This window comes from Mobula hypostoma, chromosome 7 (genome assembly GCF_963921235.1).
Source record: "Mobula hypostoma chromosome 7, sMobHyp1.1, whole genome shotgun sequence".
NCBI lineage: Eukaryota > Metazoa > Chordata > Chondrichthyes > Myliobatiformes > Myliobatidae > Mobula > Mobula hypostoma.
This window is the reverse complement of record NC_086103.1, coordinates 38,118,399-38,190,487: the sequence shown is the minus strand read 5'-3', so window position 1 is coordinate 38,190,487 and position 72,089 is coordinate 38,118,399. Positions and strand designations below refer to the sequence as shown.

At 39.0% G+C, this 72,089-nt stretch overlaps 2 protein-coding genes across 3 annotated transcripts; both read left to right on the top strand.

Moving 5' to 3' along the window:
- Nucleotides 1-13,245: 13,245 nt before the first annotated feature.
- Nucleotides 13,246-44,415, top strand: LOC134349241 (voltage-dependent anion-selective channel protein 1). Of its 2 annotated transcripts, none has more exons than XM_063053266.1 (9): nt 13,246-13,370; nt 22,353-22,437; nt 24,483-24,532; nt 37,636-37,788; nt 37,870-37,922; nt 38,440-38,667; nt 40,532-40,682; nt 40,864-40,921; nt 41,620-44,415. In XM_063053266.1, the coding sequence occupies exons 2-9, from the start codon at nt 22,371-22,373 to the stop codon at nt 41,709-41,711; spliced, it is 852 nt and encodes a 283-aa protein (XP_062909336.1). In that variant the 5' UTR covers nt 13,246-13,370; nt 22,353-22,370; the 3' UTR covers nt 41,712-44,415. The 2 variants fall into 2 exon arrangements, with proteins under 2 accessions (XP_062909336.1, XP_062909337.1); XM_063053267.1 differs by having other exon boundaries at nt 13,291-13,365.
- Nucleotides 44,009-70,019, top strand: LOC134349894 (keratinocyte-associated transmembrane protein 2-like). Its single transcript, XM_063054857.1, has 4 exons — nt 44,009-44,039; nt 49,489-49,734; nt 62,003-62,736; nt 68,687-70,019. Exons 1-4 carry the CDS (start codon nt 44,009-44,011, stop codon nt 68,819-68,821), a joined length of 1,146 nt encoding a protein of 381 aa, XP_062910927.1. The 3' UTR covers nt 68,822-70,019.
- The last annotated feature ends 2,070 nt before the right edge of the window (nt 70,020-72,089 follow it).

The following is a 72,089-nucleotide window of genomic DNA, read 5'->3' as shown; positions in this document are numbered from 1 at the left end:
AGGAGATGCTAATCAATATTAGGAAAGCTAAAATCTCCCATCGTAACAACCCTTTTATTATTGCACTGTTCCAGAATCTGCCTCCCTATCTGCTCCTCGATATCCCTGTTACTCTGGGGGGGGGGGTCTATAAAAACACCCAGTAGAGTTGTTATTGCCCCTTTCCTGTTTCTGACTTCCACCCACACCGACTCAGTAGACCATCCCTCAATGACTTCTTCCCTTTCTGCAGCCATGACACTATCCCTAATGAGCCATGCCATGCCCCCACCTCTTTTGCCTCCCTCTCTGTTCTTTTTGAAACATCTAAAGCCTGGCACACCCAGCAGCCATTCCTGCTCCTGAGACATCCAAGTCTCTGTAATGGCCTCAACACCACAGTTCCACGTATTGATCCACGCTCTAAGTTCATCTGCCTTGTTTATAATACTCCTTGCATTAAAACAGACACATCTCAAACCATCAGGCTGAGTGCATCTTTGCTCTAACATCTGCCTATCCTTCCTCACAAACACCCTACAAGCTGTCTCTACTTGTGCTCCAACCTCCCCATCCTTGGCCTCTTCACTTCAGTTCCCACCCCCCTGCAAATCTAGTTTAAACCCTCCCCAATAGCATTAGCAAACCTCCCCGCCAAGATATTGGTCCCCCTTGGATTCAAGTGCAACCCATTCTTTTTGTATAGGTCACACCTGCCCCAGAAGAGGTCCCAATGATCCAAAAATCTGAATCCCTGACCTCTGCTCCAATCCTTCATCTGCGCATTTATCCTCCACCTCATTCTATTCCTATAGTCATTGTCGCGTAGCACAGGCAGCAATCCGGAGATTACTACCGTCCAGCTCCTGGTTCTCAGCTTCTTTCCTAACTCCCTGTATTCTGCTTTCAGGACGTCCACCCTTTTTCTATCTATGTCATTGGTACCAATATGTACCACAACCTCTGGCTGCTCACTCTCCCATTTCAGCGTATTGTGGACGCACTCAGAATCATCACAAACCCTGGCACCTGGGAGGCAAACTACCATCTGTGTTTCTTTTTCGCGTCCACTGAATTGCCTGTCTGTACCCCTAACTAGAGAGTTCCCTATTACCGCTGCCCTCCTCTTCCTGTCCCTACCCTTCCGAGCCACAGGGCCAGACTCAGTGCCAGAGACGCAGCCACTCCCCCAGGTAAGTTGTCCCCCCCAACAGCACTCAAAATGGAATACTTGTAGTGAAGGAGGACAGCCACAGGGGTGCTCTCCACTACCTGACGCCCTCCCTTCCCTCTCCTAATGGTCACCTACTTATCTGTTTCCTGTGGCCCCGGGGAAACTACCTGCCTGTAGCTCCTGTCTATCACCTCCTCACTCTCCCTAAAAACCGAAGGTCATTGAGCTGCAGCTCCAGTTCCCTAACTCGGTCTCTAAGGAACTGCAACTTGATGAACCTGGTGCAGATGTGGTCATCAGGGTGCCTGGAAGTCTCCCGGACATACTACATCTGACACCCAGAACAGAAAACTGGCCTCAGAGTCATACTCACCATTCTAGAACTAGGGGACATTGCCTCAAGATTCAGGGGAGAAGATTTAGGATGGAGATGAGGAGAAACTATTTTTCCCATTGTGCTGAATCTGTGAAATTCTCTGCCCAGGGAAACAGTTGAGGCTTCCTCACTAAATATATTTAAGAAACAGTTAGATAGGTTTTTACAGAGTAAGGGAATTAAGGGTTATGGGGAAAAGGCAGGTAGATGGAGCTGAGTTTATGGACAGATTAGCCATGATCTTACTGAATGGCGGGGCAGGCTCGATGGGCCGGATGGCCTACTTCTGCTCCATTTTCTTATGTTCTAATGCATCGAGCCCTACGAAACGCTCCTTTTCTAAACTCTTCTCCCTGACCTGTGCGAAGCTCTCTCTCTCTTCAAATCGATTGGTCTGCGGCTAATGCACCGAGCCCTGCGAAACGCTCCTTTTTTTAAACTTTTCTCCCCAACCTGTGTTAAGCTCTCTCTCTCTCCGAATTGAATATTCTGCTGCTAATGCGTCTATTGGAATAATTCTGCTGTTAGGGCAGAATTATTCCAATAGAAATACCCCAAACTAGCCTGCAAAGAGTGTTAATTGTATGTACCAAAATGCTGACAGCCCCTTTGCTTTCACAGATGCTGCCTGTACTATTGAGATTCTCCAGTTTGTTTCCTTTTGCTCTAGGTTACAGTAAACAGCAGAGATTACAGTCATCTGTAGTCTCATATGTTTCTATTATTTGATTGACACTTTTGTCCTATATCTGAGAAAACCTGATCAATGGTCAAATGGAGTATTTTCCCACAACAAAAGCAGGGCCCACCCTTGCAAGGTTGAGCGGATATCTTTCCTTCCATGGCATGAACGCATGCTCCATTGATGGGCAGAATCTCAGGTTTTCTGGAAGCTTGCATTAATGGAAGAATGCCAGAAACCAGCTGAAGGTAGCCTTATAAGTTATTCAATAACTGCTTCTTCAATTTCCCTTTATCCACACTACCTGTTTTACTTGCTTCAGGCACCTTCCTACTGGTGCAACTGTGCCTCTGCAGTCAATGCTTGAACAAAGTGAGTATTTCCATTACTCCATTTCTACCCTTAGCAACTAGTGCTCATGTGCTTTCTTTCTTGAGCCAACTGAATTAAGTATTTACATTGGGCCACTGTGATTCCAAAAGTTGTGGGTAAATTAGGCCTAACTGAGGGCTTAAACATGGAGCTTATGCACTTGTTTCAGGTTAGGATGGGATTGCTCGGACTCCGCGCACACTATCAAGTTCAAAAGGGCAATCTTTAAATAGGGCCAAACGAATGACTGCTGGACTGAAAGTTAACTTGATCCGCTGCTTGAGCGACTAGATATATATAGGAGGAATTTCACTCTAGGCATTATGCCTAGTAATGGTGGCTTTTACTGCAATGAGTTGGGAAAGGGACCAAAGATTTTGAAACATCCTTCCTCCGTCATCACAGGGTTAGGAGCTGTTTCCACACTACATCACTGTATGACTTAGTGAAATTCTGGTCTGTGTGCAAAACTCAACTGATCTACATTCCTTGTGCCCTCCTCTAAACTTGTATTCCCATATGAAAAGAAAACAAAATGCAGATGCTGGAAATCTGAAATAAATATATAAAATGCTGGATTTTCTCAGTAGCTCAGGTGCTATATGTGTTAAGAGAGACTGGGTTAATGTTTCAAGACGCTTCCTCAGGCAATAAGATTTTCAGCTACTTCCAGGCAATGCCGGAAGCCTAGTTATGTACATGACAACAATTTGCAGTAGTGAAACAAGTTAGTAACTGCAATAATATTTCACCTCTGTCAGTCCATTGGTTTATCTCCTCAGCTCTGTCCTAAGTCTAATCCTACAACCTTTGGAGATATGTTCCCTCGTTCTTTTCTCATCTATCACTGGAAGCAATTTGTTTGCTTCTATCTCATCTATCCTTTTCATAATTTTATATGTTTTTATAAGGTTCCTTCACATTCCTTTGAATTCCAGTTTTTGTCTCTACAACTTTTGAAACTTTTGTTTTCTTGTGTTTGAGCCATTTTCTATGTGCAATCGTAACGTGCAATTTCCTTACAGACAATGATGGAATTGAACCAGGGTTGCTAACCACAACTCTGCCCTGCCGTCCCATGGCTCCCCATTGGGGAATTGAACCCCGGTCTCTCATGTGACAGGCGGGGATACTAACCACTATACTAGCAAGGAATGGTCTTTCAAATGGGATTTCATCTAAAATATTGGGCAAAAATTTGAATACTATGTTTAATTCTGATCACTGAACTTTATGAAAGGTAAAGATCCCAGAGAGAGTGCAAGAAAGGTTTATGAGAATGATTTCAGTATTTCAGATACAAGATTGTAAAAGAGTAATTGTCATTAGAGTGAAGAAGGTGAGAGGAGATTTGATATTGTTATACAACACCATAATTAGTATAGATAGGGTGGATCAAGGAAAGTTGTTCCCTAATTTGGGACTTTAACTTCCCTAATATTGATTGGCACCTGATTAGTTCCAAGGGTTTAGATGGGGCAGAGTTTGTTAAGTGTGTCCAGGATGGATTCCTGTCACAGTATGTGGACAGGCCGACTAGGGAGAATGCCACACCAGATTAGTACTAGGTAATGAACCGGGTCAGGTCACAGATCTCTCGGTGGGTGAGCATCTGGGGGACAGTGACCACCGCTCCCTGGCCTTGAGCATTATCATGGAAAAGGATAGAATCAGAGAGGACAGGAAAATTTTTAATTGGGAAAGAACAAATTATGAGGCTATAAGGCTAGAACTTGCGGGTGTGAATTGGGATGATGTTTTTGCAGGGAAATGTACTACGGACATGTGGTCAATGTTTAGAGATCTCTTGCAGAATGTTAGGGATAAATTTGTCCCGGTGAGGAAGATAAAGAATGGTAGGGTGAAGGAACCATGGGTGACAAGTGAGGTGGAAAATCTAGTCAGGTGGAAGAAGGCAGCATACACGAGGTTTAGGAAGCAAGGATCAGGTGGGTCTATTGAGGAATATAGGGAAGCAAGAAAGGAGCTTAAGAGAGGGCTGAGAAGATGGGAAGATGTGCCTGGAGGCGGTGGAAGTGAGCGAGGTCCTCGATGAATACTTCTCTTGGGTATTCACCAATGAGAGGGAACTTGATGATGGTGAGGACAATATGAGTGTGGTTGATGTTCCGGAGCATGTTGATATTAAGGGAGAGGAGGTGCTGGAGTTATTAAAATACATTAGGACGGATAAGTCCCCGGGGCCTGATGGAATATTCCCCAGGCTGCTCCATGAGGCGAGGCAAGAGATTGCTGAGCCTCTGGCTAGGATCTTTATGTCCTCGTTGTCCACGGGAATGGTACCGGAGGATTGGAGGGAGGCGAATGTTGTCCCCTTGTTCAAAAAAGGTAGTAGGGATAGTCTGGGTAATTATAGACCGGTGAGCCCTACGTCTGTGGTGGGAAAGCTGTTGGAAAAGATTCTTAGAGATAGGATCTCTGGGCATTTAGAAAATCATGGTCTGATCAGGGACAGTCAACATGGCTTTGTGAAGGGCAGATCGTGTCTACCAAGCCTGATAGAATTCTTTGAGGAGGTGACCAGTCAAATAGATGAGGGTAGTGCAGTGGATGTGATCTATATGGATTTGACAAGGTTCCACACGGTAGGCTTATTCAGAAAGTCAGAAGGTATGGGATCCAGGGAAGTTTGGCCAGGTGGATTCAGAATTGGCTTGCCTGCAGAAGGCAGAGGGTCATGGTGGAGGGAGTACATTCAGATTGGAGGATTGTGACTAGTGGTGTCCCACAAGGATCTGTTCTGGGACCTCTACTTTTCGTGACTTTTATTAATGACCTGGAAGTGGGGGTAGAAGGGTGGGCTGGCAAGTTTGCAGATGAGACAAAGGTTGGTGGTGTTGTAGATAGTGTAGAGGATTGTCAAAGATTGCAGAGAGACATTGATAGGATGCAGAAGTGGGCTGAGAAGTGGCAGATGGAGTTCAACCCGGAGAAGTGTGAGGTGGTACACTTTGGAAGGACAAACTCCAAGGCAGAGTACAAAGTAAATGGCAGGATACTCGGTAGTGTGGAGGAGCAGAAGGATCTAGGGGTACATGTCCACAGATCCCTGAAAGTTGCCTCACAGGTGGATAGGGTAGTTAAGAAAGCTTATGGGGTGTTAGCTTTCATAAGTTGAGGGATAGAGTTTAAGAGTCGCGATGTAATGATGCAGCTCTATAAAACTCTGGTTAGGCCACACTTGGAGTACTGTGTCCAGTTCTGGTCGCCTCACTATAGGAAGGATGTGGAAGCATTGGAAAGGGTACAGAGGAGATTTACCAGGATGCTGCCTGGTTTAGAGAGTATGCATTATGATCAGAGATTAAGGGAGCTAGGGCTTTACTTTCTGGAGAGAAGGAGGATGAGAGGAGACATGATAGAGGTGTACAAGATAATAAGAGGAATAGATAGAGTGGATAGCCAGCGCCTCTTCCCCAGGGCACCACTGCTCAATACAAGAGGACGTGGCTTTAAGGTAAGGGGTGGGAAGTTCAAGGGGGTTATTAGAGGAAGGTTTTTTACTCAGAGAGTGGTTGGTGCGTGGAATGCACTGCCTGAGTCAGTGGTGGAGGCAGATACACTAGTGAAGTTTAAGAGATTACTAGACAGGTATATGGAGGAATTTAAGGTGGGGGGGGTCATATGGGAGGCAGGGTCTGAGGGTCAGCACAACATTGTGGGCCGAAGGGCCTGTACTGTGCTAACTATTCTATGTTCTCTGTTCTATGTTCTATAATTTAAACACCAGGGCACAGGTTTAAATATCTGAGCAAAGAACGATGGAGGTGAATGGAGCAAAATAGTTGAGAGTCTCTTTAATTTGTTGCCTAAAAGGGTTGTGGACAGAATCAATAAATGTTTTGAAAGAGGAATTGGATAGGTATTCAGAGGGAAATGACCTGCAGGGTTTAAATGTGAAAGGAATGAACAGTTTGCATTTCATAGAGTTGACACAGTTGTCCTCCAAACAGGGAGACTTCAATACTCTGCAGGCAAGAAGAAAACAGAGTTGGCGTGCCAGCAAATCAGTAAATCTGCACGGGCAATGACAATAAACAAAGAAAAGATAGTCAGTACTAGTTTGTATCACATTAGGAAAAGCAGATTATAAGAGAACTGCAGAAACACAAGGCCACAAGAAGGATTTTGAAGTACACTTGTGATCCATAACATGAAGTTGATGTTGTTATCAGTCATGTTATGGATGATAGCCAAGAAAAGCCAGTAACATTTCACCTTGCACTTTCAACAAGTGTGATTGGAATTTTTCTCTTTTTGAAAAAGACTGAAGATCCTTGCAACATAATTGTAGTTTACAAAAACTATTAGCCACATGGATACACAATCAGCAGTTCTTATCAGATCAGTTCCGTTGTTGGTCCAATACTTCACTAAATATTAGACTCACTGATGCTTTATCCAGACTGTACACTTGAGGAGCTGATGTTAGACAATGGGCCACAGTTCATATTTTGTTTATTGAAAGTTTATGAGATGTAATGGTTCTGAGCTTTCATTAATCCCACAAAATATCTATTTCTAATGCTACAGCTGAAAGACCTATAAATATCTGAAAGAAGCCATGAAGAGACAGGTTTTTTGAAGTTGTTTCAGTTCCTTTGTTAACTTTTTCCTCAAATATATTGCAAAGCTTTGTTCTACCACAGATTTCCATAGGGGAGCTATTGATAGACTTCAAAACTGCTTGTGTTTAGTGTAACCAAGCTTTGGAAAAAGAGTGGATAGTTGGAAGCTGAATCATAATTTGTATTCTATCAATTCACTGGGAAAAGCCAAGTAGAGTCAATTCAAACAACAAGAGAAAATAGGAATGTTCAGATTGAACAGTAAGTATGATGCATTAAAGAGTGATATTAACACACAAGTCTGCAGTATTTAATGTTATGAGATACAAGAGACTGCATATACTGTAACTGGAAGCGAAAAAGCAAACAGCTGGACTCTGTGGAAGGAGATGAATAGTTGACATTTCAGTTTGGGGGCCTGTATTGGTATTTAAGATTATCTTGCGTGAACTGTAAGGAAATCAGAACTGTCAACCCAAGAGATGTAGCGGAATATGTTGAGAGAATATTTCTTGACATAGATGATTAATTAGAGAAATGAATATAAAATCAACTAATGAAGAGAAGACTGAGTTGAATAAACACAACACTCATTCTTCAGATCAAAAAGTAATAAAGGCCAAATAAGAAGCGATAAGCTTCTAGTTGTCATATGTGTGTGGAACATATTTTCAAAGAGAAATATCAATGTGGTACTTTCATATGTAAATGTCATGTGAGTAAGTAGAGACAAGTCCGCTTAATATGTGACATAACCACAAATACTGGTTGTTTATCTGCCATAAAATAGTCACCCTTGTTCTAACATTCTTGGTATCTACCAGACATTATTAGGCAGTGGCAATGCTATTATAGAGCCAGTGACCTGTGTTCATTTACCGCCGCTGCCTGTAAGGAGTTTGTATGTTCTCACTGTGACCGCATGGGTTTCCTCCGGGTGCTCATTATTCCTCCCACATTCCAAAGATGTATGGGTTAGTGGGTTAATTGGTCACATGGGTGTAATTGGGCAGCACGGACTCATTGGGCCAGAATGGCCTGTTACTGTGATTTATCTCTAAATAAAAGATAATCAAAACTTACCAGCACTACTGGTATGATTCAGGAATAACTTCCACACTTCATTATCATATTGAATATTACTTTCAGAACCACACTAATCTTATACCTAATTGATGAGCTACTGCAAGTTAGAGAATGTGCAATTGACTGCACTGATTTGTAGCTTGCAAGTTTTACTTGAGTTACACTCTTTCTTGCCCTTATGTGAGACCAAAAGCAGAAAGTATAACTGTGGTCAGCTGAAAGTCCTTTGACCATTTTTACGGTGATATCTATCACCATGGCTATCAGCTAAGTTGTCATTAATATACCTTTTGCCTTTGCTATATGTTGATGTTTCTCCTGACACTATTGTGTTATGCTTGAAGCAAATATTTCATTTGTACAATGTTGTTAAGAACTCATAGAAGTGATGAAAATTATTACCTTGCAAAGTTCTGAAAATACAACCAAGGGCCAAAAAGATTCATGCCATTTGTTATAGGATGAAAGACATTTGCATTTAATTTGGATTCCATATCATAAAATGTTATATCATTTACAAAGAAGTAACTAACAATGACATAGGTTGTCTGGAGAGATTCCAAATTATTCCAACATTCCAAATGATCCTTTTAGAATTTACTAAAATCTAAAGAAAACTACTTTCAGATTAGACATAATTTAAAAGATGACCCTGTCAACTTAACATTACATCAGAACAGAATTGGGTGCAGTCTCCATGTACTTCCTAATGGCAATAGGAACAGACTGAATGGTACACTTTTTAATGAAATGAAATATTTCGGCGAATTTCCATCATTTATAATAAATCATTGCATTGAATCAAAATTCAGCATCTATCCTAGAATGAAAAAACTGAATGTATGCTGTTAAAAACATTGGTTCGTTGTATAAATGAACTTAAAATGATTTGTCATACTTTTAAAAGCTCCTAAGGAAAAAAAGGAATGGTTGACATAAGCCTTTTGTCCTTGTGCAGTGTCTATGAAATTTGCATGTGAAGAATGCTGACTGCACATTGCCAACTGTCAAAGGCCATTCACTCAGCTCAAAATGCCAATGTTCATACAACCGAAAAACACATAGAATTAACTGGATCTGTCATGAGATTCATACGCATCATTACAACTTAAACAGGAAGGCAAGGAATCTATGAACATTCACTTTCCTAAGTCCACTCATTTTATTTCTTCCTCTCTCAGCACTGATCTCAATGGAATGTAGACATGTACAGCTGACAACAAATAAGTGAATTATTTTTTGGATGTTTGGATTGACAAACAACCTGATTAAGTTTTATAGTCCAGGATCAGACTTGAAGAACGACAATTTCTGCAACATACAGTATCATACAGCTCAATTGGACATAAAACCCTTTCTTACATTTGTTACCACATTCAGGACACGAGAGCAGAAAGAGAGAGTTAGCGTTTCAGGTCCACGACCCTTCATCAGCTTCACATGGAAGTTCACTGACCTGAAACATAAGCTGTGCTTCTCATTCCACAGAAGCTGCTTGACCTGCTGAGCATTTCGAGCATTTTCTGCTTTTATTTCAGGTAACCAGAATCTGCAGTTCTTTTTTTTGTTTCTGGGGAAGTAGTCTACTTGATAGAGGATTCACTAATATAAATAACATCATCTGGAATCTTTTGATAGAGAGAAAAAAAAGTCAGTCACAATTTAATTTCCCTTTCCCTCTTATTAGATTTCCTGTTAAGTTGGAAGGCAACCATCTGGACATACAACTGCAGTGTGGATCTGCAGTAGGAAGTCTTCTTAACCATTTCAGGTCAATTGTCAAATATCTATTCATTAAAAACAAGTATTATTTGTCTGATTTCTTGTCTGCTGCCAAAATGTTCAACAAGAAGAGAAGAACCAGCAAGACAGGTTTCAGAGATAATTGTATAAGTTTTTTTAAAGACACTCGGAGTTACTTAGAATAGATTAAAGGAAGGAAGTGTGTTGAAATGGATTCATGTAGAATTATAGAATATTTCAGCAGTGAATGAAATCATTTTGGTCATAAAGTCTGTGCCAACTCTATATAAGAGCAATTCAACTAGTCCCATTTTCATGTCTTATTTCTCATAGTTCTGTAAATATTTCCTTTCAGATACTTAGCCAATTTCTTTCTGCAATTAAATCTGCCTCCATTATTATCTTATGTAGCACATTCCAGGACTAATCACTGATTTGGTAAAAAGGTTTTTCTCACATCAATTCTGATTATTTTGCCAATTTTGTGTTCCTTCCGTCAGAGGGGCCAGGGGGTTGTGTCACTTCCCTTGGATGGATTATCAAAGTATGTATGCAGAATACAACTCTGAAATTTGTCTTCTCCAGACAGCCAGAAAATATTTTATCCATGTTAATAACAACCTTCATTTCTGGAATCATTTTGCTGAGTCTCTTCTGTATCCTCTCTGAACCCTTTACATATTTGCCCAGACTGGACAAAATCTTCCAACTGAGGCTAAGCCAGTATTTCTAATAATTGACAATCACTTCTTTGCTTCTGTTTTCTCTGCCAGTTTTAACAAAGCCCAGAATACTTCTTTTTTCATTTATTGAGATACAGCGTGGAACAGGCATTTCTGTCCCTTCGAGCCGTGCTGCCCAGCAACCCCCAATTTAACCCTAGCCTAATCATGGGACAATTGACGAAGACCAATTGGCCTATCAATTGCTACATCTTTGGACTGTGGGAGGAAACCAGAGCACCCGGAGGAAACCCACGTAGTAACAGAGAGAATGTACAAACTCCTTACAGGCAGCAGCAGGAATTGAACCTGGGTCACTGGTACTGTAAAGGGTTGTACTAACCACTACACTACCATGAATATTGCATGCTTTTTAACTATTTCCTTAATCAGACTGACAATTTCAACAAATTATACATATGTGTATATATAAAACATGTATCTATTCTTGTATCCCTTTGAGAATTGTACCCTCTAGTTTATAGTTTCTTCTCATTCCATCTTCCAAAATGGAATAGTTCACATTTTTAACATTAAATTTTGTTTGCCGTCTATCTGTATCTCCTTGACATCAATCACACATCTATCACTCTATCATGCACATTCATCATGTTTCCAAATTTTTTGCGATTTTGAAAATTAAGTCCAGTATATCCAAGTCTAGGTTATACATATTATTTATTTATTTAACAATACATGATATGCATGCAGCAGCTCTGCAGATTATGTATAACTTGATATACAGAAATCTGATTTTACTTAAATTGTTCTCATCCCTTTTTAAAGAATTCTCTAATTTAGAAATAATAAAATATTTTATGCTATTTCTTAATGACTGGATACAGAAGTATAATTTACATTAGTATAATTATAGGCTTTGTTAGGATGATTTAAATTAAATGAAAAAATATAGCAACTGTCTGTAGATCAATACAATATGAGTTATTAAAGAAAATGGATGTTTATGACCTACAGAGAAATTGGCTTACAGATAGTTCTCAAGAATGGAACTTTGACGTAACCCGGAAACTGCTTGTATGGTAAACGAAGCAGTGCTTGTACTGAAATATAGGTAATTCTTTTGTATTCTTTCCTCCAATCTGAAAAACAAAATTTTATGTTACTTTGTTTCTTGTTACTTGGTTAGTGTTCTGTCCATGCTGTTTCAGACCATTTATTCAATAGCCTTCAATCTTAATGATAAGCTGATTATGTGTTACATATCAAAAGCCTTTTGAAGGTCCTTTTACAGTATTCCATAATAAACACACTTCTCTCCTTGATCCTTTCTGTCATCTACCTAAATCTATCAAGTCAGTTTGTCATGATTCAGCATAACCATCCTAGCTTTCGCTAATCAATCTATACTTACCCAAATGACTGCAAATTCTGTATAACAGCACACACAAAATGCTGGAGGAACTCAGCAGGCCAGGCAGCATCTATGGAAAAGAGACATAAACAAGTGAAAATTTGCAGATGCTCTTGTTTGTGTCTCTTTTCCATAGATGCTGTCTGGCTTGTTGAGTCCCTCTCGCATTTTGTGCATGTTGCTTGGATTTCCAGCATCCGCAGATTTTCTCTTGTTTGCGGGCAAATTCTGTATATCATTGTTGTACATTCTTTTTCCACCACACTGTAAACAGACTGGTATGTGGTTACTGCACTTATTCACACACACTGAACAAAAGTGTCATATTTAATGTATGTTATTCTTAGCATACCACTGAATATATGTACTGCACCAGCAGTTATGGTTAAAGTGACAATAAAAAGTGACTTGACTTGTCTTGATCTACAGTAGTCCAGGTGACTCACCCAGCTTAAATGTAAGCAACACACATCGAAGTTGCTGGTGAACGCAGCAGGCCATGCAGCATCTCTAGGAAGAGGTACAGTCGACGTTTCAGGCTGAGACCCTTCGTCAGGACCCTGACGGACCCTGAGTCCTGACGAAGGGTCTCTGCCTGAAACGTCGACTGCACCTCTTCCTAGAGATGCTGCCTGGCCTGCTGCGTTCACCAGCAACTTTGATGTGTGTTGCTTGAATTTCCAGCATCTGCAGAATTCCTGTTGTTTGCAGCTTAAATGTAACTTGCCTTTGTGGTACCTACCTTTTTAGCCCACCCAGAATTTCACTTATGTCTTTCCTTGGTGAAAACTCACGTAAAGTACTTCACTTATGTCTATTGCCTATAGGAATACATTTATTTGTTGGCCTTTATTGGCAATTCTCTCACTGCTGCCACGGAATTTTATTCTGCTTGCATGTCCACAGAATATTTTGGAGACCCTTTAATGCTTTGTGCCATTCTTTCCTCGTGTTCTCTATTTGTCCCTATTATTTTCTTCTTCATTTCTCTTTAGTATTTCCTGTGTCTCATGTGTCAATCATCAGACATCTGTCTGCACTATGTCCAAGACTACGTGCTCTGCCTGGGTACTCTCAGCGGCCACGTCACTCTCGCCGCTGACTCAGGGCGCAGTGGCCGCCCCTCACCTTTCCGCGCCTGCGCAGAACGCGGCAGTCCCCCCTCCGCGCATGCGCCCTAGCTGTGCCTGCCGGTGTGCGCTGCTGAGTGTTTCGGAGGGAGGGAGATTGCCGTCTGCCCGACCCTGCAGTCGGTGTGTTCAGTAGAGTGGTAAGGTACGTCCTTTTGTGCAGTGCTGCCTTACCTGTAGAGTGGCCAACGGTTGAAACAAGCAGAATTAATTTTCTGCTTTCGTGGTGCGCGGGGAAGGCGGTTCAACTCTGAAGCTTGTGATTTTGATTTTTTTTTGAAAGGCCAGGACCATGATAAGACGGAGACAACGTGTCTGAACACTTTACGTGGTTACTAATTCCCACGTTCTCTTGATCGGTATGCAATCCATTGAAGAGAAGGGGAGCTAAAAGCACTGACTATAAATTTTAGAGTAGAGGCCGGCCCAGTGAGGTTAATAGTATGGCGGCTAGTGAATGACCTTTCTGAAGAGAAGTTGGGACCTTGGCAGCTATAGCAGTTTTCATAATCAAGGGGTTTGTAACATTGTGTTTAATTATAAATCTTACCGAATTTGTGGGAAGGAATCCTTACTTTCAAGCTTGACAATTTTAAATGTTTTACTTTATTCTTTGTTCTTTTTCAACCCGTGTGAGCTTTGAAGATCACGTGTGACAGTTAAGCTATTCTAGCATGGAATGAGCCATGTAGCTCCCAGATTTGTAGGATTAGTATGTCACTTACAGTGCCAGAGGTCGAAGTTTGTTCTTTTTTTTAACAGAACGTTTACTACTTAAATTTAACACTTCATTTTTTTGCACTTCAGTGAAAAATACTGTGACATTTTATTACAATTGGAGAACTTGCGTCATAGAGAGAACAGGCCGTTTGGTTCACCAGATCCACCCATTTACATTAATTTTGCATTGATCCCATTTTTATGCTCATATTCTTATCAATCACAGGCTTTTGCACTTACATACACACCGACAATTTACAGTACTGCAGTCAATCTACTAATATACATGTCTTTAGTCTGTGGAAGGAAACTGGGCTGCCTGGGGAGTCCCAAGCAGTCAGAGAGAACGTGCAAACTCCAGGTAACTCAATGTCAGGATTGGACCTGGGTCTCTAGTGCTGTGAGGCAATAGCTGTATTAGCTGTGTCACTGGGCTGCCCCATGGTATGTGATTAATGATAGTGTCTCCCATTTCTCACTGCTAATATTACAACTAGAAATTATTGTTGGTATAATAAGGTGGCTTTCTGGGTAGTATTACTGAATAGGACCTTCACTGTGTGTGGTGGAGAACCAGGTTACTTCAACATGAAATTCTGAAGTTGTGAATCTGAGTAGAAGTAAAATGAGTTCCACATGTTCTCCCGATGTTTATGGGTTATTTAACAATAGAGAACATTAGAAAGTAAAGCCTCCATTCTGTTTTATTTGCTATGTTAGAATATTCTTTATTCTAAAATCCTACATTGATTAAATTTGAAAGATAATGGTTTGCTGGCTTGTTGCCAGTATCAAATCATTATTTATGGATATATTAATGTATTTTGTGTATTTGTATCTTTCTATTTGCCGTAAAACTGGATTAGTAAGCCATTGCAGGGCTATTTGAATTTTTTATAGTTTTATTTATATGTGGTGTACTTGTGCCATACCACAACTAGTTTTTATATCCCATTAGAATATTATCACCCTGAATTACCATTATGGTGTTATATCTATATTGATAGAGATAGTAGTGCGATCACTTGAATCGAGTAAGATGTTTGTCCCAGGGGTTGTCTTTTGGGCTTGCAAGTCCCTATAGAGTCCGATCTGTGATCCATATATTCTTGTGCAGTGTGGTGAAGAGTAAGTGGTGGCTGTGGTTAGTGGTTGGGTCTTGGTTGTTCATTCTGTCCTTTTGCAGCTGCCACTTGATCTCTGTGGCATTGCAGAGATAGCGTGCATGCGGCACAAATTTCCTCCAGGTGCATCTTTTGCATGTAAGAACATTCCAGTTTTTCGATGTAATGTTGAATTTCTTCAGGCTGATTTTGCTGTTATCTTTGATGCATTTCCTTTGCCCACCAGGGGCTCACTGACCTTCCTTCAACTGGGAGCAAAGGATCTGTTTAGGGAGAACTGATTTAGGCACCCGAATAACATGACTTATCCATTGGCGTTGCTTTATCATGGTGGAGCTGTTGTTCATGTTGGCCTCCTCCGGTATGCTGGTGTTAGTGAGTCTGTTCTTCCAGCAGATCCTCAAAATTTGTCATAAGGTTCTTTGGTATTCCAGGTCTTTCAGGTGTCTACTGTAAGTGGTCCATGATTCAGCTCTATACAGGGAAGTAGGAAGTATGACTGTTCTATAAACCAAAAGTTTTGTTTGGACCTGTGGGTCGCGGTCTTTGATTTTATTCCTTAATCTTGCATACATAGGTGGTGGTTGATTTCTGAGTGGATGTCTGCTCAGGGAACGTAGGGAAAGTGGTATACATTTTCAAGGGCAATATTGTCAACTTCTATGGAGGGCTGAATAAAGACTGGGTAATGGCTGATATAGGACTAGTGTCTTTTTTATATTCAAAGCAAGACCCAGGGCTCTATATGCTTTGGCAAAGGTATTCATGATGCACTGGAGCTCTTCAGAGTGTGCTGCAATGGTGTAGTCATCCACGTACTGAAGCTCCATGTTAGTGGTGGTACTGACCTTGTTCTTGACCATTTAAGCCTGTTGCCCATTCTATACACAATTGGGATTCGCTGTGGCATATCTTGGTCAATAAAGTGAAGGATAGCAGTAATAAAAGTGGCAAATCGAGTGGGTGGATTGAATCAGCCCTGTTTGATTCCTGTCTTGACAGTGAGGGGTTCAAATTTAGTGCCTCTATTGCTGAGTGTTGTAGCTGACATGCCATCCTGCAGTAGCCACAGTATTCGTAGGTACTTGTCAGGGCAGCCATATCTTGATAGCATATGCCAGAAAGCTTGATGGTCTACTGTATCAAATGCCTGTGAAATCCAACTACAAGGGTTGCCTTTGTTCACGTCATTTTTCCTGTAATTGGCGTGCTGTGAAATCATCTCTGTGATACCAGTAGCTGGGCGGAAACCACACTGATTCAGGAAGTACTTCATATAGTAGGAGGAGTCAATTGACAAAGATGAATGCAAGTACTTTGCCTGTTGTGGACAGGAGGGAGGTGCTTCTGTAATTTTCTTGTCTCCCTTCTTAGATATGGTCACTATTAGAGCATCCTTGAGCTTTGAGAGCAGTTGTTCCTTTTCCCAGACCTTCAGGAGCAAGACACGTAGACATTGCAGGAGTGCTGATCTGCCTTTTTGAAGGATCTCTGCTGGGGTAGTTGTGATCAAGAATATTTCAAACTGTGCCTAACCACATTGTAGTGAATAAATTGGCCAGTTTAAGATGAAACCAATCATGTTTGAATGGATCTAGAATTCATACATAAAACAACTAGTGAGAACAGCAATTTTTCTTCAGTACTTGACTGAAAATCTAAAATTATATTCTCAATCTGCTATATAGGTTTATTGTGATAACAATTTCAGGTTGAAAAGAATGAAAATTTAATAGTACGTATGCAATTTAAGGTTTTCAGAAAAACATTGTTGACTCTGAAACTGCTTTTCTTTCTACTTTCACGTCAATAAAAAGTTCAAGTTGATAGTTTGCTTTCTGGCCTGTATCAGAGTTAACCTACAAGCTAGTGTGTAGAAATGTTGTCAAATATATCTACAAAAGGAAGAATCAAATCTTGGTTTAATGTCTCAACGGCAAGGTGGGATCACTATGATTGCATCAGGATGTTTGCTGTTACTATGTGTGCAAATATCTGGAATATAGAATGAAATTACTAATCTGGAGGATAATTAAGGGTGGAAAAATATGTGGTAGAAAGCAAGGCTCTCATGTAGTGGTAGATTAATATTTTTGAATTAATGTAATTGATTACATGTCGTGTTGCTATGATGTACAATTTTTTCAATTAAGGAAATTTAAGTGCATGGGCAAAATGAGCGAAACCTGTTATTGCGTAAGTGTGATGAACATTTGGCAAACATCACAAAAACGTGACTGCTATAATATATTCAATGCTTTAGAGCACAGTATCAAATGGGATGATAAAATTGATGGAAATTTAAACAAATCTTAAAATTCTACTCCATTGTTTTATTGGTGTAAGTTTAACACTAAGGTTGATCCCACTTTAGCAAAAAGTGTCAAGGTGCTGATAGAAAGGAACTGAGAGTAATTAGCAATGAAATTACCTGCAACTTGGTTGAGACATCTTCTAGTCTTTTGGATTAATGCAAGAGGAATGCAAAATGAGTTTCTACAAGGGTATAAAGGATTGAATGAAGGGGAAACTGGGTATGTAATTTTCTTTAATCCGTGTCATGGCCATTTGTAAATTAAGCGAGAATAAAAGTAAGACAAATCATCATAAGGAGTACAATTAGAAACTGGGGAATAGAAACAAATAATAAATGGCTTTTTACACAGCTGATCAATGTAAATCCCCTGACAGACAAAACAATTTGTAAATCCAGATACCCAAATTTGCATTTTGTCATCATTCATTTTTAAAAGTTATTAATCAAACTGAGAATAAATTTGGAAAGCATTAATTCCAATATCTCTGGGGAGGATCACTCTTTTATGCTGGAGAGTGATATTTATAATTGTCATGGATGAATAAATTAATTGATTCGGTTGGTTTGCTATTGAGAAAATTGCCTAGAACTGGAATTATTACATGCTTGTGTTTAGGGTGTGTCAGATTACAATGTAGTTGTAATATTTCTGTCAAATATTTTGACTTTTTTTTAGGAAGAAAAACATCACAAATGAGATTGTTTGCTTAGAAGACCACCAGTTCACAAGTCCATTGTGGAAAGCTTCGGATTTGTTAATATTTCTATCTTGTTCTGTTTATGCTAATCTTGCATGCTTTTACTACCAGTTTGAATTTTAGAAGCCTTTTGGAGAAATCCTAAAATCTCAGTATATATTTAAGAAAAAGTGTGTGTATGGTCTTCAGGGGACAGGAACAAATTTCCTCAGTAGAGTGATCTATGGAAGACCTTTGTGAATATTCAGACAAGTGTCAGTTCTGGATTGTAATAGTGCCTTATGCCTTGGGCATAATTACAAAAGTTGCATGCAATGATAGACGGTGGATTATAGGGAGCAAATAGGTAGTTAATGGAGTGTCCATGTAAGAATACGCAAATGGAAGATGTGACTGTGATTGGATGATGGCAAACCACGTTAGAAACCTATGCAAGGATGAAATCTTTTTTTGAGATGCGTTCAAAAGAGGTTATAGTGCTTTTGAAACAATTAAGGGGAGGTGGTGTGGGAAGGTTGTCTTTACTGAGGATGCGAATGTGAACGAGGTTTTGGGCTGACTAGTGGTTTGTGGACATAGGGAAGATGATTTGGAGAACTTCAGCTGAAAAGTATGAATGATAGTTAGAACTAGGAACTATGCAAGTTATGTGGAGAGTAAAGAAAGTGCTTTTGAATGTATGTGTGGACTGAAGATGATTAAAACTTTGCAATTAAACCAATTCACTGACCTATAGATTCCTTTAATGCTATGAAGATTGAATTCCTGTATCAACTTGAATCCACATCCCAGGCCCGGACTGAAAACTAGTTAAAATTTGGTTATTAAACTAACTTTGGTCCTTAAAATGTAGTTAATAATTTGTAAATCTGCCATTAGTTAACAGTTTTAATGGAGCAATCTGCTTCTGGAATTCAAATTAAAAGAAAAGTTATAGTTACATGTTTGACTTTTCTGTATGGTCATTTGCTGAAGCTCAGTTTTTCTGTTTTGCCTTAAATTCTTTAAATTCAACAGAATTGCCAAATCTAAATCTAAACCAGCATTCCAACTCTGCTTCATTCCCTTCCCTGATTAATATCTTAGGGGTAGGGTGGTCATTATTGACCAGGAAGTTATCTGACCAGCTACTTAAAATCTTAGCAGTCCTCAGACTGGGTATTCTATGGCATATTATTCAATTCCTGTCTATCCAAAACCGTTCCATCACCTACAAGTTACTAATTAGGTGTATGTAGTCTGGCTTCTATGAATGCCACTCCAACAATATTCAGGAATCCAGGATAAAACAACCCACTGGATGGCTTGCCACAACCTGAACAAACTACCTCATTCACCCTAGCTGAATGAAGTATGCAGCACTTATAATGGTAGCTACTTGTAGTGCTTCTGAAACTTGGAGCCACCCCCACCTGTAAGGACAAAGGCAAGCAAGAGTATGGAAACCATCATTTCATCTTCAATTTGGACATGATCTCCATTGCTTTGTTTCTGGGTCTGAATCCTGGAATGTCCTCCACACACCGCGGAATACCTTATCCTGTTAACTAGTGGTTCAAAAAGCTGAGATACTATCAACTCTAGGGTAACTGGGAAAGAACAGTACATACTCAGCACTTGTCCCATGAATGACTTTTAAAAATACATGTACATACACACACAGACTTCCTTTATTTGGAATTGTGCTTTTATTAAAAAAGTGCTTTTAAATATGTACTTTCATGGGTTAAATGTCAATTTTCTCCTTGTGTAAAATGGTGATTCAAATATTGCAGCAAATTCCATGTTTATAGAGATGAGAATTAAGGCTTAACTGAAACTGACACATTTAATTTGGCCTCCAGTTTAAAAAAAAATTAGCCCACAGGGTGGGGCTGTAATTGATTTGCAGAAATGGGCATTATGGTAGTTAGCTATGAGATAGCAAAAATGAGCAACATATGCTGGCCCTGTCAGTGATGCCAATTTGTTTTTTTAAATCTTTCTGCTGAGACAAAAATAGAATGTTATGGAATAATGATCTTCTTGTGATGTGGTTTAACTTAATGAGATTTGCTCTATTTTATGATATGAATGAATTAATTACACGTTGATTCAGTTTTGAAATTCTTTTGTAATCAGTTTAAAGCTATAATGGAATTAATTGTGACTAATTACTTTGCAGCAGCGTGTAAAATTATTACTTCTGCATGCTTCCATTTAATAATAATCGATGCACTCCTGCAGATACCTTTGGAGACACCTTTGCCTATGACTTCAAAAGATTTATGATTTTCCTTGTAAAATTTGTTTTTCAGCTGCAGTACAGTACAAATACATTAAATTACAATATAAATTGTGAATGTAGTGTTCTTGGATTCGAGGACTGTTCATAAATCAGATGGTGGAGGTGAGGAAGCTATCTCTGAATCATTGACAGTGAGTCTTCGGGCTCCTGTACTTCCACAATGGTAGTAATGAGAAGAGGGCACGTTCCAATTAGTGCGGTCTTTTGTGATGGGTGCTGCAGCCTTGCACCACTGCCTTGTGCTGATATCTTCAATGGTGGGAATGGTTGTGCCTGTGATGGAGCTGGCTGTGTCTATGATCCTCTGCAGCCTCTTGTGATCTTGTGCCTTTGAGACTTCATATCAGATTAATTTACAAATGTCTTTGGTGACTTAGCAAATCTCCTCAAGGTAGAATTTCTGTGAGCTCTCTTCCCGATCGCATCAATGTATTGGGGCCCAGATAGATCCTTTGAGATGTTGATACCCAGGAATTTGAAGCTTCTCACCTTTTCCACTGCTGACCCTCAATGAGGAGTATTGTATGTTCTCCCGACTTCTTCCTAAAGTCCGCAGTCAATTCCTTCATCAAGATGAAGTTGAGGTTACTGTGAAAGTACTGTCAACCAATCTACATAACTCTACATCATCTTGTTGCCACCTGAGATTCTACCAACAACATAAACACGAGATTCTACAAATGCTGGAAATCCAGAGAAACACTCAAAATGCTTGAGAAACTCAGAAGATCAGACAACATCTATAGAAACGAATAAAGGGTTAAGAACTAATGAAGGACTGACTTAAGTTTACTGTTGTCCAGGTGTTCCAAAGCAGAGTAGAGAACAGCAACTTAATCTCCCACTCTAACTCAGTTAAGGACAACTCACTTTTTTATTCTTTTCTATAGAATGATTGCACTACATTGTAGCTTTTCAGAATTGCAGCATATGCCCTTGAACTGCCTATGTTTTATAATACAAAAGAATAACCCCATGAGATTTAAGCCCTTTCTTTAGTTATTGATTCTTTAGTTTCCATTTTATTTCTTAAGTCCTTGCAGTGTAGCCCAACTTGTCCAGTAAAAACTGTTTCATCAAATATTCACTTTGAATTATTGGCAAGAGTTCTGAGCTTAATGGCACCTGGCAATATTCTTGTGGTTTTTCAGTGGTCAGACTGCAAAATCTTTGGTGAAAATGGATAAAATAAATCAGTAATGTGATTTATTATTTACATTAAACATAAACATCTATGGGGACCCTTTCTGAACTATTTGGAAAATCTTTGAATTGTTATTGTTATTAAAATATACATCTGGGCTATTGTTATAAAACACTATATGGTAAAGTATTCTTTTTTTTCCTTTTTTTTAAACCAACCAGCTTTGTCTTGGTAGTGGGTGTAGATTTTTTAATAATATAATTAACCATATTATTGTATTTCATAATTCAATTCAATTTATTTTATTTGATTGATCATGAATATGGGATACCATGATTGTATCAGTGTGATTTATATATAGTGTATTTTGTGCTACCTTATTTTGATTTATAATAAGTATCCTTATGAATTCTGTATTTGTGTGTATGAAATTTAATAAAAATATTGGAAAAAGAAAAAGAAACATAAACAGTAATCATGGTAATATGGCATGATTGTTACTATTTACAAATGTTATTAAAATTTATAATACATCTGCTAGTCAACCATGGAAACACTCACAGGATACTTGGTCATCTTACAAATAAAAATACATGCTGTTTAAAACATTGACTGAAGTCTTAGGGTTACCATTTTTTAATGGTTAAAGTTATGTGTTTATTTATTCTGAGATTAGGTAGCTGAGGCGATGGTTTAATGATGAAGAAAATTGCTCAACTGAGATTGATGACTAATTGTAAATGACGGTTGTTTGTAAGTTAACAGCAATTTGAAATTCTGGTCAGAGAAATGGACATAAAACAGTTGTAACTAAGTTGAGCATTGCTTCTTTTCCAGAGTGTTCCTCCAGATAAAATGGCAGTTCCACCAGCTTATGCTGATCTTGGGAAAGCAGCCAGAGATGTTTTCACCAAAGGATATGGTAAGAAATTCAATATTGCAGTTTTTGTCAGAAACTAGAAACTGCCACTGTGAACTATTGTGGATACGTGGAAAGATGGAGGCTATTATTAAGGATGAGGTTTTGGGGTACTTGGAGGCAAATGATAAAATGGGCCAAAGTCAGCAGAGTTTTCTAAAGGGGAAATCTTGCCTGACAAATTGGGTGGCATGGTAGTGGTTAGTACAGCACATTACAGTACAGGACATCCGGGTTCAATTCCCATTGCTGCCTGAAAGAAGTTCGTACGTTCTCCCCGTGACTGTGTGGGTTTCCTCAGGGTGCTTTGGTTTCCTCCCACACTCCAAAGATGTACCAATTGGTAGGTTAATTGGTCATTGTAAATTGTCCCATGATCGGACTTAAATCAGGGGTTGCTGGGTGGTGTGGCTCGAAGGGCCAGTTCTGAACTGTATCTCAATAAATCTGTTGGAATTTTTTGAGGAAATAATAGGCACGATTATTTGGATTTTTAGAAGGTCTTTGATAAGGTGCAGCACATGAGGCTGCTTATCAAATAGAGCCCACCCATGGTATCACAGGGAAGATGCTAGGACGGATTGAAGATTGGCTGGCTTGCAGGAGCCAAAAATGTGAATAAAGGGCACTTTTCTGGTTGGCTGCCCATGACTAGTGGTGTGGTACAGGAGCTGGTGTTGAAACACTTCTTTTCACACTGAATGTCAATGATTTGCACAAAGAATTTGCTGGCTTTGTGGCCAAGTTGGGTGGGGTGTGTGTGAGTGAGTGTGAGAGAGATACGCGGATAAGTGGAGGGGCGGGTAGTGTTGGGGATGTAGGGTGAATGCAGAAGAACTTGGATTGGGGCAATGGGTAAAGAAGTGGTAGATGGAATATGATGTAGGGAGTGTGTGGTCATACATTTTGACACAAGGAATAAAGTCAGATTTTCTAAATGGGCAGAAAACTGAAAAAAACAGAGGTGCAGAGGGACTTGGCAGTCCTTGTACAGAGTTCCCTAAAGGTGAATTTGCAGTTTGAGTCGGTGGTAAGGAACGCAAATCCACTGTTAGCATTCATTCTGAGAGGACCAGAATACAAAAGTAAGGATGTAATACGGAGGCTTTATAAGGCATTGGTCAGACCGCATGGAGTACTGAGAGCAGTTTAGGGCCCTTTATCTAAGAAAAGATGTGCTGGCATTGGTGAGGGCTCAGGAGAGTTCACAAGAATAATCCCAGAATTGAAAGAGTTCACATAGCATTTGATAGCTTAGGCCTGTACTCGCTGGAGTTTAGAAAAGCTGTTGGGGGCGGGGGGAATCTCATTGCAACCTATCGAATAAAGTGGATGTGGAAGGATGTTTCTTATAATGGGAGAGTCCAGGATCAGAGGGCATAGCCTCAGAATTGAGGGACATCATTTAGAAGAAACATGAAGAAAAATTTCTTTAGCCAGAGAGTGGTGAATCTCTGGAATTCATTGCCACAGATGGACTGTACAGACCAAGTCACTGGGTATATTTAAGGTGGATATTGATAGGTTCTTGATCAGTTGGCGTGTCAAAAGTTATGGGGAGAAGGCAGGAGAATGGGGTTGAGAGGGATAATAAATTAGCCATGATGGAATGGTGAAGCAGACTCGATGGGCTGAATGGCCTAATTCTGCTCCTATGTCTTGTTGTTTTGTTATAGTGGAAAATAGGTGTTTACTATTTATCATTGCTGAATTTTTAGCAGCATAGCCAGACACCATTTTTATTAGCTTGGTAGCATTTTTCAGATTTTTTTGACAAGGAAAGGATTGGTCAGAAGGTCAATTAATGTGATAAATGGATTTTTGCAGTGAAGTTAAATTTCTTTAAACATTGTGCTTGGGAAGGGGGAAGGGAGAATCCTGTATATATTTTGTACTGATGTTGCAAGTTTGAGTTTTTAGTTAATGTTCATGTGATTAAATTAATTATATATGCCTTTGCATTCAATAAATGTATTTATGTTGGTGATTAAATTAAGTAAAATTATACATCAGACTGCATTTTAAACCTAACTTTGATCTTTTGGTAGGTTTTGGTTTAGTAAAGCTGGACTTAAAAACAAAATCGGAAAATGGACTGGTAAGTGCTGATATAAGAAGGGTTACTGGAGTTGCTTCCTAATGCTATGTTGATGTCCTTTAACATTTCAGTTGTATATGTAGATTGTAGTACGAGATCTGTTTGGAACAGTGCATTTTTTCACTTGCATAAGGCACTTAGGCATGATGTTGGCCACAGAGGAGAGTGAACAGTATTTTCCACTGTTTCTGAGTCATCCACCTTTAATTATTTTGTTTAGGAAATAGAAGGATTATTGGAGATAGAGACAGATGTTGCCTTTCTTTCCATATGACAGCAATTTCCCTTTACTACAATGCCAGATATTGAGATATACATCGACATTCATGCTAAATTTAGTTCATAATCTGGAATTTTTAAAAAATATACTGCTTTTATTAATGATGACCGTGACTGCTATTAAACTTGTATCTAATTCAATCTATCATTCTTCGTTACACTAGACTTAATGTGCAGACCCACAGCGATACTTGCTTCAGTTTAAAAGTTTAAAAGTGAATGGATCACTGGTTTCGGATATGGCAAAGTTGCTGTCTGTGCATTTGACCTGATAAAGTACTGCTTGTAAGCATCTGTGGATTGGTTTCTAAATTGGGAGATTTCCCACATGAACTGATGAAGAACAGCCTGTATTCATTGTTTTCACATGGAACTTTAGTGACAACATTGCCAGACCCTATTACAATATCTGTGTGCATCTTTAACCCAGTGGAAGGACATAGTTGTGAGAGGTGACATTTTAATTGAAAGCATCCTAGATAGTCCCTCTGAAAGTTCTTGGCATCTGGATAGAAGTAGACATGGAAAATTCTTCCGTCCTCTCTCAGATGATAGATCAGTACTCTGAATGTAACACACAATGTACTCAAGTAAGGCACCTCTAATGTCCATCCTCATTTGTTCACCACCACCAACTGGGTTGGCCAGATCCTGGGTCCGCTGTAAGTAATGATTGAACAGTCTAATTCTACCTTGTCCTTGCCACCACATCTATTACAGATGCATCTCTCTGTGACAATAATGGCAAAAATGACAATGAGTTTAAACTAGTGTGGCTGAGGATGGGAGCTTTTGTAGCGGGCAACAGGTAGTAGGGTTGTACATAAAAAAGATGATATATCAGATACAATAGAAAGGACAGGCTAATATAATGTGGTGGGTCAGATGGGCCAAAATGTATATATTACAACGCTAGGAGTGGGTAAGGCAGATGAACTTGGAACCTGGATCAGTACGTGATATTGTTGCTGAACCAGAGAAATGGATATGGGAGGAACAAAACTAACTGCTTAACGTTCCTAGATTTTGTTGTTTTAGACGTGACGGTGAGGGAGGTAAGACGAGGAGGGGTTGAACTACTGATAAGGGAGAATGTCACAACAGTATTCAGAGGGCATATTTGAGGGCTCATCTACAGAGACTATTTGGGGGGAGATGATAAATAGGGTAATGGCAATTATGGGATTATACTATAGGCCTTGGAATGGCTACTGAGAGGTGGGGATGTACATATGCAGGCATTTATGCAAAGATATGGAAACAACAGTGTTGCCATAATGGGGAACTTTAACTTCACCCTTATTGATTGAAACTTCCTTAATATGAGATGCTCAGATAAGGCAGGTTTTCTTCAGTGAATTCATGAAGGATTCTTGAAAAAGAGGAAGTGTTCAACTAAAGGAGAGAACATATTGGACCTACTTCTGGGAAATGAGCCAAGTTACAGACCTGATAGAGAGTGAACACTTTGGGAGTAGTGACCTCAGCTCATTGTTTTAAGGTGGTTATAAGTAAGAGAATTAGAATGTACTAAACTGGAGGAGGGCAAATTACCACAGAAGCAGCTGTTGTCAGACAAGTCTAAGTCTGACGTGGGAGTTGTTTAAAGAGTAGCTGATCAGAGTTCAGGATCAGCATATTTTGGTAAGAGTAAGGACTAGAATGGTAGGGTAAGGAAAACTTGGATGAGAGGTTCTAAATTTAGTCGGGAAGAAAAAAGAAGCATGCAGTACTGTGTAAAAGTCTTAAGCACTCTAAATTTTTAATATTTTTAATGTGTTAGGTGTTTACTTTTTGTCTTCTGCCTTAGTATGTCAGTAGAAAAGAGCAAATTTTAGATTTCTAAACCTTCATTTTCCAAAAAATTAAATGCTACAGAGAATTCTTTATTTTGTTAAATAAAAACTTGATTACTTTGTAGGTATATAGCCCAGTGCATGTTTATACAAAGATAACAAACAGGTGCTAATGAGCAGTGACATAATGAGTTGAATGAACTAAACTGATTGACTGAAACAGAAATGGAATCAAACTGGGTAAAGGACAACCAAACTAAAAGGCGAGGATGTGGCAGATATGACATTTTAGCCTTCATATCATCAAATCTTACACCAGGGAAAGAGTGAGCATAGCAACAAGACACAAGATGGTCATCCTGCATCAGCCAGGTTTCTCCCAAGCAGAAGTTTTGCAGCAGAAGGAGTTTCAATATGTGCTGTCCAAGCTCTTTTGAAGAAGCACAAAGAAACGGACATAGTTGAGGACCAGAAATGCAGAGCTTGGCCACGGAAACTGAGTGCAGCAGTTTCTTCTGCACCTTCTAAATTGGAAGAAGTCCAGCACTGTTGTCAGCTGTGAACTCTCAAAAGCCACCAGAACCCAAATACACCCCGCTATAATCTGGAGAAGTCTTGTCAGAAGTGGTCTTCATGGAAGAATTGCTGCCAAGGATTTCCTGGTGGTGGCTGATGGAGTAACAGCAATCTGCCATTGCTCCAACTCTAATTATCTTACTATTTCCAACCTGTCTGGAAGCTTTTTTAAGTGTGATATTCTTTCATTATGGATAGAAGGAGGGACAGAGTTACTAAAAAGGATGATTCCTCTGCTTCTTTGGATTCTATTATGGATTTGCTGCAAAGTCATACACGAGAAGCCTCTGAGAAGTTTCAACAATTCAGCTCTGAATTTAAACAAATAGATGGTAAATTGGATTCTATTCAACAAACTTTTAATGAGCACGATAAACGTATAAAAAAAAACGAAGAAATTTTGTCATCTCTGGAAACGGAAGTGGATGAATTGCAGAAACTTTGTGAAAAGCAATCGAAGTTCAAGGAAAAGTTAAGAAGATTATCAACCTAGACAATAGAGTAGAAGAAACAACCTATGGGTTCTGGGTCTCAAAGAATTAATCGAAGGTAATCATTGTATGGAGTTTTTTGCAAACTTTTTGCAAGAGTTATTTCCGGAGATTTTGATGTCTGTGCCTGTGATCGATCGAGTTCACAGATCTCCTGTGTTTAGACCTCCTAAGGGTTAGAGACCAAGATCAGTAATAATCTGCTTTCAGGAATTTAAAACAAAGGAACTCTTAATTCACGAATCTCGTCGAAGAGGCATGATTGATTATAATGGTCACAAGATTAGAATTGTCGAAGATTATTCACCTGAGGTTATGCAGGAACATGTTAAGTTCAAAGACGTTATGTCTGAGCTTTTTAGTAAGGGTTTCAAGCCTTCCCTTCGCTACCCAGCCCGACTTAAAATCACACTTACAGATGGATCTTCGGAATGGTTCCGCTCGACTGTTGAAGCACAAAAGTTTTTAAAATCCAAACGCCAGCTGTTTAGTTTCTCCTTACATGAAGACACAAGATTAAATGAGAAATCTTTAATTCACAAATCCCGTCAAAGGGGCATGATAGGTTATAGGGTGGAATATTAAGATTCTCGAAGATTATTCACTTGAGGTTATGCAGGAACGTGCTAAGTTTCAACAAGCTTTGTTGTAATTTTTTTAACAAGGGTTTTAACCTGTCGCTTGGCTACCCAGTTTGACTGAGAATCTCATTAAAGATGGATCCTTCAAATGGTTTCGTTTGAATGCTGAAGCACAAAGATTTTTTAAATTTGAAGGCTAACTGCTTAGTCTGTTTTTCCATGAAGATATAAGATTAATGTTTAATGTCTTTCTGTATGAATAATTGTATCTTTTACTTTTGGTAAACCTTTGTAACTAATTATTTTCGTATTTTTTAATACTGTATATTTGATATACAAGAATTGAATCTCTTGTTTGGATATTATTTAGTCTAGGTTGGAATATAAATAACCTTGAAACTAATTGGAGTGATCACCAGGTTTTTTTGGGGGTTTGTCCGTAGTTGTAGATGCCAACTTGCTATTGGCCGGTTTTCTTTCTTTGGGAGGTGGGCGGGGTATAGTTTTTTTTTCAGAAGCTGTTTTCGAATTTTTAGCCAGCTTGTTGGTTACCATTTCTCAAGGTTTATGGCTTGGTTTTTAAATTACATTTTAACCCTTCCTTTAAATAATACTAAATATGGACCAAGCTATTAATTTACTTAGTTTTAACATGAAAGGGTTAAATCACCCTGTCAAACGTAATAAGATTTTTGCTTATATTAGGAAATTTAAGGTCCCTATTATTTTCTTACAAGAAACTCACATACGCAAATGTGATAATCTACGTTTTTTTAGCCGTTGGAATGGAGTTTGTTTTCACTCTTTTCAGGGCAAATCTAGAGGAGTTTCAATTCTTAAAGGTAATACACTTCCCTTTGTCCAACATAAAGTAGTGTCTGATACTAATGGATGTTTTGTTATAGTTTCAGGAAAACTAGATAATAAATTAATAGTATTTGCCAATGTGTATGGCCCAAATGTAGATGATCTAGGATTCTTTGAGCGTTGTTTTTTCGTTTTTACCAGATCTGAATCTTCTTTCTTTGGTGATGGGAGGAGATTTTAACTGTTGGCTTGAACCAATTTTGGATCAATCATCTTCTAAACCAGCGTCTCTTAATAAATCAGCTGTTTATTCAATCCTTTTTATTGAAGTGTGGTATTGTTGCTGTTTAGCATTTTTTATGTCCTTTAGATAGGGAGTATTCGTTTTTTTCCCATGTTCATCATACATATTCCAGGGTTGACTATTTTTTTTATTGATAGTCAAATGATTTCATCAGTTCACTCCTGTGAATATAAAGAGATTGCTGTTTCAGATCATGCACTGATATTTCTATCTTTAAAACTCCCTGGTCTTCCTCAAACCAACAGATTTTGGCGTTTTAATACAACTTTGTTATCTGATAAGGAATTTTTAAAATTTCTAGAGAAGCATATTATTTTGTTTTTTGAAGAGAATAAAAAGGAAGAGACTTCTAATCTTATTGTATGGGATACTTTCAAGGCCTATATTAGAGGACAAATTATTTCTTTTACTGCAAGTGTTAAGAATAAAGCTAATAAAGAAAGAACTGAATTAGCCAATCAATTGAAACAATTAGCTCAAAAATATGCTATAGCTCCAGATCCTGTTTTATATAAAAGACGTGTTGAAGTTAAAACTAAATATGATCTTCTGTTAACATATCCAATTGAAACTCAACTTCTTAAAGATAAAACTCAATTTTTCATTCACGGAGATAAATCAGGCAAAGTATTGGCCAACCAATTCAAAACTTCTGTAGTTAAATGACAGATTAAAGAAATTTGCAAAACTAAGGGTGATACGACAACTGATTACTCCGAAATAAATGATACCTTTAGAGAATTCTATTCTAAACTTTTCGTTCTGATTCCCCTAAAGATAATACTGTAATGAATAATTTTCTAGATCAATTAAATATCCCTGCACTTTCTGCAGATAATTGCAAACAGATGGATCAACCCATTTCTTATGAGGAAATCGCTGAGGCTATACGTTCATTACACTCAGGGAAGTCTCCGGGTCCAGATGGATTTTCTGGAGAATTTTATAAGGCTTTTTCTTGATTAATTATACCGCAGTTACACTTAGTTTTTTTGGATTCTTTCAAATTGGGTAGTTTGCCTCAATTTTTTTATGAAGCTTCTATTTCGCTTATCCTAAAAAAGAACAAGGACCCAGCTGAATGCTTTTCATATAGGCCAATTTCATTACTCAATGTTGATATAAAATTCTAAAGTTCTGGCTCGTAGGATTGAAAATATTTTAGCTTCTATTATTTCTGATGATCAGACTGGATTTATTCCCATTCCCATTTTAATATACGCCGTGTATTAAATGTTATTTACTCTGCTTCTCAGGAGATATCGGAATGTGTGATATCCTTAGATGCTGAGAAGGCCTTCGATCAGGTTGAATGGAATTATTTATTTAAAACCTTAGAAAAATTTATCTTTGGACCAGATTTTATTCAATGGATTAAATTACTTTATTTATCTCCTGCTCAGGTTCTTACTAATTTTCAAAATTCCAAACCATTTAAACTTCACTGTGGAACTAGACAAGGCTGTCCGTTGAGTCCTTTGCTTTTTGATCGAGCTTTAGAACCCCTTTCCATTGCTTTTCAAGAATCTAATGATATTTGTGGTATTTTAAGGAGAGGTATCACCCACAAAATCTCACTTTACGCTGATAATATATTGCTTTTTATCTCTAATATTAGGGACCTCGTTGCTTTGCGTACTTCCTTTACTCTCCCGTTTTAGTCAGCTTTCAGGATATAAATTGAACCTACATAAGCGTGAATTATTTCCGTTAAATAATTTGGTATCAGTTAATACTAATCTCCCTTTTAAAGTTGTAAGGAATCAATTTACTTATTTGGGTGTAACAGTCACTAAGAATTACAAACACCTGTTTAAAGAAAATTTTCTTACTTCATTGAACCATGTAAAAAAAAATCGTTAAATTGGTCACCTCTTTCAATATCATTGATTGGACAAATTAATTCTATTAAAATGAATATTCTACCTAAATTTATATATCTTTTTCAGGTTTTGCCTGTTTTTATTCCTAAATCCTTTTTTGACTCTCTTGAATCTATTTTATCCTCCTATATATGGAAAAATAAACATCCTCATTTAAATGAAGTTCATCTTCAAAAACCTAAAAAGTCTGGAGGTTTAGCCTTACCTCATTTTAGGTTTTATTACTGGGCAGTTAATATATGATATCTTACATTTTGGCTATATTATATTAATTGTTTAGTCTGTCCGGTATGGGTTTCTTTAGAAGCTAATTCTGTTAAAAAATTTTCTATTATTTCTCTTCTTGGATCCTCACTTCCTTTATTTGTAAGTAAACTAACTGATATTTTAACAGTTAAACATACTCTGAGGATCTGGATACAATTTAGAAAACATTTTGGTTTATTGAGATTTTCCCTTTTTAGTCCCATTTAATCCAATTTTTTTTAAACCCTCCACGACTGATTTAGTTTTAAAGAAGGGGACATATTGGGTATTAAATGCTTTTGGGATCTGCTTGTTGGAGGAAATCTTTTTTCATTTGAGGGAATTGTCAGCTAAGTATAGCTTACCCAAAACTCACTTTTTTAGATATCTGCAAATCAGAGACTTTCTAAGATCTCAATTATGCACATTTCCTATAAGCTCAGATAAGAACTTACTAGACGTAATTTTTAAATTGACACCTTTTCATCATGGTTCAATATCTAATATTTATGGTACGTTACTGGAGACGAGGAATGTTCCTTTAGACAAAATTAAGAATCTCTGGGAACAAGATTTTCAGACATCAATATCTGAGGAAACTTGGAATGAAATTTTTAAACTGGTTAATACTTCATCGCTATGTGCTCGCCATTCCCTCATACAATTTAAGGTGGTACGTAGAGTCCATATGACTAAAGATAAGCTATTTCGTTTTTATTCAGATATATCTCCCTACTGTGACAGATGTAATAGTGGAGAAGCTTCATTAATTCATATGTTTTGGACGAGTCCGTGTCTTGAAAAATATTGGAAGGAAGTTTTTCAAACTTTTACGTTTTGAAAGTCAATTTAAAGCTTAATCCTCTGACGGCCCTATTCGGTATTGTTGCAGGACAAGATATCAAGCTGAAGACATCTGATTTACATATTTTGGCCTTTAGCTCTCTTATAGCTAGAAGTGCACTTTTGTTTTAATGGAAAGATGTTTCTCCTCCTACTCATGCTCAATGGTTCTGCAACGTTATGTCATGCTTAGATTTAGAGAAGATTCGTTGTTCAATTTATGAATCTTGTCAGGACTTTGAAACATTGTTGGGGACCCTTTCTGAATTATTTTCAAAACTTTCAAAATCCTCAATTCGTTGTTTAAATTCAGATGTTGGCTATTATTTATTTTTTATTATATGAGAAGGTATTTTACCTTTTTTCTCCTTAATAAACAGCTTTGGTCTTGGTAGGGGTTAGACTTTTTTTGTAATAAGTTAGTATGTTTCAGTATAACTATTGACTAACTTACATGAATACGGGGTAATGAGATTGTTATTATGAATAGATATAATGTAATTGGTAGGTTTTTTAGATTTTTTTTTGACCTTTTATATACACTTTCTTGTACTCTGTATTCTTCTATGTAGAAACCAATAAAAATATTGAAAAGAAGAGTTGCTGCCAAAAAGCTAATCCTCCAAAGTGGAAACAAAGGCAAGAGATTAACCAATGTACAGAAAACACAAGGACTGGGGTACTAAACAATGGCAGCAAGTGCTCTAGACAGCCAAGTCAAATTTTTAAATTTTTGGCTCAAGCAAGATGCATTTTGTCCGTAGAAGAGTGTACTACTTAGATTAGTGTCTGCAGCCAACAGTGAAGCATGGCGGAGGTTCCCTGCAGGTTTGGGGCTGCATTTCTGCAAGCGGGGTTGGTAATCTGGTCAGCGTTAGCTGAATCTTTAATGTTGTGAAGTACAAACAGGTTCTTGTCCATCATGTACTGTCAGGGAGGCATCTTTATTCTGCATCAGAACAATGACCCTAAACACATGGCCATGGTCATAAAGAACTTTCTTCAGTGAAAAGAACAATAAAGTTCTGCAACAGATGGAATGGCCTCACAGAGCCCTGATCTCAACATCATTGAAACTGTCTGGGATCATCATTGAAACTGGAGAGACAGAAGCTGCGACAGTGAAGGTCTGCCGAAGAACTGTGGCAAGTTCTCCAAGATGCTTGGAACAACCTACCGGCTGATTTTCTTATAAATCTGTGTGATAGTGTACCTAAGAGAATTGATACAGTTTTAAAGGCAAAGGGTAGTAACACCAAATATGCGTTGCTTTATTTTTTTACTGTTTACTACTCTTTGTAGAAAGTTTTCATTATTTTTGAAGCATCCATCCTTTGCATAACTTTTTCTATGTGCTTAAGACTTTTGCTAAGTACTGTATATAAGCTTTAGGAAGATAAGGTAAAGTCAGACTTGTGGAATGATAGCAGGAAATCTGTCAAGCAGGCAATTAGGAAGGCCAGAAGAAGTCATGGAATGTCTTTGGTGAACAGGGCCAAGGATAATCCCAGGGCATTTTATGCTTAAGGAAAGAGAGGTTAACTAGGGAAAGAGTAGGTGCACTGAAGGTTAAAGGAGGGAATTTGTGATTGGAGTCAGAGCGAGTGGCTGAAGTGCTACTCAAGCGAGTACTTTGCATTGGTATTTACTGAGAAGGATTTGGAGGATAGTGAAGGGAGAGTGGAGTATGCTGATGTGCTCGGACGTTTTGATATTGAGGAGTTAGCACTGGGGCTTCTGAAAAACATTAAGGTAAATGTCCCCAGGGCCTGAAGGCTTATATCTCAGAATGCTGAAAGAAGCAAATGAGATTGCTGCAGCTTCAACAAGGATCTTCTGTGGCCTTACTAGTAACAGGTAGGCCCTGGGGGACTAGAGAGTGCTAATGTTGTGCCTTTGTTCAAAAAGGGAAATAGGAAAATCCAGGTAATTATAGGCTAGTTAGCCTCACATCAGTGTTAGAGATGGTATTGGAGAGGAAAGTGAGGGATAGGATTTATGGTTTGATTAGAAGATAGAACAGGGGTGGAAGGCTGTATCGTGGCTGTAGATCTGTGACCACTGGTGTTAGACAATAGGTGCAGGAGTAGGCCATTTGGCCCTTCGAGCCAGCACCGCCATTCACAGTGATCATGGCTGACTGTGTTCTGCAACGATTGGAACTAGGACCTCTGTCATTTGTGATATATATCAATAATTTGGATGAAAATGTAGACATGTGGTTTAGCAACTTTACAAATATCACCTGGATTGGAGAAGATATAGACAGTTACAGGATTATAAAAAGGATACAGCAGGATATTGATCAGTTGCAGATATGGACAGAGAAGAGGCGGATGGAATTTAATCAGGCAAGTGTGAGATGTTGCACTTTTGAGAGGTCAAATGCAAGGAAAAAGTATATAGTTAATGGTAGGCCCCCTAACAACATTGTTCAGTGGGATCTCGGGGTCCAGGTTCATAGTTCACTGAAAGTGGCAGTGTAAGTAGATAAGGTAGTAAGAAGGCTTCAGGAATGTTTGCTTTAATTGGTGGAGTGTTGAGTAGAAGAGATGGAAGCTATGCTGCTGCTGTATAAAACTTTTGTCAGACCACACTTGGAGTAATGTGTACAGTTCAGGTCATCCTGTTATAGGACGGATGTGGAGATTGTGGGACAGGTGCAGACATAGTTTGCTGGGATGCTGCCTGGTTAAAGGGTATGAGCTATAAGGAAAGGTTGGGCAAATATAAATCAATCTGCTGAGAATGTCACAGGCTGAATGGAGACCTGAGAGATTTCTAAAATCGAGGGGCATAGATAGGGTGGACAGTCAGAATCTGTTCTGCAGAGCAGAAATATCAAACGCCAGGTGACCTACTTTTCTAGTTAGACGGGGAAAAATTTAAAGGTGATGTGAGAGGAAAGTTCTTTTAAAAAATACAGATGATAGGTGCCTGGAATTGGTTATCTGGGATACTCGTGGAATCAGGCAGCTTGGAATTTAAGAGGATTTTAGTTAGACGTATGAATATGAAGGGATCTGGGGGACAACATTTAGTAGAAATCGGCATCAAGCTGGGCACAAGATTGTGAGCTGAATTACCTGTCTGGTGTTGTACTCTGCTCTTCCATGACCACTGAACTCAAGACCATATCTATAGCCTTGGACCATGGGAGAAACTGTCCTTGACACCAAGGCAGGATTTGACTGAGTATGACCACAGTTAATTCTGGTAAAGCAGTGTTAAATGGACAACAAGGGGTAAATATCCTGTATATTAAGGTTGTATATTGCAGAAAGGAAGATATTTGTGGTAATCTTCCCAGAATCACTACGATTGCTCAGAGCAATGTTTTCAGCTTGCTCATAGTGACCTGCCTACAAGGTTTTTTACTGGTATTTACATAATGTTCAATTTCATATGCTGCAACTCTGAATAAAATAGTTAGTGCCTGCATTTGGCAACTCCTAGACAACATTTATGCTTATGCAAATAATATTCATGTCACAAAGCAATGTCCCAAGCAATGACCAGCTTCAGTGTGAAAGAAGTGGACCATTAATTTATGATATTCAGTGACATTACTTTTGCTATGGTTCCTCATTATCAACTTATTGAGAGATTATCATTGACCAGAAACTCAACTAGTCCAGCAAAAAAAATACAATGGCTTCAGAGACTGGAGTCCTGCCTTGAGTAATTTTTGTCTTGGTGCCCCAAAGACTTTCCACCATTTATGGGAGCATGGTGAAGTGCTTTCCACTTGCCTGGAGAAGTACCACTAGAAGTTCAATCAATCATGACAAAGCAGTATGCTTAATTGGCATTCCATTAATGACATTCGCTGTATAGTCAGTCCATTACAGCATTGTACAATTTATAAAATGCATCGCTAGCCAACTCTTAACAGCTTCTGCCAAATTCATAACCTTTATTACCAAGAACATAAGAGCAGTGGTTAAAAAGGTATTTCAGCATCATCTTCTCATGACCAATTATGCTGGCCTAGCCAGAAATATACACATCCAGAAAAAAGATGATCAACTCTCAATCATTCTGCTATATAAACTTCCATATATTCTAATTTTGTCTGCAACTTCTTGAGTGGACTTTATTGAAATTCTTGTGAAAATATTTCAGGTTCTTGTTTCTTCACAAATACTCTTATCATCATCAAATAATTATAATGTAATAATCAAATGCTTTCCCTTCGTGAATTCATGCTAACTCTGCTCAATCATTTTCTGATTTTATTTTTGAATTGTCGCAATCAGATGAATAAAATTACATGAGTATATTACCGTTATGTACCGTGTCGTATAACGTGGGTGATGATGATCTTCCATCTGTCTTCATTGCCTTTAGGGAAGGTCCGCTTCACGCTTTTGTTCTTATTCTTGTCTCTTTCCATGACCATGATTGCTCTTGGCAAATTTTTCTTCAGAAGTGGTTTGCCTTTGCCATCTTCTAGGTAGTGTCTTTACAAGATGGGTAACTTCATCCATTATCGATACTCTACAGAGATTGACTGCCAGGCTTCAGTGGTCATATAACCAGGACTTGTGATGTGCAGCAGCTGTTCATACAACCATCCACCACTTATTGCCATGGCTTCACGTGACCCTGATCGGGAGAACCATGCAGGTTCTACACCTTACCCAAGGGTGACCTGCAGGCTAGCGGAGAGAGGGAGCCCCTTACACTTCCTTTGGTAGAGATGTATTTTCACCCTGCCATCCTTTTAAGTGCAAACTTAAATATCAAAGATGTTTTTTGGAAATGATCAAATGACATATGGAAATGGTTCATAAATAGAATCATAGAGCAAAATAGAAGAAATGCATGGTATCAATGCCATGCTGAGACTTGATAGGTGCTAGCCACCCGTATGTTGTGTGTGCACTTGAGAAGTGTTTGAGCCTCCTTTTGGATATACTCAATGAATCACATGGACCACAGTTTGGTGTTAACTTTTCATGCTATGCTGAGGTTTCAAGATAAAGATGTAAAGTTTGCTTTGTAAGTTCTGTAAATAACGCCTTGGGTTGCAGATTGGGCACTGCAATTGCCTTTGGCTATCAAAGTTGGGTAAGTTAAAATGAGCCTTTTTGTATTGCTGTCCAAAAAGAGTTTGGCTGCTTTTATGGGATGAACTTCAGACAGTACTTCACTGTAATGAAAAGACTACAGTCAGTCATTGCCTAAGCTCACATATCATTAAGATTTAATCAAAAATGCTAATAGTTTTGATACATTAGGAATTGAATGAATGCAGTTTTCTTGCACGCTGAATAACTTGTTTCTGATTGTAGGAATTCACAAGTGCAGGCTCTGCCAACATGGATACTTCCAAAGTTGCTGGCAGTCTGGAAACAAAATACAAATGGGTGGATTATGGACTGACATTCACAGAAAAATGGAACACAGATAATGTTTTGGGAACTGAAATTACTGTTGAAGATCAGGTAATTTAGTTCATAGAACAAATATTAAGTTTATCATATCTTTCACAAGTAAAAATACAAACTGCACTTTTTTCTGTTTAGCTTCTGAAAGGACTGAAAATTGGAGTTGACTCTTCATTTGCACCTAATACAGGGTGAGTTTGAAAATATAAGTTGATATAAAGATCAACATACTATTATTTTCAACCTAAAATAATTTCTATGAATCTGGAAACATTTGAAATTTTAAGTTTTCATTTCCAAACCTACAGTACCTTGAGTATATACAGTACTGTACAAAAATCTTGGCACATATGAGGTACCTTAGAATTTTGCAGTCCTGTAGGTACTTACCAACTTCTCAGTTTGTATGATTGATATAATGTAACTTACAGATCAACAATACACAAGTAACCTCTGATAATTTTCCTACCTTTACAAGACAGAATGGCTGGAATCATGTCAATGAGTCACACATTGTGTCATTTTGTAATGCAGAGTCATGAGTTTGAAGGTGCTGATATGAATATTTTATGTATTGAAAATTGTTGTCCCATTGGTAACACAATCTGAACAGAAAACACCTTTATTTTGATTGTCAGAATGATTAATGAAGCTATGTTTTAGAATACAATGATGTTCCAGTTTTTTTTTGCTGTATTCTTAAAATAGGAAGAAAAGTGCGAAAATTAAGACCGGTTACAAGAGGGAACACATCAATTTGGGAATTGATGTTGACTTCGATGTTGCTGGCCCAGCTATACGTGGAGCCTTTGTCTTTGGTTTTGATGGATGGTTAGCAGGATATCAAATGACCTTTGAAACTGCAAAATCCAGAGTCTCCCAGAGTAACTTTGCTGTGGGTTACAGGACAGATGACTTTCAGCTCCATACTAATGTGTAGGTGCACATCTTCTGTTTTTTTTGTAGAGATGTTTGTCTAAATTTTGGTATGTATATTGTCTTTGAAGAAAATACATTTTGGATAATAACTTTCCAGGCATAATACAATTCTACTGATGCATGTAGTTTCAGATGTTTAAATTCAAAGGTATTGTTGGATAATTGATGTGAATAGTTGTTACCCTTAGTCATACATCATAGAAAGACGCCCTTCAGCCCATGATGAGATACCATTAATTGCACCTATCTAAGCTAATCTCGTTTACCCATATTAGATGCGTAGTCTTCAATGCCTTGGCAATTTCATATCTGGACACTTAAATATTCCTCCCCCTTTTCAGAATGCACATTTCAATCACCATGTGTGGAACAAATTCCACATTATTTCCCCTATAAATCAGCTATCTCTTGCCTTAAACCTGTGCCCTTTAATTTTGGACTCACTCCTCAACCCTCAGAAAAAGACTATCTCTCCTATCTACGTTCCTCTTAGTTTTATGAACCTGAAGGTCAATCCTCAGGTTCCTATATTCTAGTAAGAATAAACCTATCATATTTACTTTTATTAAGTAAAAGCTCTAATTTCAAGCTACGTCCTAGTGAATCTCTTCTTCACCAATTCTAATGCTACCAAGTCTTTTCATAGTGTAGCAACCAAAAATGTACACAGTCAGTACTTTGAGGCAGTGATTACATTGTTACATGATTGGAATTGACTTTATGTTCCTTTTTCTGTTTAGCTGTGTTTTCAGCTGATGTCTTTTGATGAGTCAACCTCTTTAAAAACTTCTATGTAATTAAAGATCCAAAACGTTTAATAAATGTTGAATAATCTGATGTAATTTATACTGGACGAGAGAGGTACTGAAGTATGGCTTGAGCCATAATTGAATGGGAGAAGTGTTACATTGCTCAAGGGAGGTTCCAAATCAAGAAAGTATATTTTGAACAAACTACTCAAAGTAAGATATAAAACAGTACAATATAGGAACATGATGGCAAATTGAATTACAGGTAAATCACATGATCTGTATCCCTCACTTACCTGTATGCTCATGTGCATTTTAAAATGCCCGTATCAGGCTGCTTACACCATCATCCCCTGGCAGTGCATTCCTGGCACCTACCACATCAATTTCCTTTCTCACCTTATAGCTGTGTCCTCCAGTATTTTGACACTTCTGCTGTGTGGAAAAGGAATCCCTGTCATCTATGCCTCTCATAATTTATCTGTCATTACAGTGCAGAGTAGAGCCTTTGAGCCATGCCTCCCCAAGAATGCCAGGAACCCTGATTAACCCTAAACTAAACATGGGAAAATTTTACAATGATGAATTAACCTACCTGGTTCATCTTTTGACTGTGGGAGGAAACCCATGCATTCCACTGGGAAGATGTACAGAACGGTGGTGAAATTGAACTCTGAACTTCTGAATACCCCGAGCTGTTAGAGTGTCAGGCTAACTGCTACACTACCAGTGTAGACTTGCGCCAGTTTATTATTTTATAAACCCATATTGGTCTCCCCTTAGCCTCTAATGCTTCAAAGAAATCGACCCAGGAAAATTAAGTACCTTGTGTCTCTGGCAACCAAACATAGCAGTTTGCAATGAAATTGGGTATCTGCATGATACTTTGCCAGCCTACACTGACTTCACATATAAGTACTGTCAAATTAAGTTGCTGCTGACAACATGATTGGTAGTAAAATGACATTAATGGTGGTTAGATCATTTTAATTTTATAATATACAATTTTGTGTTGCCTAATTTGGTAAAAAAAAATACGTCTCTTTAGGTTATAATGTTGCAATATCATGTGAATGATGCTTCACCAAAATTATGTTTGTTCTGTACAACAGGAATGATGGTACTGAATTTGGTGGCTCCATTTATCAGAAAATCAGTGAAAATCTTGAAACTAGTGTTAATCTCGCTTGGACAGCAGGGAATAGCAATACCCGATTTGGAATTGCAGCAAAATACAAGATTGATGCCGATGCAACGTGCTCGGTTAGTGTATAATTATTTAGTTTTTTTATTGGTTAATTATATAATGCAGGCAAGAGGAAGCATGAATATACATGTTCCATAGTGCGTATCACACTGATTAAAAATAAAAACAGCATTAACAGTTGTAATTTTTGAGAGAATTGCTTTATAAGGAATTTATTCTTTCAATTTTTTTTATCAGGTTAAAGTGAACAATTCAAGTCTCATTGGACTTGGATATTCTCAAATACTAAAACCAGGTGAGCCACATTTAGTCTTACATCAATGGTGTCTTGTGCAAATAAAATCTGAGTATTGTAACAAAATATCAATGAGATAGAAGTATAGTTTGTTTTTGTCTGAGATTTCCATTGTGGATTTATTTTGCTTCCCCCTCCCGAAGGGGATACCATAGACTGGGTATTCAACAAGTTTTAATATACCTCTATTGACATGCTTAATGTGTCCTTAAGTATTCGTCCTTGTCAGGTTTACCCAAACTTGTGGTCAGTGATACTGATGCAGTTTTGTTACTAAACTATCCAGCTGGTATAATGAAATGACCAGAATGAAGTTGATGCTTCCCTGGGGCATTACCTGTGGCCATTTAAAACCTTTTTCATTGTTCACCTAATCTCCCCAAAATTTTAAAATTTTTGATTGATCAAATGAATGCTACAAATAATTTTATTCCATACATCATATCCCCTTTATCCAGTCCACTTTAAAATGGTAGGATGAACAATTTATTCTCTCTATACTGTACATGAACTGAAGACCTGAGATTACTTAAGTGCTAAAAGGGTGCGGACTAGCTAGCATCAACCCCATTCTAAATTGAACGTATACTTTTATGAATGTATTTGAATAGATGAGCCAATACTAATCACAGCTTTTAATGTGAGGTATATGGATTCAGCATTATGTAACTGATCATTGTTTTTTTATTCTCTCTTAGGTATTAAACTAAGCTTGTCAGCACTGCTGGATGGCAAGAATATTAATGGTGGTGGTCATAAACTTGGCCTTGGATTTGAATTTGAAGCATAAACCAAGAAATAGAAAGAACCTACAATCAGTAAATTTCCAAATATTTTCCACAGTAGCAATCCGAAGATCCTGTTTATATTTTTGTTGAGCCATTTGCCCAAACATAGTAAAATCAAATTATCTTCTTTGGAGATTGTCCTCTGAAGAATAGAATGCATTTTCAAAATGTCATTATGACTATTTATTGTATCCCTTAGATATATGCAGTTCACTATTAATGTCTATTTTCCCTTCTTGGTAAAGACTGGTTGTATGTGGTGTAAAACAAAACACTATTATTGTTGGTTGAAATTGTGGTCCTTATCCTTGCACCTTCTGGAAAAAGTTGATGCAACATAGCCATATGGAGAGATTTGTATGTTTTCAGCAGGTATTTGTGATGTTTGGGCTTAACAAAGTTAAAAATACACACAAAAGAAATTTAGTGTCCCATCTTTTTACTTCCCTGTTGTGCTGTTCGTTTAAAGTGTCGTCTTCCATGTTCTGGAGATAGCTAGGAAAATTAGTTCCTGAATCCCAAATTGGACTATATTTAGTATTAGAAACGCAAAGTGGAACATATTTAATATTGTGTGTGTGGCGTTATTGAAGGCTATAACAACACTAAAAAAGTACCTTAGAAAATGGTGAAGGGCCCATATACAGATGTAAGCCATACAAAATTACCATATACATGTCTTGAGAATCTGGAATCATTTATAATTATGGCCCAAAATTATTGCAGAAGTGCTGCAGAATGGTTTCTACTCAGCCTATCATAAATACCCATGGCCAGAGTTAAATAAGGAAACCCTGGTGAGTGTATTTTGGGCATTCGCTTGGAGAAATGTGGGATAGGAAAATAACTTTGGGAAGGAACTCATTACAAGGTTTGTATGATTGATAGATCCCTCTATTTCTGTGCCAGTCTGTTTATTTTCCAGGGTCAGTCCTGTTATCTTTAGTCTTCCACAGTGGGAAGCGCTTACATACAATTTAAAGGTATCTGTGTTGGAGGTTTCAGACTGGCTGAGACTAAGCAAATTTCTAAAGTGGGGCATCTTGGGCTTGTTGCTTTTGAAGTAAGGTGCTACGTTTGGGTGGGTATTCGGTGCTTTTGTACATTTGTCATGACGAATTCTGTATGAAGAATCAGCTGTATTGAATTTGAATAACCAAAGTGTTGAAGTATTGAAATTTTGACACCTGCTATCTCTTTAGGGTATTTTTTTAAAATGAAAGTTAGCATACACAGTCATTCTCTTCATCTGAAGTTGGCTGTTCCTTTTATTTGAGTTGAAATATTTGCAGTGTTTGTAATGTGTGAAAGTAATTCAGCAAATATGAGAATGTGGTAAGGAATAATGAATTCAAAAATAAAAACAAAATGCTGGAAATTTTCAAGTCAGACAGCATCTGTGTAGAGAATCACTTAACTTTTCAGGTTGATGACTGAACTAATTCACAAGCATTTTAATTGAACCAGGTTGTTTAAACTAGGTACTTGCAACCAAATTAGTATTTTTGTTCATCACAAGATATAAATATGCTCATCATTCTGTTATAATTTTGCCACCACTCTTTGCTGCCCAATTCTCGCCAAAATGAACAGCTTTTAATTTGTCTCTAGGTTTCATCTATAGCATCTCTATGTGCTTAACTATGTAGTAACTTTCATTTAATTACACTTGAATGGCGGAAAGAGTTGCATGCACTCAAGTAGCTTACCTACTGTGGTTGCTTAAACTATTTAAAAAACAAAAACTTTCTGCACAAGTTTAAACAGTTTTCTTTGGAATGGACAACCAGCATTCCAGGATTGCTTGTTTATAAATTAGCTTTGTAAAATTGAAACCATTAAAATTCTTGTAAAAGTTTAAATTGTATACAGCTTTATTTGGAAACGATATGAATTACTACATTGTTTCCATTGTAATGCAAAAATTTAGAGATCTCGAGAAGCATTGGTTCTTTGTAAAATCTTCCCATTTAAAAAGTAAAATTGTTGTAATTTCTGGAATCTCAGTGGTGTTTAACCAAAAGCTAAAGTAAAATTCATCTTAGTTAGAAGTGCTTAAGTATAAATGATGTGCCCTTTAATGTCTTTCCAGTAAATGGTGACAGTTCCAGTCGAATATCTAATAATTTAATTGTTAATGATTTAGTTAATTGTAGTTCCTGCATTGTCTGAATTAATGGAAGATCTCAGTTTCAGGACCTACTATACAAGGTCGCTTATATCTTGCCAATTGTGAATTTGCTAAGAATTTTAAATAATATATAAATTTAAAATTATGCAGTTGTAGGAGATCTAATATATGGTCGAAAATTCTGCAAAATATCCTGCAGGTACCATCAGTAACAAGGAGATTTTAACTCACATTTGAGTTTTAACACTACATAACCCATCAATATGCTGTCTGATCTGTTAAATTTTTCAATGTTCTGTTTTTATTCTAACCTTTGTAATGTCATCCTAAAGTTGTTAAAAATAATGTGGGTATAAATGTGGAATTTATTTCAAAAAGGGAATTGATGTCATTTTTGAAAACTTGTGACCAGATTATAAGAATTTTAAACAACAAATTTATTCCTTTCAAAATTTAGGCCTTTCAGAACTCAGGAACTTCTCCGGAAAGTAAATTATAGAACTTTTCTTGATCCTCAAATTCGAAAGTATAAATTCTTTAACTTGTATTAAAATAATCCTGTCTCTTTTGCTATACATGAGCACTGTGATTCATGGCATGGTGTATATGGTCCTTCCCCATGGAAAAAAATACATTCACTTTATTGATCACATTTTTATTGAGCATAAGTTCTTTTGCAATTGTAACTATCCATGACATAAGGAACTTTCTTGTCAAACCTATTGGGTCAGAAACTTCTCCTTCACTTAATATACTATTATTGGTTGGGGATTATACTTCAAAAATGTGATTCCATTGAGGTCAACAGAACCAAATTTTGAATTTAGAATACTAGTTGCAGCTGATTGCATACTTAGTACAAAAGGATGAATTTCTGCTCTTTTTGATTTTATTTTTTTCTGAAAATGCTTTACCTTATTTCACCACCTTCTGAATTTTAAAAATACCTAATGTTATAAACGATGTAGCCTTAGCCTCTGTTCAATGGCATTTGATCTTGCTTTCATAGGCTCCATGCAACCTGTGTTTTGGCACAGTTTTTCTGTGTTTCTCTACCTGAACGTGGTTAACCATTATTCAAAGTTTATTCAATGAACTGCATCTGTGTCACATTTTCAAGCCCGATTTGATCAATATATAGGTGCAGCTTTTGATTTAAAATTTCCCAGTACTGACTTGTTTTGCTTTATTTCACTTCAATTTTTGGAAAAGATTGAGTAGTGAAGTATTACAGTACCGTGCTATTCATGCTTATGCTTTTTTGTACGAGACCTGTGGTTCTACTTTACAATATCTGGAATAATGGCTCCACAGTCAGTATTGGTTGTTCCACTCGTTCCTGCTATTTTAGTTATCAACTAATTTTAATGAAACACTAGTCATACGCTGCAAAATGTAGCTAGGTTATCAGCTTTTAATACACCATTTGTTTCATTCTCAATGTCATCCTGGCTCAGTTCTAGTGCAAAGAAAACTAAAAGTTGTTAAGGGAGTATATCTTTGTTACAGTTTTTGATGCACAACACTTAACACATTGAAACCCAATAAATTTTCTTTTGTGTGCAAACTGTTTCCTTCCCCAAATTATATTTTTTTACCCCCCCAAAACTGTTACAACCCTTCTTCCATGAAGTCATTGAGTAGCTTGTTCATTTAGAAGAAGCTCCTGCATCCAAGTGTGCCGCCATCTTACCAGAAGGCTAATCTATTCTGAATAGAGGTACTTGATTAAGCAAGGCATGGCTGGAATTAATGCAAGCAAATTGGATTAATAAACATGTGGTGAGCTGAAGAATCGGTTTCTGAGCTGTACAACTTTGTGTTGCTATGACACTAAAGAGATCTTTGGTATGATTCAGCAGCAAGACTTATTCCATACTGCTTCAGTAACACTGATCCCAAATAGTTCTGCTGCTGCAGCCAATATACATTCAGTGGCTTAAAGGTATTTGTACACAGACATTCAAGCTGGTAGACCATTTTAAATGATTCCTTCTGTTATTTCATGGAAGATTTATTTAACTGCTTTACAAATCCTTCTGCAACCTTGTTCTTCATGAATCTGTAACCATCTGTAACCTGTGGTCTTTTGGTGCAATCCTTAATTTTTTTTCCCACTTGGTGAGTTGTGCTGTTGTAGATGATTTCTAACACTGGATACCGAGCAGGAAACAGTATTTTCTGTTTGGCAAGATGTAATGAGTGGTGTGCCGCGGGATCTCGTGTGGAGAATTCAACATATATGTTGTATAAATCGCTTGGATGATGACATCAAAAGATTTGATTGAGTTCACGAAAATAGTACATTAAATTGTGATGATGACATAAGGAGGCTACAAGGGATACAGATAGGTTGGCTGAGTGGGCAAAGTTGGGCAAACTGGATGTTAGGTGGAAAAAAGGTGGCATTGTCCATTTTGGTAGTAAGAGTAACAAAAGAAAATTATTTATGAAGTGAGATTGCAGGAGAATCTGTCTAAATAATTTGCAGCGGAATAGTGAATAGGTTCAGCAAACGAAGAAAGCTAACATGATTGCACTTCTACCCTATTTCCTATTTTTGTGGATTCTGTCTTCACTACAATTTTGCAAATGTCACTTTTCAAGCTGATATTTCCAAAATCTCATTCTTTTCATCCATTGGTATTTTTTTATTTGTACAAACGAATAACTGGTCAATCTGCTCATCCAGAGTAAAAAATTATTCACCATTTGGAAAATACTGAGTTTTCTTTCGTGGATCCAAAGTGAATGTACTCAGACCTTCTTATAATAAAATCAATCTGCCACAATTTTGCCCCCACTTTTAATCTGCCTCTTCTATGGTCCCATTTGCCAACTCACTGCACATCTTAACAAATTCAGCAAAGAATTCAATGCATATTGAATCTAAATGCAGAACCTACAGGGATTTCCTCTTGCAACAATTTGTTGTGTTTTTGCATGTTCTTGCATATCTTTTGATACTTTAATGTAGGTTACCTGCCCGTATGCCTTTTTTTTTTACCAACTTAGTGCTAGGCAGCCTTAAACTGTGAGCCTGGTTCCCACAAATTGGCAAGGCAGAATTCAGCAGTCAATCTGTTACGATCCCATTGGCTTTCAGATCTTGGGGCTAGCCACCCTTATCCCTGCTTATCAGCTATTTCACAAATATTTAAAACAAAGCTTGTGAGCTGCCAAAAATGAAATTATTAACATTCTTGAAAAGACTTAACATTTTTAAATGAACACACAAAAACACATACAGTTAAACTAACTAAACAAAAAAAAAGCTTCACTTTCCTTCCGGTCGCCCATTTCTTCCATTCCTTTGAATTATGCCAATGTGCTTGCACTAAGTTTTAACAGCATATGCTCAGTGGAATTTTGATGCCCCTAGTGGCTCCGATGCAGCACAAGCAGTAGGCCATATGATGCCATCTTTGGTTTAGAACTGACTATGCCAGTGCTGGAAACAAGTGGAAGTCTTACATCAGTGCAAAACCTCTGGTCGGAAGTTATGGTATGAAATCATTACCATCTGTCTAGGACACTAAAAATTTAACAAAAATAATAAATTTGAGGAATAAATCTCCGTTAGTGAAACAGCTGCTATTAATTGCTGAACATGGAAAATCTTATTTCTATAATGAAATTAAAATGGATCTACGATAATCTGAATCAAAATATTTAAACAAGCTAGCGTCGTACATGTAGGTGTAATCATTCAATTATTTTCTACTCATCGTTGCGTAATATTCTGGAGCAAATTTGCAGTTGGAATGGGGGGGGCGGGGTGGTGATGGTGAGTTGTATTAGTCCAATGAATTCAAGCTAACTCCTTTCAAAGCATTCCAGGTGGACCCTTTCTCATGCTGCTTTATTCCAACTCTACTAATCTTTTTTTCTCTCATGTCTACTCAATTTCATTTCAAAGACCTCAATTGCCTCTGGTTCAACCAAACAGGAAGTTTAGGATCACTACAAATCCTGCATTTAAAAACACTTTTTCCACATCTCATCTGCATCTTTGGTCAATTTAATCTGTGGTAACAAACGATCGGCTGGAGATATTCAGTGCGTCAAGCAGCATCGGTGAGAGAAAATAATTAAAATTTTCAGTTTGGTTGGGCAGGGTAAGAGATAGTTTTGAACCTGTGGAATTCTCTGCCCAATGGGAGCTACCTCAGTAAATATATTTAAGACAAAGCTGGATAGATTCTGGTGTAGTAAGGAAATTAAGGGTTATGGGAGAAAAGGCAGGTGGGTGGAGATGAGTCCATGGCCAGATCTTGTTGAATGACAGAACAGGCTTGACAGACCAGATGGCCTACTCCTGCTCCTATTTCTCACGTTCTAGAGGTGGGGAATGCAGGTTTGAAGCACTATCAGATTAGAGGCTGTGTCTCTATGGTTCAGAGTTGTGGTTCATTAACCTGTTGCTAAATAGAAATACGTTTTGATTTACCCAAATCTGATCATGTAACCCTTATCAAATCTTTTCTCTACCAATTCTTAGCTTTAAGGGCAACAACTTCAGTCTAAGGAAATCCTTCATCCCCAACTTCAAGGTGATTTAGACAAGTTATGGGCAAAAATAAATACAAGTCAGATACAGTATCTACATGGTGATAGATTGGGAAATGATGTACAATGGGATCTAGGTGTCTCCTGGTATGTCACTGAAAGCAAGATTCCAAATTGCAAATTGGCTTTCATTGCCAGCTGTTTTGAGTACAGAGGTTGGATATCTTCCTGCAACTATATAGTGCCTTGGTCTCACCACAACTGGCATGTCACGTGCAGTTTTGGTCTCCTTACCTGGACAAGTGTTCACCAAACTGATATGAGGTGAAATTGGATCCATTTGGTTTGTATAGACTAGAGTTCGGAAGAATGAGAGAAATGGGTGTAATTCTGACAGGCCCCTGTAGCTTATTAGCAGGGAGAATGCACAACCTCCAGAAAAAGAGGCACTGTCAATAGGAAATGAGATGAGAAAGTGCTTCACTGAAAAGAGTAGGGAAATTGTGAGTTATCTACTGTGAGTTTCTACTCTAGAAAATTGTGGGGTGGGGGGGGTCAAGTCACGGAATATAATTAATGAGGAGATTGATTTCTAGATGTAAAAGGTACCATGGGAGGGTGGGATATATGGCATTGAGACATGATCAGCCGTGACCGTAGTGAATGGCGGCGCAGTCTTTATCATCCAAGCATATTTTCACTTTTGTACGTTTTTTTTTAAAAAGTATATATTTAAACACACATTCCACCAGGGCAAGACGAAGCAACTCAATTATGTTTGAAATCCTGCTATAAAAACAAATCCCACGAATCAGTGGCCCATGGCTACACAAAGTGGAAAAGAAGTATTGGGGTTGATGTTGTGAAATGAGGTCCCTTGATTAGGAGCAAAATTTACCATAACAGCAGCAGCACAACATATCCCAAACCAAGATCCACCCTCTCCATCAAGCAGCCCCTGCCGAAGCCGGGACAGCGTTTGCGGGTCGCACATCAGCCACTTCAGAATCGGGCTGGAATTAAATTATCCCTTAACCCAAAGAAGACTATTCTCTGAAATTCATCACATACTCTCCTTCTGTGCGGCAAACTCAACGTAACTGCATCCGCGGAAAATTGCTCCCTTCGTGATGTAAAAGGAGACGTGCCAGCATACGTATCCACCTATCGCAGCCGAGAGGTGGGAACCGGCCGGGCAGGGCTGGGCCGGGCCGAGGCGAGCCTGCCCCTCCCGCCGGGAGAAGCCGTGACGTCAGCGGCGGGGGTGACTGCTTTGTGGAAGATGGAAGCACGAACAGGGTTCGGGACCTCGACGCTCGCGCGTTCCCTCACCCTCACGCTCATCGCCGCCGCCGTGGCCGGCGTCGGTTGTCAGAAGAGCACGGGTGAGCGAGATGGCGGCGGCGGCCGCGGCCGAATTTAACCGGGTGGGGTGGAGGGTGGAGGAAGAGAGTTGTTGTGGTGAAGATGGTAACGAGTGGTCACGGGGAGGCCGGGCAGAGCGCGGGGATGAGGGGGTGGGAAGGGCGAGGGAGCGAGGAAAGGTCTGGGGCAATGTTGCTGTGGGTCAGGTTTGACTCTGTCGTTAGATTGGGACTGGTGACAATAAACACTTTGGTGTCCTTGGACTCGCACATTTAACTTAGTAAAACATGTAACATGGCAAGGTTTTCTTTCTTCCTAAGTTATTATTAAATGGGGTGATGTAACAAAAAAGTTTTAAACTTTCAAATCGATCGTATTCGTGCTTGCTTAAAGTTGTCATGATCCTGGCTGGAATAGTATTTGTAAATTGTTTATAAACCACTGCATCGCCTTTACTCCAAATACCATATTGTTTAATCCGGATTCCCGCACTGTTGGAAGTAACTCGTTCCTTGATAGATTGTAATGTGTTGGGATTTCAGCTAATAGATATGGGGTATGTGCCTAACATACGAACGTAATGTAGCACTTCACAGATGTAGTCATAGTCATACTTTATTCATCCCAGGGGAAATTGGTTTTTGTTACAGTTGCACTATAAGTAATTAAATAGTAATAAAACCATAAATAGTTAAATAGTAATGTGTAAATTATGCCAGGAAATAAGTCCAGGACCAGCCTATTGGCTCAGGGTGTCTGACCCTCCAAGGGAGGAGTTGTAAAGTTTGAAGGCCACAGGTAGGAATGACTTCCTATGACGCTCAGTGCTGCATCTTGGTGGAATGAGTCTCCGGCTGAATGTACTCCTGTGCCCAACCAGTACATTATGTAGTGGACTGGAGACATTGTCCAAGATGGCGTGCAACTTGGACAGCATCCTCTTTTCAGACACCACTGTCAGAGAGTCCAGTTCCATCCCCACAACAACACTGGCCTTACGAATGAGTTTGTTGATTCTGTTGGTGTCTGCTACCCTCAGCCTGCTGCCCCAGTACACAACAGCAAACATGATAGCACTGGCCACCACAGACTCGTAGAACATCCTCAGCATCGTCCGGCAGATGTTAAAGGACCTCAGTCTCCTCAGGAAATAGGAACGGCTCTGACCCTTCTTGTAGACAACCTCAGTGTTCTTTTACCAGTCCAGTTTATTGTCAATTCGTATCCCCAGGTATTTGTAATCCTCCACCATGTCCACACTGACCCCCTGGATGGAAACAGGGGTTGCCCGGTACCTTAACTCTCCTCAGGTCTACCACCAGCTCCTTAGACTTTTTCACATTAAGCTGCAGATAATTCTGCTCACACCAAGTGACAAAGTTTCCTACCATAGCCCTGTACTCAGCCTCATCTCCCTTGCTGATGCATCCAACTACGGCAGAGTCATCTGAAAACTTCTGAAGATGACAAGACTCTGTGCAGTAGTTGAAGTCCGAGGTGTAAATGGTGAAGAGATAAGGAGACAAGACAGTCCCCTGTGGAGCCCCAGTGCTGCTGATCCCTCTGTCGGACACACAGTGTTGCAAGCACACGTACTGTGGTCTGCCAGTCAGGTAATCAAGAATCCATGACACCAGGAAAGCATCCACCTGCATAGCTGTCAGCTTGTCCCCCAGCAGAGCAGGGCGGGTGGTGTTGAACGCACTGGAGAAGTCAGAAAACATGACCCTTACAGCGCTCGCTGGCTTATCCAGGTGGGCATAGACAGGGTTCAGCAGGTAGACGATGGCATCCTCAACTCCTAGTCGGGGCTGGTAGGCAAACTGGAGGGGATCTAAGTGTGGCCTGACCATAGGCCGGAGCAGCTCCAGAACAAGTCTCTCCAGGATCTTCGTGATGCGGGAGGTCAATGTCACCGGTCTGTAGTCATTGAGGCCGCTGGGGGCGCGGCGTCTTCGGCACAGGGACGAGGCAGGACGTCTTCCACAGCAGAGGAACCCTCCGGAGCCTCAGGCTCAGGTTGAAGACATGGCAAAGTACTTCACATAGCTGAGGGGCACAGGCTTTGAGCACCTTGGTACTGACACCATCCGGTCCTGCAGCCTTGCTTGGGTTGAGACATTTCAGCTGTCTTCTCACCTGTTCAGCTGTGAACCCCACTGTGGTGGTTTCATGTGGGGAAGGGGTATAGTCATGAGAGCAGGGTGGGGGACTGTGAGGAGGGGTAGGAGGGGAGAGTGGAATATGTGTTGGTTGGGGGCCAACAACAGATGACACGTGGGGGATGGGCAGGGGCCACAATGTCAAATCTGTTAAAGAACAGGTTAAGTTCGTTGGCCTTGGGAGGATGAATTAATTTTGAGGGTTACAGTGCTGGATAATAGACAAAAAAAATTATTAATAGTTTGGCGTGTCCACCAAATTCTTTCCCAACAAAATGAAGATCAATCCATTCCTTTCGTTACCAGCCCTGACATCAGGTTGCTTCTTTCTACCTAAACAAGTCATAATCATAGTCATCCTTTATAAACAAGTTAAATTGACATGAATGGTCTGTCCAGGTAGGTCATACACAATTATTATGGAAGGAAAAAGGCAAAAAGTGGACAGAAAGCTGGTGAACCATGTCATATTGAAAAAGTTAAGTCTTGTAGGATATGTGATAGAATACAAATGGTTTGTGATTAACAGCATTTGTTGAACTTTTTAAAGACATTTTAAAAAGTAGTACAGAAACTCTTCAGCCAACTACGTCTGTTCTGATCTTGGTACCCACATATCTAGTACCATTTACCTGCATGAGGTCCATATTCCTCTTTTTCTCACTTGTTCATTTTAAATATTGCTGTTGTATCCTCTTCTACCACGCCCACTGGTAGTGCTCTCCAGGCACCTACCATTGTTTAAAAAAATGCATTGCAAATCTTTTAAACATTCCCCCTCTTCTCAAAGCCATAGTCTCTAATATTTGTTATTTTTCACAAGGTGGATCTGACTACCTTATCTCTGCCTCTCATAATTTTATATACTTCCATCAGATTGCCTCACAGCCTTCAACACTATAATCAAAGATAATCAAAGCTTGTCCAAACTTTCCTAATAACAATATTCAGGTGAACCTCTTCCGCACCTGCTGCAAAGCTTCCACATCTTTCCTACAGTGTGGCAATTAGAACTGCACAGTGGTGCACAGTTGAGGAGTAACCAGAGTTTTATTTATAACTACAACATGACTTCATAACTCAGTGCCTATGACCTATGAAGGAAAGTATATGATATGCCCTCCTCACCACCCTATTTACCTGTGTTACAACTTTCAAAGCTGCATGGACTTGGATCCCAAAGTCCCTGTATACTTCAGTACTGCTAAGGGTCCTGTATATTTTACCCTGACATTATACCTCCCAAAGTGTAACACCTCACACTTACTCAAGATTGAACTCCATCTGTCATTTCTGTGTACAACCTCGATACGCCGAATTCCCTAATTCTTCTCTTATGATGTGTGGTCTTTGACAGCCCTTTATACTGTCCACTACTCAAACAACTTTTGTGAACAGTTTGCTGTCCGCAACTCCACCAAAAATTGTGTTGTCCCTGTTTTGACTAAAGGACCACCCTACCATGTGGGATCTTGTTAAATGTTTTATTAAGATACATATGGACAACATTCATTGCTACACTTTCATTGATCATCTTCAACACTTCCTCAAGAAACTCAATTGAACTTGTAAGACGTGACATCCATAAGACCATAAGATGTAGGAGCAGAATTTGGCCATTTGGCCCATTGAGTCTGCTATGCCATTTCACCATGGCTGATCCAATTTTCCTCTCAGTCCCAATGTCCTGCTTTCTCACCATATCCCTTCACGCCCTGACCAATCAAGAATCTATCAAACTCTTCCTTAAATATACATAAAGAGTGCTTGTGGCAAAGAATTCCATAGATTCACCACTCTTTGGCTAAAGAAATTCCTCGTCATCTCCATTCTAAAAGGACACACCTCTATTCTTGGACTCTTACACCATAGGAAACAACCTTTCCATATCCAACTAATCAAGGCCTTTCACCATTTGATAGGTTTCAATTAGGTCACCCCTCATTCTTCTGAATTCTAGTGAATACAGGCCCAGAGCCATCAAACGCTCTTCCTATGACAAGCCATTGAATCCTGGAATCATTTTCGTGAACCTTCTTTGAACCCTCTCCAGTTTAAGCTCCATCCTTTCTAAGATATGGGGCACAGAGCTGCTCACAGTACTCCAAGTGAGGCGTCACCAGTGTTTTATAAAGTCTCTGAATATTACATCCTTGCTTTTGTATTATAGTCCTCTTGAAATGAATGCTAATGTTGCTTTCGAGTGCCTCACCACAGGCTCAATCTGCAAATTAACCTTTAAGGAATCCTGCACAAGGACTCCCAAGTGGCTTTGCACATCAGTTTTTTGTATTTTTTTTCTCCATTTAGAAAACAGTCAAATCTTTCATTTCTTCTACCAAAGTGCATGACCATACACTTCCTAACATTGTATTACATCTGCCATTTCTTTGCTCATTCTTCTCATTTGTCTAAGTCCTTCTGTAGTCTCTAATTCCCCAAAACTACCTGCTCCTTCAGCTATCTTCATATCGTCTGCAAACTTTGCAACACAGCCATTAATTCCATCATCCAAATCACTGACCTATAACATAAAAAGTTTCAGTCCCATCACAGACTCCTTTGGAACACCAGGAGTAACTGGCAGCCATCCAGAAAAGGCTTCCTTTTTTCTCACTCTTTGCCTCCTGCCAATCAGCCACTGCTTTATCCTTGCTAGGATTTTTCCTGTAATATCACAGGCACATAGCTTGCTAGAGAGCCCTATGTGGCAGCTTGTCAAAGATCTTCGGAAAATCCAAGTACACAAAATTAACCAATTCTCCTTTGTCTATCCTGCTTGTTATTTCTTCAAAGAATTCCAACAGATTTGAGGAAACTATGCTGTTTATAGCTTATTTTACCATGTGCTTCCAAATATCCTGAGACCACACTCTCAATAATTAACTCCCAACTTCTTCTCAACCACTGAGGTCAGACTAACTGACCTATAGTTTTCTTCTGCTTCTCTCCTTTCCTGAAGAGTGGAGTGACATTTGCAATTTTCCATTTTTCCAGAACCATAGAATTTAGTGATTCTTGAGAGATCATTACTGACGCCTCCATGATCTCTTCAGCCACCTTTTTACCATCTGGTCCAGGTGACTTGCATGATGCTTACTGTCCCTAATAAATCCATGCTTTTCCAAAAGTGAATAAATCCTATCCCTAAGAATCTGCTCCACTAATTTCCTTATCACTGATACAATGCTCACTGCTGTATAGTTTCCTGGATTATGTTTTAAAGGGATAGTATTGGCTTTTTCTGGACTTCTGGATCTTCACCATGGCTAACAAGGTTGTGAAGATTTCTATAAAGTTCCCAGTAATCACCTTCCGTGCATTCTTCAGTATTCTGGGAGAGATTTCTTTGTGTCCTGGAGAATTCTCCACCTTAACATTCTGAAACATTCCTAATACCATCTGCTTCTTAATGTCCATGTGTCCAAGAGTGTCAGCTCCTCTCTGATCTCACCATCATCCATGGCCCCCTCCTAATGTACAAATAGATCCCAGTACATGCTATTTCTGGTGTGCTGTTAAATTGTCTTATTTTTACCTAACTAGAAGCTGCAGGCAAACTAAAATCAGTTATAGTTGCCTGGGAATATAAACTGGGATGATTAGTTATTATTATCCTACTCAATTAATTTGCTTTCATTCGTTGAAATAAAATGTGTTGTTGCAAATATTTTGAGTAATTGAGGCACAATTTCTCAGCTCTTGTTTGTGAATGCTCTTGCATTACAGGTCAGTCAGTGTTCCATTTGTTTTTGTAATTGTTCACTAAACCTACATGTTCACCTTTATTGATTTAGCTACATTGGCACCAGGTCATTATGAACCTTTAATCACTCATGCTTTAAAGCATTCTCCACTTTTCTATTTTTTTTCCTAGGAAAGCAGATGACCTTACAATCTATCCTATTCTATATCTGCCTTGTCCGCACACGTAACCTGTCTGTAACCCTCTGAAGCTCTGTACTGTATCCTCACTAGATTGTGTGCCTCGTGCCATCTAGATTGGGTGCTTTAGAAAGTACCTGGAAAATGTCTTATGCCAGGGTAAGTGGGTAAAGGTTCCTGTACCTAAGTCCACATGTTGCGTCTATGATTGACTTTGCAAGTGCCAAATGGCCCCTATGTTCATGCAGAAGTGCCTGAACTGTTGCCACTGGAACAAGACCTGGCTCTAATGCCCATGTTGTAGCTGCTATGCAATAATTATCCCCACGTTCAAAGGAAACACTTGTAGGCCATGCCCACTCTATATTAGGTTTAGGACCAGGATGTTCAGACTCTTCATGGGCAATTCCAACAGTGCCATGCATGAACTTCCCATTCTCATTCTGACTTGTCAGTCCACGCCATTCTCAACTGACATGATGGGGCCACACTCGGGTTGAAGGAGCAACACCTCATATTCCTGATTTCTGGTTATTACTCCTCCCTCCCCCTTCTCTCCTTTCCCATTCCCTATTTTGACTCCCCTTTTAACCACTTCTCACCTGCACATCACCTTCCTCTACTGCCCCCTCCTTTCCTTTCTCCCATGGTCCACTCTCTATCAGATTCCTTCTTCAGCCTGTTACCTTTTCCACCTATCACATCCCAGCTTCTCAATTAATCCCTCCTTCTCCCACCCATACACTTTCTCCTCACCTAGCTTCACCTATCACCTTCCAGCTTGTACTCCTCCCCCCACATTCTTACTCAGGCTTCTTCTCCCTTCCTTTCCAGTCCTCATGACTCGATGTTGACTGTTTATTCCCCTCCATAAATGCTGCCTGACCTGCTGAGTTCCTCCATCATCTTGGGTGTGTTCTGGATTTCTAGCATCTGCAGAATCTCTTGTGGTTATGAACATGTCTCTGCTTGGAAACTCAGACACTTTGGCATCAAGAGTGAGACAAGACGGGTTGGAGATAGACAGTTTGACAAACAAGGCAGTGGGTAAACCTGGAAGGGATAACCAGGAAAGGAATGTTGTCTTCACTGAGTGAATTTTGACATCAACCCTAAATTGATTTGCCGTGTCAGGAACTCCATTCTGCAGGATTGGTGCATATTGTGTCCTATATATTCAGCAGAATGAGCACATGACCTGACAACCTGCTTGCTCTGATGGTACTTCCTAACCTGTCTGTGGAACATCATAACTACAGGAGATTCTGCAGATGCTGCAAATCCTTAGCATCACACACAAAATTCTGGTGGAATTCAACAAGTTAGGCAGCATCTATAGAGAGGAATACACTGTTGATGTTTTGTGCTGAGACCCATTACCTGTGGAAGAATATTGTGTTCCCACAATGATCTCATTAATCCCCTTAGAAACCCCAAAGCCAGAGTTGTTGCAATTCATCCCTGATCTCAGGGAACAGCCCAAGAATAGATTCCAGTATTTTCCTTGCGATGATACTCTCCTTTGTTAAATTTAGCTTCCTTGGTCACAAACAAGAGAAAATCTGCAGGTGCTGGACATCCAAGCAACACACACAAAATGCTGGAGGAACTCAGCAGGCCAGGCACCATTTATGGAAAAGGGTACAGTTGACATTTCGGGCCGAGATCCTTCGGTTAACTTTGATTGTGGCTTTTATAAATATTTTAATTTACCATAACAGCATTGATATTTCTTATAAACAGAATTATTTTTAGTTTAAGTAGCTGGAGAAATAGGAAATTTAATAGAAACTTCTTAATTCAAAAGTGTAATGTAGAAATTACATTTACAAGAAATCCTTGGGCACACAATATTAATGCATTAAAAGTGAAGATAGGTAAATTGATGCGGAAGAAAAGATGATGTTGATTGTTAGTTGGGGTGGGAGGAAGTTCAGATACCAAAGACAGCTCAAGTTGTTTAAGAAGTGATCCACAATTTGTTAATTATTTTACATATATGGTGGATTCCAGTTGATTGGGCAATTGGTTAATTAGGGCAGTTGCTTATTTGGGACAGCGCTTAAAGAAGGAAAACTAATCAAGACATTAGCTAGACACAAGGAAATCTGCAGATGCTGGAAATTCAATTAACACACACAAAATGCTGGTGGAATGCAGCAGGCCAGGCAGCATCTATAGGAAGAAGCACTGTCGACGTTTCGGGCCGGGACCCTTCGTCAGGGTCCCGGCCCGAAACATCAACTGTGCTTCTTCCTATTGGTGCTGCCTGGCCTGCTGCATTCCACCAGCATTTTGTGTGTGTTGCAAGTCATTGACTAGGATTCCTTTGCTTGTTTGGAACTCAATGCTGCGTAATTGGGCTGGAGACTGTTGACGATCAGGTTCTAATTAGAGTCAGAAGTGCACTCTTGTGTGGCAGTTATGTGAGTGATGATAAACCTGATATTCATATGGATCTCTATTGTGGACTGAGAGTGGGAAGGGGACAGAGAGGGGAGGGAGTGGGAAACACCAGAGAGACACTTTGCCAAACAATAAGCCAATTGTTTGGAATCAAATGACCTCGCGTGATGTCTCAGGGCTGTGTGTGTCACCCGCAACCCTGGCCCTCCTACTCTGCCACCTGTCCCATATTCCTCGTGCAGTGCTCCAGCCTCGTCATTCCCAACAACGTTTGCTCCCGGCAGATTTACAAATTCACTATTCTCGCTGTGTTGACAAATACAGTACTATGTAAATCTCTTAGGCTTCCTAACTACATATATATGCCTGAGACTTTTGCATGGTACTGTATATATATGTTTTGGAATTCTCACAATGATACAGGCATATTAGGACATAGAGCTTTCTTTAAATTTACTATTGTTATAACCTTTTTTTAACATAATCTGCATTGGCTTGATTCTGATGTAGTGGGGCAGAATTTATGGTATGGCTAGTTTTTAAATGTTCTAATTTTTAAATGAGGCATGTTTTCTCTCTGGTCTTTTGAAAGGCAGAAAACTAATTGAAGTATGGAATTGGTGGAAAGTTGGGTACAGGTTTGGGTACATCTGACAGGTTTTGAAAGATGGTTTGAAGCATTGTTAGTTTACAAGATGGGTGTCACTGGTGTGTTTTTGAGAGTGGATGGTGCCAGTAGTATTTCACATTTATAACACATCTACGTATATAAAATGTTATAACATGAAAACATTTTAAGTATTGAAAGTGTTAGCAACAAAAACTGGCACTGAGCCACCTGACTTTATGATGGGACCGTTGACCAATTGTTTGGTAAACTAGTGTTTTAGAAGAAAATACGTGGAGATTTAGGGAGAGAGAGGGAGTCCCAGAGCTCAGCAGCTGAAGACACAGTTGTCAATGGGACAATGATTTTTGTAGGAATACATAGCTAGAATAAGTGCAGAAGTTAAAATGCTTTGTGATTAGAAATAGGGAGAGGCTAGTCTAGGAAGGATATAAAAACAAGGTTGAGGAATTTGATGTTGAGGTGTGGAGCAAGAAGAGGCTAATACGTAAGAAATTAAAGGTAAGGAAACTGGGATATGGGGACAAGTTTTAAGTGGATTATGCAGAGATATGTGAAATTTGGTCATGTGTGGGTGTGGTATTGATACAGTTAGTTCAAGTTAACTTTTTATTTGTTCGCACAGTACTTATCTGTTTGAAGTGATTAGTCATCAATAGTTAAACACATCGTAGATTAATATTACGCATTTCAGTAATGGCAAGGAATATGTTTATCAAGGTAGGGTTTTACAAATGAAATTTAGCCTTTAGCCAATCTGGAACCCTCCCTGATCTGGAGTTGTGGTTGTGGTTATGCTCCAGCCAGCATTAATGTCCCCCTTGAAGGCCTCAGGTTTGAATATCATACTGTCTGGCACAAGCCACAATTTCACATAACCGGAGACGTGTTTGTAAAAGCCATGAAGGAAGTTGTTGTGGGCTGTTTCCAAGGTCTCTTAGACCTGGAGGCAATGCATGAATGAATGTATTCAGTTCTTGGTATAATATGTATGAATAGCTGAATAGCTGTTTAGTTCCAGACTTTTTTTTAGTGCATCGGAGAATAATCTTGTATGATACTGAAGGGCACCAGGAAGACTTCCTTTCTTGTGTCTGAACACTGGATATGCTGTGGTAATTTACGTAGGTAATGTAAGGAAAAAATTCTTTACCTTCATACGCAATTCTCAATAGAGCATTATTGATGCTGTGTTATTCTAGCCGTGCATAATACTTTATTAAAATAAAATTGCATTACTTTCAAAATAAGGCGAATGTCCACATCAACAAAATGGATTCAGCTGGTGATGATTGTTAATGTGTCTTTTTTCTGGAGTGAGAAGGGAATCTGCATTTGATATGATCCAGGTAGAATCCTGTTAATCTACAGTATTTCTAAGTTGAAAGCTATTTAAAAAGCAGTAATTGATATGGTGCCAAGAATATATACATTTCAGTTGATAACTTGGTCTGTTTGAAAACTCTGAATATGCTTTCTAAGCTTGAACTGCAGGGGTGAAAGAATAGTCTGTTTGAGTTAGTTTTAGAGTAACTAATTTCTTAGATCCTTTTGAAAATTTACATTTTATACCTTAAAGGTGACTGTTTATAAACTTTAGCAAATAATGAGTAGATTATGACCATATAAAAATTATCCCACTAATTAATTTGGCTGATATAGTCCCAATCTTCCGAAATTGTTCTGAAATCTTCAGAATTAAACTCTTGGATATTTGTTGTAGGTAACCATAAAAATTATCATTGAAGCATTAAAGCAGTTTCTTTAGATATTTTTTGAATGTTATTAATTATAAAAACAGATAGGGAAGAAGTTGTTTGAAGCTTTGGGAATGTTTAATCAAAGTTATTAGCCTGTAGTTATAGTTATGTAGTTTATTACGTGCTCCTGTTGACATTTCTATGTTGGAGTAAGAATTCAAAAATAGGAAATATCGAATCTGCAGATAGCATGCTAAAGAATTATATTATTTTAATGATTTTTAGCAGAATAAATCATAATTGCAAAGCAAAATACTATGGATGATGGCAAGAGATTTAAATTTTCAGCAAATCAGGCAGCACTTGTGATAAATGATTAGTTGACATTTTGGTGTCAATGGCCTTTCATTATAATTGTGTTTAGTTAGAGATACAGGTCCTCCGCAATTTGCATATAGCCCAAATATAGAAAAGAGCATTGGAGAGATGGTTGGGGTGGATTTATGTGTTGCTATGGGGTTAAGAGCGACTGGTCTTGATGCTAGGCTAGGAATGTGCTGCATCAAACCCAAGAAGAATACGTTCTAGTTAACATGTTGATGTCTATTTTGTGAATCCAATCCAAAGATGTATAGCCAGGGGCAGCAGCTCATTTTTAAAGTCATCAATAACATTTAAAACCTCATCAACAGTACAACCTTTTAAAATTTGTTAATGTCGGCTTTATTGATAAGGATGCCACAAAGAGGTTTGCAATGCTTCTCAAGACTCTATCCCAATGAGATAACTCACCCCTGCAGGCATCTTCTGCAGTGTGGGATCTTGGTTCACAGTAGCATTTTCAACCTTCAAACAGTTCTTGGGAATGGAGTCTTGCTATAATCTCGGGATGACCTGTGCAGGCTTTCAAGATGGGGCGGAGGAAGGGAAGTCTGTGGTGGAGCAGACAAAATAGCAATAACAGGTTATGGTGCCAAATTGAGCCAAGAGAATGGTTATCTGGAGTCATGAAAGAAATATGTAGGTAATGCTGGAATGATCTATGTCTGGAAGGGTGTGATATGTTCGAAAGGTTGTATCAATGTTGTACATTGGGAACTGAGGTTGGAGCTCAGGGGGGACGTATGACTTTTTTTTTACATTTAATCTCCCTGACTTCCACATCCCATACTGCTTTACAACCTTTCCATTTTTCTGTTCATTACAGTATACCCAAATCAAATGGAGGACTACAAGCTTCAAACATACTGTCCTCTCTCCACAGATGCAAACTTGAAACTTAGAGGAAGGGTCACTATATTCTTCCATTAATTGCAAACTGAAATTGAACTAAATTAACTTCACTATGTACTTAAATGTTATGTGCACCATTTGGTATTGCTACTAAGCCTGTCTCTTTTCACATTTTTGGTTAGTTTAGATGTTGGTAACAGATGTTGGAAGGTTCATAAACGTGTTCATTACTATGGAGATTTAATCTAATCGACTTGCCCATTTTTGTTTGCAGATGCTGTTGACGTTACAAAAAAGCTAAAGGCAACTACTGGAAATCATTCAGCAAATACTTCAGTCAGTGTAACATCCCAGGCGACTTATTCAGAAAATAAGAAATTAATAGATGAAATAATACCAAACAATCGTACAACAGCAAAGAACACCACCTCCAGCAGCAGCACTACCACCACCACCACTACCACCACTACTACCACCACCACCACTACTACTACCACCACATCTTCAACAACATCAAATCCAACTACAACAACAGTTAGAAGTGTAACCGTGCATCCTATGGGAACAATACAGAGAGAAACTGGCCAAAATTCTGAGCAAATAACCCCAAAATTAATCGCATCAACAGTGAAAGTTAATGTCACTGAACCAGAAACAGAGATAATGGTCATTGGCACAGATATTGATGAAGATGAAACAATTACTTCAAATATAGTTCCAGAACAGATGGATGAGATGACAGATAATGAACTGTTGTTTGCTGAGCAAGATAATTCACCATCCTATTACGATCAAGGTGAAGATAGAGGGGCAGAAGACTATTTTGATGAAAACCAAATAGATGAGAATGACCTGGAAAGTGATGACTTGGAGGAACGTCCTGAACTTCCTGATAAACCAATATATATCACCACACCTGAAGAAGATGACGGTCACTTCTTTTTTTACTTGGTTGCTGCTGCTTTTCTGATTGCTGTTATTTACATCACATATCACAACAAAAGAAAGGTAATTTGATGAAACTGGCAAATTGATTGACAAGGTGCCACACATGAGGCTGCTTAGCAAGATAAGAGCCCATGGAATTACAGGGAAGTTACTAGTATGGGTGGAGCATTGGCTTGTCGGCAGAAAACAGAGAGTGGGAATAAAGGGATCCTATTCTGGCTGGTTGATGTTTACCAGTGGAGTTGCACAGGGTTCGGTGTTGGGACTGCTGCTTTTTATGATGTATGTCAATGATTTGGACTACGGTTTAATGGATTTGTGGCTAAATTTGCCGATGATACATAGCTGGAGGAGCGGGTAGTGTTAAGGAAACAGAGAGCCTGCAGAAAGACTTAGATAGTTCAGGGGAATGGGCAAAGAAGTGGCAAATGAAATACAAGTGGTGATTGATAAGTTCATGGCCTAAGGTAGAAGGAGTCAATTTTAGAAAACCTAGCACATTTATTTTTCCTGCATTTACACACTAGTCCAGCAGTCGTGGAGTATACGGATCCCTTCTTTGTAGAAATTGGCGTCTTGAACCTCCAGAAATGGGCCACAGCAGGGGTGATTGATAAGTTCGTGGTAGAAGGAGATGACTTACTAATTTCAAACTTTCTGCATTTTCACTCAAAGAGTTGAACTGCACGTGCATGTAACGAGAGCTGTATAACTCATGAACTTATCAATCACCCCTGCTGTGGACCACTTCTACAAAGAATGGATCTGTATGTTCCACGACCACTAGTGTGTACATGTAGAAGGAGAAAAGGAAAGGTACGTCGTATCCAGAGTTTCTCCGGTTAGCAGATGATTTCCCTCCACGCCTCTCTGATGTAGTGGGGATCTGCTTATGAGGCAAGTTACAGCAGTGGTTTGCCATTGCCTTCTGCCGGGTGAATTTCCAAAGAGATCAGCAGTTCGTAACCCAGCACGAATGGCTTGGGAGTCCTGCACGATACCCTAAAGGTTAACCTCCAGGTTGAGAATGCAATGTTGGCATTCATTTCTAGAGGTATAGAATATAAGAGCAGGGATGTGAGACCATACTTGTGCAGTTTTGGGCTCCTTATTTTAGAAAGGATATACTGATATTGAGGAGGGTTCAGAGAAGATTCACAAGAATGATTCCAGGAATGAAAGGATTACCCTATGAGGAACGTCTGGCAGCTCTTGGGCTGTATTCCCTGGAGTTCAGGAGAATGGGGAGGAATCTTATAGAAACATTCCGAATGTTAAAAGGCCTGAACAGATTAGATATGGCAAAGTTATTTCCCATGGTAGGGAATTCTAGGACAAGAGGGCACGACTTCAGGGTTGAAGGACGTCCATTTTGAACTGAGATGCAGAGAAATTAATTCAGTCAGAGGGCGGTAGATCTGTGAAATTTGTTGCCACGAATGGCTGTGGAAGCCAAGTCATTGGGTATATTTAAGGCAGAGATAGATAGGTTCTTGATTAGCCAGGGCACCAAAGGGTATGAGGTGAAGGCAGGGGAGTGGGAATGACTGGAAGAATTGGATCAGCCTATGGTTGAATGGCAGAGCAGACTTGATGGGCAGAATGGCCTACTTCTGCTCCTATATCTTATGGTCTTAATTTATTTGTAAAGATCCATTGTAAAAGTCAACTTCTCCACCAAGGCTGTTGATTTATTGGTTTTATTTTCTAACAGTTTTGCAGTAAGTGCAATGCACTGTTATTGTGCTTCAGTCCAAATGTTCAGAACCAGGTTTAATATCACAGGCCTATATGTGAAATTAGTTAACTTAGCAGCAGAAGTACAATGCAATACATGATTAATATAGGAAAAAATAAACTGATTGCGGTTAGTGTATATATGTATATTAAATAGTTAAGTAAAAATAATGCAAAAACAGAAATAATAAAAAAGTGAGATAGTGTTCATGGGTTTAATATCCATTTAGAAATCAGATGGTAGAGGGGAAAAAGCTGTTCCTGAATTGCTGAGTATGTGCGTTCTGGCTTCTTGTGCCTCTTTCCTGATGGTACAATGAGAAGAGGGCATGTCCTGGGTGATGAGGGTCCCATGGTGGAGCTGAGAAATTATACAACTTTCTGTAGCTTCTTTTAATCCTGTGCAGTAGCCGCCCCCCCCCCCCCATACCAAACAGTGATGCAGTCTGTCAGAATATTCTCCACAGTACATTTGTAGAAGTTTTCAGGTATTTTAGTTGACAAACCAAATCTCCTCAAACTCCTAATGAAGTATAGCTGCTGTCTTGCCTTCTCTATAGTTGCATCAGTATATTGGGACCAGGTTAGATCTCAAGGATATTAACATCCAGGAACTTGAAATTGCTCACACTCTCCATTTCTGATCCCTCTATGAGGATTGGTTTATGTTCCCTCATCTTGCCCTTTCTGAAGCTCACAATCATCTCTTTGGTCTAACTGATGTTGGGTACAAAGTTGTTGTTGTGACACCACTTAACTAGCTAGTATATCCAGCTCCAATATACCCTCTTATCTCCATCTGAGATTCTGCCAATGATCTATGCAAGCCACACAGTCATGGGTATAGAGGAGTAGAGCAGTGGGCTAAGCACGTATCCCTGAGGTGTGCCAGTGTTGATAGTTAGTGAGGAGATGTTATTACCAATCTGCACAGATTGTGGTCTTCTGGTTAGGAAGTCAAGGATCCAATTACTGAGGGAGGTACAGAGGTTGAGATTCTATAGCTTTCGATCAGGACTGTAGGAATGATGGTGTTAAACGCTGAACTATTGTCAATGAACAGCACCTTGACATGGGTGTTTGTATTGTCCAGATGTTCTAAAGCCGCTTGAAGAGCCATTGAATTTGTGTCTGCTCTAGACCTATTGTGGCGATAGGCAAATTGCAGTGAGTCCAGGTCCTTGCTGAGCGAGGAATTGACTAGCCATGACCATCCTCTCAAAGCATTTCATCACTGTAGACATGAGATGGTGTTAAGGCAGCTCATACTACTCTTCTTGGGCACTGGTATAATTATTGCCATTTTGAAGCAGGTGTTGCAGCAATACTCAAACTGGTTTGCAAATTTCTTTTTTTCTGGTTCATCATACCAGGCAAATGAGCCTTCTGAATGTGCTAGGCCAGCAGTCCCCAACCACCGGGCCGCGGACCAGTACCAGGCCGCAAGGAAACCTTTCCTCATTCCCTGTCAAGCCCACTTTTGAGTTTGAACGCACGCACGGTCATTACCCGCGTGTCATCCATGTCAGCGCAGGAAGGAGATCAACTCCTCGAGCTTGCAAATGACGGCGGGCTGAAAAGTATGTTTGACATAAGATCTCTGCTGGCATTCTGGATCAAAGTCAAGGCTAAATATCCTGAGATAGGCATGAAAGCACTGAAAACGGTGCTTCCATTTCCAACATATCTCTGCAATGAATGCAACGAAAACTAAATTTTGTAATAGACTGGACATAAGGAACCCCCTTCCAGTATTGCCATCTCCCATCACCCCTCGATGGGACCATGTTGTTGCAGGAAAACAAGCCCAGGGCTCCCACTGATTCAGCGATATCGGTGTGTTGCAATGATTTTATATGTCCATACGGGGAAAATATGTGCTGTGTGTTTAATATCCAAACGTTACTTAAAATGTTATGATGCTATTGATTATAAGTGACTTATATAATCATATAACCATATAGCAATTACAGCACGGAAACAGGCCATCTCTGCCCTGCTGGTTCGTGCCGAACACTACTCTCACCTAGTCCCACCGACCTGCACTCAGCCCATAACCCTCCATTCCTTTCCTGTCCATATACCTACCCAATTTTTCTTTAAATGATAATATCGAACCTACCTCTACCACTCTACTGGAAGTTCGTTCAACACTTACTTCAAGCCCCTGTCCTCCCCTGTAATTGACTTATCAGTATATTCATGTCAGGAAAATATGTGGTGTGTGTTTAATATTAAATTCGTTAAATAAACCCTTTTAGAAACGAAATTGAGTGTATTAGCCACTCATCACCTATATTCTGGTCGTGATTAACACCCCCCCCCCCGCCCCAGCAGAATCGCCAAAAATAATTTTTAGAAAAAGATCGGCAGGTACACGCATGCACACACAGGTGCCCACGCAAGGCTTCATGGTCATTGTAGTCTTTCTCGGGGTAAACATAACGTATTTGACTGCTACTCTTGTCCGTTGGCAACCCCCCCCCCCCCCCCCCCGGGTCGACCGGTCTGCAAGAATATTGTCAAATTAAACGGGTCTGCAGTGCAAAAAAGGTTGGGGACCCTTGTGCTAGACAACTAGTGCTGAATCAAGGTAAATTTGCTGCATTGGGATCTTGACCTCTGGTTGGACAAGAGCAGAATAGTGCACTGGCATTTCTTTGCCTATGCAATTAGTGCACCCTCAACACCTCCCCCCCCATCCGGTCTCAACCAAGTTGCAATCTCTGCCACTGAGGAAGACCAGGGCAGTTAGCAGACTGAAACACTGCTAGCTGCTAGCTGCAGGCTGCCCTTTCAGTTGCTCTCCATCTTGGGATTACATCACTGGACTTTACTTGTCACTAGGTACTTTGGGAGTACCTTTCGTAGAAGAATGCCAATAGTATGAGAAAGCAGCTCACGGTCACCACTTTGTAGGCAATTGGGCATGGGCAATAAATGCTGGATTGCAGAAAAAACTCAGGTTCCAAATATAAAAGAGAAAATATTGTACCTGATCCCTTGTATGCTGCTCCATTTTACCATGATATAATTCATATTCATTGAGATCTGTGTCTGTTTTTCCAGTGAGTTACTAAGCCATAAATGTAAACAAAGACATGACATTGTGGTGAATGTGAGTTTCAGGCTAATGTCTAATTGAAACTACTAGAAGTATATTTATTCATATTTTTCTGGTAGGTGATATTTGTTTAAGCAAAGAAATTAAGTGCATATGGAGCACTTTATGATGGTCAGGTACAAAGCTTCTGCAGCTTGTTCTGTTCTATAATTCAAAAAGTTCCTGTTGAATCTTTTGTATCGGGCAGTCATAATTATCCACTCATTCTTGCTCTACTGTTAGTAGTCTAGCAGTGTGTATTATTGTTTAACTGTTATTATATTTGATTTTTTAACTGCTCATGCAAATAAGGTAATGTTTTGTGACTTGAAAAAAGTTAGTTTACTATTAGGTAGGGTATGTATTCGAGTTGTTATGGCTTCATTTATTGTTAAGTTAAGCTTTGGACAACTTTTGGTGAATGTCATGTTTGCAAAGATTTAGAACTATCATAGTCAGAAGATTACTTGATTTTATTCTGTGAATTTTTTAGATGTGATTTCTAAAGTCTATTTCTTTCTATCCCTTGCCCAGTCTCCTCAGGTCTTACCTCTTAAACCAGCCAATTTTGTCCAAGAGTGGTCTTACAGATATAGGTTAGCCTTGTGTACAATTGTCTTGGCTCAAGTGGCCAATGAGAAGGGCCACTTTACCCTATGTCTGTGATAAAATAGCTAGAGATTATTATATAGCAAAATATGATCTTGTAATTTAGCAAACTATATATGTATAGATATTGTTCCTTTCCACACTTTGTTTTGTAGCGTATTGAGTGGCAACCTGGCTGTTTTTTTAGCATTTTGTCTGGATTTTTTGAGGCTGAATTGCTAGCTCGACACTCAATCCAGCACAGAAGGAAAATGCGCAGGGAGCCGACAGGATTCAAACCCGGGACCTCTTGTCTTGAAGTCTGGTGTGGATGCCACTGCACCACCGGCTGGCTCTGCACAGATGTGGATATTATATAAAACTAAGAAATGGTTTATTTTTTGTTTTGGTGGGTGGGCAGGGTTAAGTTGATTTTTTTTTTCCCTGTTAGTTTAAAAATATAGATAATATGTTTTTAATAGACTAACCAGTTGAACATCAGTTATAAATCAATACTTGTACTTGTGAAAATGAATCTGGTTTGGAACCTTTAATTACCATCTTTATTCCTTTTCCTTTTAGATTTATATTCTCTTAGTTCAAAGCAGACGTTGGAAGGATAGCCTGTGCTCAAGGACAGTTGAATATCAGCGGTTGGACCAAAACATACATGATGCGATGCCATCACTTAAAATCACAAAGGATTATATTTTCTAAATGTATTATTTCATTTGTTGTATTTGTTTCAGTTTTTTTGTTTGACTTTTGTTGTTGAAGCAATGAAGATTCTTAAACTGCTACCTGTGTTTATTGTAAATTTTGTTTAATAATACCCCAAAATAATATTACTAATATTCAAGCATATACCTTGTGATGGTAATCTGATTCACTGCATCTGTCTTATTGGATTATCAATTGCAATGGCTGTTGTTAGGAAGAACAGTTTACTTGCCGTTGCTGTCAGGTTAATCTATTCTAAACAATATCTTTTCAAAATTAGCAGTTGACTATTTACTAATTTTTCTCAAATGACATTGTTTGAACTGAATGATAGTTAAAAGATCAGTTGATGGAATTTTATAAATGCCTCATTTTGACATTGAATTGAGTTTCCTAGAAAAAAAATTCAATGGTTAGAAAATGCATACTTATTTTTAGCAATGGGCTACTTGTTTCTATCAATGACCTATCTTTTTTAAAATTTCAACAAAATTGATACAACATCATAAAAAGTTGTGATGAATTATTTTTGGATGTCATATGCTAGTTGTCTTAATACCTTATGCTATTAAAATATTGCTAAGTAATAATTTAGCCATAACCAGATTAAAATATATAAGCAGCCTGTAGCCTTAGCAAAATGCATCAGCTTCAGTATTTTTTTCCTTCCTTCCTTCTGTCCTTACTTGCCCTAATCATTCCAATGCACATATCCATGGCACCATTTTGCTTTCTTTAATGTATTAGCGCACTATATTGCAATTTCAATATACTATCTTAAATTATGTACTTTACCAGTTATCACTTATTTGTATAGATTATAAGCTTCAGTGTAAGAACTGATATAAATAACTAGTCAAAATCTTTGAATCTGTTCGATTCAAAAATATTTCACTGAGGGTAATTTCTGGAGCAGATTATTATTGCCTGAGTAGCAATGGAAGATTTTGGGGAAAAAAAACTGTTTAGTATCTAACTTGTTTTTAAGAAACAGGCAAATTCTAAAAAAGATTTAGGCTGAAATTGGTTGACTTAGAATGATTTGAGTGGTGGGTTTGCATGGCAGATGAAACTTCCTTAAGATATTAGTCTTCTGTCAATGCCGTTTACATACATGTTTGATCATTTGTCAAAAGCATTGCAAAGGGAGCATAAATCAAAATATGGTAACTTTTTTGTTTCTACCTATATGTTTTAATAAAGTTTTTGAATTAATTCATTGGTTTAAGTTACTTGAAAGAAATGATTTAATATCCTCTGAGAAAGCAGATCTTGGATCAGGAGGTAAATGGTGAATGAAGTTAGACTGCACTGAAATACTGTGAGCAGTTCCGAGCCCCTTATCTAAGAAAAGATGTGAGGGTATTGGCAAAGGTATGAAGTGAAGATTGATAGGTTCTTGATTTGTCAGAGAGTCAGAAGCTACAGGAAGAAGGCAGGAGAATGGGGTTGAGAGGGAAAATAAATCATGATAGGATGGTGGAGCAGAATCAATGGGCCGAATGGCCTAATGCTGCTTTTAGGTCTTATGAATAAACTGAATGGGAAAATGAAATTTAAAAAAACTGGGTATGTGAAATATAAACATCATTATGTCCTGTTCTTGCAAAGGCCAAGTGTTGGCTCTCAAGACAGTTTCTGCCTCTTACTAAATCGTGACCATTGTCTCCCATACTGTCAAGGTTTCATTTTGTTGCAAGATCTTCCCTCCACAGTTTCTAATATCAGAGTCCGAAGGGTACAAGTACATAGATCTTTGAAAGTGATGCTTTCAAAGGTTGTGCAGGGTTGTGAAAAAGGCACATGGCATGGTTGCCTCCATGAGTTGGAACACAGTACATGGGTTTGAATGAACTTGTACAAAACTTTGGTTAGACCATAAGACCCTGTAACCTTTGATTCCCTTACCAATCAAGAACCTATCAATCTCAGCTTTAAATATACCAATTTTTCCTTCATCTTTTTTCTTCATTCCTCAACTGTAAAGGGCACAGTTAGTGCAGCGAGAATAGATCCAGCAGCAGTGTTTTGTTCTGTGTGTGAGATGTGAGAATTCTGGGAGACCTCCAGCCTCCTGATTAACCACATCTGCAGCTTGATGACCTTGGTCTCATATGAGAGGCTGAGAAAGGTAACCATCCCTTGGTTGCAGGAGGCAGGCTACTGGGTGACTGTCCAGAGAAGAAAGGGAAACAGGCAGCCAGTGCAGAGAAACCCTGTGTTCATTACCCTCAATAATGGGTATACCACTTTGGATGCCATTTTGGGGTGGTAGGGAGATGACCAACTGGGGGAGCTGCTCTGGCTGGGTCTCTGATGCTGTGGCTCAGAAGATAACAAAGGTGAAGAAGACTGCAGTGGTGATAGATTCTATGGTCAGCGGAACAGAGACGAGATTCTGTGGGCGTGATAAAGACACCTAGATTGTACGGGGGGGTGATTGATTACTTCATGGCCTAAGATAGAAGGAGTCAATTTTAGAAAACCTAGCACATTTATTTTTCAGCATAGTCCCTTCCTACATGTACACACTTAGCCCAGCGATCGTGGAGCATATGGATCCCTTCTTTGTAGAAGTGGTCCACAGCAGGGGTGATTGATAAGTTCTTGGCCTAAGGTAGAAGGAGATGAGTTATACAGCTCTCGTTACATGCACATGCAGTTCAACTCTGAGTGAAAATGCAGAAAGTTTGAAGTTTCTCCTCATCTCCTACTTTAGGCCACGGACCTATCAATCACCCGTCATATATTGCCTCCAGGTGTCAGGGTCAGGGATGTCCTGGATCATGTCCACAGATTCTAAAGGAGAAGGGTGAGCTGCTCGAAGTCTTCATACATATTGGCACCAATGACATAGGCAGGAATGGTGAGGAGGTCTTGAAGAGAGAATTTGAGGAGCTAGGTAGAAAGGACAGGCAGGTAGGGGTAGCGTGGCTCTGTTGGTAAAAAATGAAATCATTAGAAAGAGGTGACATAAGATTGGAAGGTGTAGAACTGAGGGTAAGCTAAGGAACTTGGAGGGTAAAAAGACTGATTGGAGTTGTATACAGACCCACAAACAATAGTAAAGATGCCTACAAGTTACAACAGGAGATAGAAAATGCATGCCAAAAGGGCAATATTACCATAGTCATGGGGGATTTCAATATACAGGTAGATTGGGGAAATCAGGTTTGTATTGGATCCCAGGAGGGGGAATTTCTAGGATGTCCATGAAATGGCTTTTTAGAGCAGCTTGTGGTTGAGCCCACTAGGGGATCGGCTA

Excerpts from the sequence above, each read along its gene's own strand:
- LOC134349241 (XM_063053266.1), top strand. The coding sequence starts at position 22,371 with ATGGCAGTTCCACCAGCTTATGCTGATCTTGGGAAAGCAGCCAGAGAT. Across the intron at positions 24,533-37,635 it reads CAAAATCGGAAAATGGACTG|GAATTCACAAGTGCAGGCTC; the intron begins GTAAGTGCTGAT and ends TTCTGATTGTAG. Across the intron at positions 37,923-38,439 it reads TCATTTGCACCTAATACAGG|GAAGAAAAGTGCGAAAATTA; the intron begins GTGAGTTTGAAA and ends TTCTTAAAATAG.
- LOC134349894 (XM_063054857.1), top strand. The coding sequence starts at position 44,009 with ATGGTCGAAAATTCTGCAAAATATCCTGCAG. Across the intron at positions 44,040-49,488 it reads TTCTGCAAAATATCCTGCAG|GAGACGTGCCAGCATACGTA; the intron begins GTACCATCAGTA and ends GTGATGTAAAAG. Across the intron at positions 62,737-68,686 it reads CATATCACAACAAAAGAAAG|ATTTATATTCTCTTAGTTCA; the intron begins GTAATTTGATGA and ends TTTTCCTTTTAG.